The 72089-nt window shown below is 44.3% G+C and overlaps 2 protein-coding genes across 3 annotated transcripts in view; one reads left to right on the top strand and one right to left on the bottom strand.

Moving 5' to 3' along the window:
* The window catches only part of Tex37 (testis expressed 37), a 3994-nt gene extending 2467 nt beyond the window's left edge, over window positions 1–1527 (top strand). Inside the window, exon 3 of one of the 2 annotated variants that reach the window (XM_051154560.1) lies at window positions 1111–1527. In XM_051154560.1, coding sequence (XP_051010517.1) covers window positions 1111–1527 — 417 coding nt within the window. Of the gene's footprint in view, window positions 1–1107 lie in introns of both variants that reach the window. The other variant, XM_051154559.1, reaches the window with a different exon arrangement.
* Window positions 1528–11506: 9979 nt separating this feature from the next.
* Window positions 11507–69536, bottom strand: Eif2ak3 (eukaryotic translation initiation factor 2 alpha kinase 3). The gene is made up of 17 exons (XM_051154684.1): window positions 69241–69536; window positions 56486–56615; window positions 43198–43392; window positions 41458–41591; window positions 38961–39195; window positions 38054–38216; window positions 36212–36352; window positions 35070–35192; window positions 34547–34767; window positions 31621–31733; window positions 29948–30070; window positions 27850–27999; window positions 25483–26263; window positions 20902–21069; window positions 14984–15085; window positions 13897–13959; window positions 11507–12037 (listed from the first exon to the last, which is right to left on the bottom strand). Exons 1-17 carry the CDS (start codon window positions 69534–69536, stop codon window positions 11837–11839), a joined length of 3339 nt encoding a protein of 1112 aa, XP_051010641.1. The 3' UTR covers window positions 11507–11836.
* Between the last annotated feature and the right edge of the window lie 2553 nt (window positions 69537–72089).

Below are 72089 nucleotides of genomic sequence, written 5' to 3'. Positions count from 1 at the left end.
GCGATTCACTCCGTGGTTCCCTGGTGTGATCTTTACTTTAGATTATTTGATTTTATGTGTATTTTGCCTGCATGTATGTCTGTGTACTACATGCATGCAGTGCACACAGGAGTCAGAAGAGGGTGTTGGGTCCTCTGGAACCAGAATTATGCATGGTTGTGAGCTACCGTGTGGCTGCTGGTGACTGAACCTCAGTCCTCTGCAAGTATAGCAAATGACCTTAACCACTGAACCATCTCTCCAGTCTCATGATTTTATTTATTATTTATTTATTTATTTATTTTGGATTTTCAAGGCAGGATTTTTCTCACTGTGTAGCCCTGACTATGCTGGACTTGGCTCTGTAAACCAAGCTGGCCTAGAACTTGAGTTCCACCAGCTTCTGCTACTCAAGTGCTGGGATTAAAAACATGTACCACCATAGCCTGGCTCTTTCTTTTAAAAAATTCTGTAGTATGTATGTATGTATGTATGTATGTATGTATGTATGTATGTATGTAACATGTGTGCCATGATGCCCTCCCCACACTGCACAACTGCATACAACTTCACATGCCTCCCCCTAAATAAAGCATTATAAAATAATCTACTTTTAAAACAGATTTTTAAAAATGTATATGGGTCATTTGCCTGCATATATATCTATGTACTACATGTGTGCCTGGTACCCATGAGGGCCATAGGTGGGTGTCAGAATCTCTGGGACTGGAGTTACAGATGGTTGTGAGCCACCACAGGGGTGCTGGGAACAGAACCTGGGTCCTCTATGAGAGCAGCCAGTGTTCTCAGTCTTTGTCCCATCTCTCCAGCCCTGAACGTAACATTTAAAAAAGTGGTATGCGTGCGTGTATGCATGCGTGTGTGCGTGCGTGTGTGTGTGCATGTGTTTTAGAGACAGGGTTTCTCTGTATAGTCTTGGCTGCCCTGGACTCGCTCTGTAGACCATGCTGGCCTCGAACTCACAGAGATCCGCCTGCCTCTGCCTCCCGAGTGCTGGGATTACAGGTTTACACAACGGGGCCCTGCTGCCCATGTGCATTTTGTTTGGAATGCTTTGAGGTACACTGCCTTGGCAACCTTTCTCAGTCCTTCCTTTTGTTTCTACAGCAGGCCAAGCTGGACAGTCAGCTCCGGAACAAAGAGTTTTACCGGCCCACGCCTAACCCCAACCCTAAGCTGGAGGACGGGTATCCTGCTTTCAAAAGACCCTACATGACCGCAAAAGACTTGGGAGTGCGAGGGTTTTTCCCACCACAAGTCAGCACTCCCGTGAAGGAGCAGTCCAGGTTTACCACCAGCTGCCCCTATGCTTACCCAGCGTCCTTGGCTCTGTACCTGTCCCAGTATGACCCCTACTGGCTTCACCAGAGGCCGGACTTCCCCTGCCTCATGGAGCTGGAGCGGCAGCCAGCTCCAGAAGTGGGCAAAGGCTACCTTCTCCTCCCTGGCTGTCCCTGTGTTTCTCACCAGAGAGTCAAGGTCCCCATCTTGAATCGGTGGGGCCCCTTGATGCCATTTTACCAGTAGACGTGTGAGTACCTGCGGTTTCAACGTATGAGGAAATTCCATGCCAACGCTCACAGAGGTGGCACCAAAAATAAAACCGGGAAGATGCTCCTTATGCCAAGGGGGTTTGGTTTCATTATAATCCCCGGCCTCATCTCAGTGCAGGAGGAGGGATGGGATGGAAAAAGGAGAGGAAATCAGTGTGTGCTGAACTGAAATTGGTATCATTTTTTTTAATACCTTTTTTGGGGGTGTGTGTATAGAATGTGTGTGTGTGAGTGGTGGCAAGTGTTCCTAAGCTGTGGTATACATGTGGAGGTCAGAGGACAGTCTCAGCCCTCACCTTCTATTTTAAGATACGGTCCCTTCTGTTGCTACTGCTCCCCTCAGGCCAGCTGATCACAAGCTTCTGGTGGAGGGGAGGGGCTCCCGCCTCTGCTTCCCATCCGGCCATAAGAGCACTGGGATTGTGTAAGTCCCAGTGGGCCCTGATCCTATGGCCTTGATGGTCTCCTTGTGGTGCTCCTGAACCTTCTGGGTCCTTCCATTCCCCCATTCTTCCATACCACTCTCACCCAGAGTCCAGCAGTAAGTCTCAGCATCTGTCCCGATCCCTTGCTGGGTGGAGTCTCTCAGAGGACATCTATGTTGGGCTAATATCCAGTTATAAGTGAGTATATACCATGTGTGTTTTTCTGTGTCTGGGTTCCCTCATTGTTGCACCAACCAAGGACAATGCATGAAGTAAACCTAGATACCCTGCCAATTGACAGCTCATTCTCCACTGTTGTGGGGGGAGCTGGGACTACCTCTGACATGAACTCTGGTGCCCCGGATTTGATCACTTCCCCTTGGTTGGGAGGCCCAGTGGCACACAGAGGAAGGGGAAGCAGGCTATCCAGATGAGACCTGATAGGCTGTGGCCATATGGTGGGGGAGGAGGTCCCCTTCTGCTAGAGGTCTAGGGGAGGGGAATAGGGTAGAAGAGGGAGGGAGGGTGGGAATGGGAAGATACAAGCAAGGGGATAACAATCGAGATGCGATCTGAATAAATTACAATAAATTAAAACAACAAACAAACAAACAAAAAGGTATGCTACAGTGCCTAGCTTTATATGGGTTCTGGGGAGATTTGAACCCAGGTCTTCATGCATGCTTACACAGCAAGCGCTTTATGCACTGAGCCATCTCTCCAGCCTGTCGTATTTTATTTATTTTTGGTGGGAGTGGGTTCCCCCACCCCCATTTATTTTGGTGGAGGGCAGCGGCAGATGGGCTGTACCACAGCGTGTTTGTGGAGGTCAGAAGACAATTTGTGGGAGTCGCTTCTCTGCTGCCATCACGTGGGTCCTGGGGTTGAGGAGGAGTTTGAGCTCAGGTTATCAGGCTTGACAGCAAGTGCCCTTCCCTTCTGAGCCGCCGCACTGGCCCTTGGTGAGAGCTTTGAGACAGGGTCTCATTTTATAGTCCAACTGGCCAGATTTAACTACATAACTCAGGCTGGCCTTGAATCTTCTGGGATGCTCCCAGCTCAGGGGCGTGACAGGCAGGAAGCACTATGCCACGCTCAATTATCATTAAGAGCCTTTCCTTAAAAAAAAAAAAAAGAGCCTTTCCTTGTAACTAGTACAATCTCCAAGTTTGTATAAATGCAATTGTGTGTGTGTGTGTGAGTGTGTCACACTTTTAACTGGGACTACAGAAGCCTACTCAGGCAATAAACTGGAAGGAGCCACAAAAACAGTTCTGCTGCATTCTTATTGTTTTAAGCATTTTCTGACAGATACGAGTTGAACATTTTCCCAGAGAGCTCAGGTGTTGGCTATTCACCCCAAGTTCACAGGTCACTGGTATTTGGAAGGAAGGTGTTTGGGAAATAATCTGAATTGGAGAAGGCCGTGATGAGGGGTGATCATGATGACATTTGTGGCTTTATTTTCATTTCATTTCATTTTAGTTGTGTGAATGGATATTCTGCCTGCATGTCTGTGCACCTCATGCTTGTCTCATGCCCTCGGAGGCCAGACGAGGGTGTCAGATCCTGGAGTTACAGACAGTTGTTTGTCCTCATGTGGGTGCTGAGAATCAAACCTGGGTCCTCTTGAAGAGCAGCTGGTCCTCTTACCCACTGAGCCATCTCTCCAGTCACATTTATGGCTTTGTAAGAAGAAGAAAAAGAGCTGGGCATGAGTGCACTTGCCCTGCTTCCCCAAGTGATGGCCTCACCCATGTTGTACAGACAGGTTGCCATCCCCCTCATTCCTTGGCCGTGGGAGGGGCCCTTGTAAGCAGTCTGCAGAAACAGGGCTGGGGCTCAGAGGTAAGGCCAAGAGCCCTTGAATATGAATACTCCTCGATGGTTACAAAATACAGCACAGGTGCTAGCTTTCTCCATGGTCACCACCCCACACACACACCTGCCGAGGGACAAGGGACTCAGTAACTGGGCAGAAGTTCACACTGTGGATTCAGTCTTATTGCAGCATGGTGGCTTCTGTCCCTATCCCACACTCTCTACTGGTGACTACTTCTGAGAATGCCTGCCTGAGGAGGGCTCTTGGACTTCTTGGGACAATGTGGACACCAGATGCAGATGGACACTGTAAGGTCTGGAGCCAGCTCCTGGGATTCATGTGTGTATTCAGTTCATAGGAGACTGAGTGACTAGTGCTGTGTGGGAGAAGCAACAGAAATGGACGCTGAGATCCCGAGAGAAGGGAATAGCACTCAGACTCTCCAAGGTATGTATAAAATGGTGTGGTGGGCTGGGTGAAAAGATGTGGGTTAGGAGGTCTGTGTTGAAATAGCTGAAACAAGGTAGAGTCACATTCCAGAATCTGCCCCCCCCCCACACATATATACACACACACACACACACACACACACACACACACACACACAAACACACAAACACACTATGTATATTTCACTTATGGAACCTAAAGAAGTTAAACTCAGGGCTGGAGATATGGCTCAGTGGCTAAGAACACTAACATGCGGACTGTTCTAGAGGATCCAGGTTCAGTTACTAGCACCCACATAGCAGCTCACAGTCATCTGGGGCTCCAGCTCCAGAGGGTATCTAATAGCTTCGTCTAGCCTTGAAGATACTGCACGTATGTGGTGCACAGCAATACATGCAGTCAAAACACCATAAATAAATTAATCTAAAAAAAGTCAAAGGATAATGATGTCACCACGTGTTAAGGAGAGGGAAGAACAGATAATACAGTGGCCTCCATAGGCTCCTCTATTTGATTGCTTGGTCTTCAATCAGTGGAACTGTTTAGGAAGGATTAGAAGGTGTGGCTCTACTGGAGTGGGTGTGGCCTTGTTAAAGGAAGTGTGCCACTGAGGAGTAGGCTTTGAGTTTTTTGTTATTTTTGTTTTTGTTTTTTTTTAGGTTTTTCGTGACAAGGTTTCTCTGTGTAACAACCCTGGCTGTCCTAGACTTGCTTTGTAGACCAGGCTGTCCTTAAACTCACAGAGATCCTCCTGCCTCGGCTTCTGAGTGCTGGGATTAAAGGGGTGTGCCACCATGTCTGACAGGACTTTGAGGGTTTTTTTTGTTGTTGTTGTTGCTTTTTAAATATTTATTTATTATGTATACAGTATGTATCGGATCGCATTATAGAGGTTGTGAGCCACCATGTGGTTGCTGAGAATTGAACTCAGGACCTCTGGAAGAGCAGTCCGTGCTCTTAACTGCTGAATCATCTCTCCAGCCCTCTTTTTTTTTTCTTGAGACAGGGTTTCTCTGTGTAACCTTGACTGTCCTGGACTCAGTTTGTAGACCAGGCTGGCCTGGAACTCACAGTACTCACAGAGATCCTCCTGCCTCTGCCTCCTACAGTGAGGTTTTAAAAGCCCATCCACACTGGGCCCAGTGTTTCTCTCTCTTGGTCTGCACCTCGCATGAAGCAGATGTGAGCTCCCAGCTACTTCTCCAGCACATGGCCACATGCCAGCATGTTCCCTCGAAAAGATGTTCATGATGACCCTCTGAAACGGTAAGCAAGCCACTAACTAAATGCTTTCTTTTGTAAGTTGCCTTGGTCATGGTGCCTCTTTGCAGCAACGGAACAGTAACTAAGACAGGTAGCATTTCTGGTGGGGAAAAGTAAGAAATTCTAGAGGTGAAGTGGGGTGATAGATAAGCTGGCAAAGGGTTTCCTGCCCAGGTGTGAGGACCTCAGTTCGAATTGCTAGCACTTGTGTCAAGCTCAGCATGGCAGTATGCACCTGTCACCTCCTCACTAGGGGCAAATTTGGCAGATCCTGGGGGCTCACTAGCCACCTAGTCTAGTTTAAATGGCAGGCTCCAGCATCAGTTAAAAAAAACCTGTCCCCAAGCTGGACGTGGTGGCACACGCCTTTAATCCCAGCACTCAGGAGGCAGAGGCAGGTGGATCTCTGAGTTCGAGGCCAGGCTGATCTACAAAGTGAGTCCAGGACAGCCAGGGCTGTTACACATAGAAACTCTATCTCAAAAAACAAAACAAAAATCAAAACAGAACCCTGCCCCCCCCCCCAAATAGTAGAGAGAAGTAGAAGAGACCAGTACAGACAAGAAGGGGTGATGGTTTAGGCCAAAATGGTATTTGTAGGATGGAAAATACAATTGGGATGTTCAATAATCTCCCCTTCTCCAAGCTTGTGTTTTCTTTAGTTTTATTGCCTATAGTCAACTGTAGTCCAAAACACTAAATTTAAAAATCCACACATATCCAATTAAAAGAATTGTTACTCTAAATACCATGATGAAATCTTCTTTCTGTCCTAACTGGCATGTGAGCCAACCCTTTGGCAACCTCTGCCAGTTGCCAGCACCATGTATTCATGCACTTTGGACTCATTATTAAGTGAAATTAATGTTAGTTGAACACAGTTACTTGGATCCTTTGGCCAGGAAATCTAATAACCAGCCAGTTTCTATGAACTGAAGGCAACCCCTCATAGTGTTGGGAGATGCTACTCAGAAGGCTAGAGGCAAGTTGTTATCACTAGTGATGCCTGGAAGACACTTTGCACAGTGTTCCACTTAGTCTTGCATGGCTTTGAACCCCATGCATAGCACTACCATCTGGCCAGGCAAGCACCTACAGGCCCAAGAGTGGTAAGTCTGCTATCGGGGTAACCAAACACTGATTAGATTTGAGGCTTGATCCACAGGAAGGAGTTCAGATCAAAAGCCAATGTCTGGGGAGGTCCTAGTAAGTGACGGGGGAGGCTTTTGCTGTTGTTTGTAGATGATCACGTGAGTCAAAGCACTAAATTCCAAATAATTATGTTTATATTTATAAATTAGTGCTGCTGGCACCCCTCCCCCTCCCAGTGGGCACGTGAACTACAGATGTTCATGATGAGTCAGTGAGGATAAATGACCATAGAGTGCTCATGCATACATGAGACATCTGTATCCTACCCCTCTCCAAGGCTTAGGGGACACTGAGGAAGAGAGGGCAGGAAGAATGTAAGGATGGAGGAGGGGGTGGAGGACTGTGGAAAAGTGTCTTCCGGGCATGCCATGGCCCTGGCATTCTTGAGCTCTCAAAGCAGCTTTGAATACCTGCAGCAGACCTACACAAGACTGGGCAGGCCAACATTCTGTCACAGAAGGGTGTTGGGAAGCTTCGGAAGCCACGCTCTTTGCTGCGGATCTATAGGCAGTTAATGTTTATTGGAAGAAAAAGAGACATTTTCTCCCCTGGGGTAGCTCATAAGTAACTGGCTTGTCACTAACTTAGCTGTCTTTCTGCAAGTTCTGTAACTAAGCAAACTGGTTCTCAAAAGGAAAAAAAAAAAAGAAATATTGCTTAGGAAGGAAGGGGGATCAACAGGAACACGAGGGGACAAGAAAAGATAATAGGGTGTGAATTTCATCAAGATACATTATATATACACATGACGATGTAATAATGAAGGCCATTAACATATGCTAATAAAACTAAAAAGGGGGTGAGTGAGATGGCTCGAAAGGCAGAGGCACCTAACACCAACTCTGACTAACTGGGTTCAGTCTGGGGCCTATATGGTGGAAGGAAAGAACTGACTCTTGAAATATATCCTCTCACCTCCATATACACACCATGATAAGTGCAAGTAAGCATGTGTACACACACACACACACACACACACACACACACACACACATTGGAGGCCAGCCTGTACCTATCTATTTGGTTCTTTTTCCTACTTCCCTATACCACCCCTACCCCTTCCAACCTCTCAACACTAGGTCGGAGAGATAGAAGGCTAGAGGGGAAAGGGGGTGTCAATATCCTTGTTGGTTAGGGGTGTCCAGTTCCTAGGTGAGAGTTTGCCTTCAGTATATTCAATTTCTTCTACTCGTCTCTTTGTGCACAATCGCTTGACAAACCACAACAACAGCAACCAGCAAAAACAACAGCAACCCCACCTCTTGGGGCCCTATCTCCAGACTAGGAAATCACAGCTCTTTGTATATAAAATCATTAGTGACAGATGCTGTGCTGGGAGACAATGGTGGGAAACCAAGGGGCCAGTGTGAGCTTACATGTTTCAACAGAGCCCTGGCCTGGAAGGGCTCCCTGACCCAAATCTTGAGGATGGTACCCTGCATAACCTTCACTGATGCAATACCTGCTCCCTATGGATACTACTTCTCAGTAAGTCTGTATTAGTCATCCCAGCCAAGGGACTCTGGCTCCTGAACCAGCCTTCAATTCAACCAGTGAAGAAGAATGCCTGGGAGTAGGGGTAGGGGTGAGGTGGGGGTAGGGGTGAGGTGGGGGTAGGGTCTCAAAGATAAGAATGAGCTAGACTGACCCCTGCCCAATTCAATTCAAATTAGATAAATTCAAATTAAGGTACTAAGTTCTAAAATGGCTCTTAGCTGTAAGATAAGGTTAATTCCTGCAGGTTTCAGGATTCCTTCTTTATTAAGGTTGTCAGCCCATAAGCATTATGAAGCTTCCTCTTAGCCAGGATTCCCAGTATCTGCTGATGCTGCTAAGATGCTCTTCCATCCCTACCCAATGCAAAGGGGAGAATCTCTTTTCCCTGTCCAGCATGGGTGGCAGGCGCCAGGTGCTCTGGTTTCCTTGCTCTGTAGTCTATAAGCTTTCTTGTTGTCTCCTGTTGCACTCTAGTGTTCCCTGTAGCCACTTTCACAGGCAACCATGCACCTGTTGCCTTGGTTCTTTGGGAGCAGGTGGGTTCATCTGGTCACCCATCCACCCTTCGGCTTCTGACAGCTGCGCCTGCTCTAGTGTTAGGTTCTCCCACCTCCATCACGCATGCAGTCATGACGTCCGTCATGCAGTAAGTATGCAGGGTGGGAAGGAAGGCCTGCCCTTTGGAGACCTCAGTGGCTAATAGGCAGCTGACCTATGGCAGACAGATACTCATCTGCAGCCTAACTAGCTTTAGCATCACCAGAGGGCTCCAGCTCTGTGGTGGACTTGCTATGTATGTGTTGCTGGTCTCTTTCCACAACCGTTTCACTCAGGCACTCAGCAAAGGCATAGCAGGATTAAAACACAACAGAAGGCCTGATTATGACATGTGAGAATTTATAAATCCATAGACAGTTCAGGACAAGAGAGTGGACAGCTCACTGCCTGGGAGCCAGATGTCTTGCTTTGATCCAGACCTGCTCTTGCTTGCTTTGTAATCTTGCGTAAATCCTGTCACCTTTTTGCACTGAAGTTTGGCCGTAAGAATTGTGCCTTTGATAGCTAGCTCCCAGCCAAGGATATGACAGGAGTAGACCAGGAAGAACTAGCTAGTTCCTTGACTAGCATAAAAATGGAGTAGGAAGCAATATAGACCAAGCTGCCCAGGAGACAGAACAGGGCTGGCTAGAAGCCAAGCAGAACCTTGAGCCATTAGGGGTGAATCTATACAATCCAGACATCTTGGAAGCGTTTTCTCATGTCACAAGTTGCTCCTAAGCGTGTAGGAGATCGAACTATTTGTAAGATGGAAGCATATTAGCCTTTCTTCATTGTGACAAAGTATCTGAGAAACGTAACTTAAGAGAGGCAAGATTTATTTTGCCTCAGTGTGGTCAAGCAGAACTTCTCACATCATGGTAGCTGGGATCCCAGTGACGAAGACGCCAGAGACACAATGCACCCTTTAAGTGCATACTGTAAGCCCCCTTACTCCAATCAGGTCTCACTTCCCGAGGTATGTGTACTACATGTGTACAGGAGCCCGAGGAAGTTAGAAGAGGATTTTGTATCCCTTGGAATTGCAGTTACAGAAGTCTTTGAGCTGCTATGTGGTTTTGGAAACCAAACATAGGCTAAGCACTCTTAACCACTGAGTCCTCTCTACAGGCCCCAGTCCATCTAATTATGAATCAGTCCATTGATCAGATCCATGTCCTCAGGAGCCAAAGTTCTGCCCCTGAACGTCAGAGACTGAGCCTTCAATGAGCTCTTTGGTGTAGACCCGACATATAGCTGTGACTAGCTGGTTTGCATTTATCAGCTCAGAGTGCCACACTGTTCCATGGGCACTGAGATGGTGCTGCCAACCGGATAGAATCTAGAACCGCCCGGGAGATGGGACAATGGGTATGCCTGTGGAGGGTTCTCTTGACTGGGCTTAGTGATGTGGGAAGACTCATCTTAATTTGGGGCAGGAATATTCCCTCAGGAGGGGATCCTGATGGTATAAGTAAGAGATAGCGAGCTGGGCACTAGCATTCACATATCCCGGTCTGCTTTCTGAGGTAGATGTAATGTGATCAGCTACCCCACACTCCTAACAACCTGACTTCTCCACTACGATGCACTGTACCTAGGGATGGTTATCCAGTCTCTCCTTACTCCTCGGAGTTGCTTTTGTCTTAAGTGTTTTATTTCCGCAATAGGAAAAGGAAAAGAGAGGCACAGTTGGGAATTAGGCCCACACGGCACACACTGATGGGCCTGACTAGCAACACCACCTTCCTTTTTTCTGTGAGCTCTCACTGTGGGGCATGGTCCTCTATATTCCAAGGCCTTGGCATGGCATCACAGAATCCATCTTTGATTATGAATCCTGTGAACCTGGGAAGTAACGGAGAAGACACTAGTCTTGCAATGCTTAAGAATTAAGTTTTCGTGGAGCTGCAGAGAGGGCTCCACAGTTAAGAGCACTTGCTGCCCTTTCAGAGGACTGAGTTTGATTCCCAGCACCCATATCACATGCTTTACAACCAGCTCTAGGAGATCTGACATCCTCTTCTAGCCTCCTCTGGTACTTGTGCACATGGGGCAGATATATACACATAAATATAAATAAAATACCTTTTTTTGAGAATTGGGGGGGGGGGAATAACCATTCAAAGCCCTGTGAATAAGTCCATTTTGTAAGTTAGAAAATCACTTAAGAACTTTCTAAAATAAGAGTCAATTGTAAGTATAATTTAAAAAAGTTTTATTAAATCATTTAGACTTGAAAGAAGTCATAATAGTTAACACACTTATGTGCATTCTGTACACCACCAACCCAAATGGATTGATTTCAGAATTTTTTATAAATAAAAATAAACATATTTACAGGAAAAATGAAAATATGTTAGCAAGTTGAGATGATTAAACTTATCTATAATCATTTTGGGGGATGTACCCACTTGTAGTATTATATATGAGATAGGATTCTATTAGGATAAAAATTTCATAATTGAAGAAGTTAGTTGAAATAGATGATCCATTTCTTACTACATTTTTTTTTAAACCCTCAAATCAGAACTTTTGACCAATACCTAAAAAGCTTCATTTTTCCATTACTGGAGGTAAAAAGTACAAAAGCTCATAATACTCCCTAGAACCACCTAAAGCAAGAAGCTACTCAGGGCTGCAGACTATGACACTACCAACATAAACCGCGACCCAGCTTGTGCCATGTGCCTTCAAAACAGTTCACATGGGTCACATGCCCACCAGGGACAAAAATGGAGTCAGCTTTGTAACAGTCACTTCCCAGATCACCCTTGTATCTCTGGAAACAGTAGTTTCTAACCATGTGGAGGGTCTTCTACTCTGTTGTGCTTTAAAGGTATTTCCAGTTCAGATCACTTCAAGGGTCACATCTACCTCCTGATGAAAAGTGAAGGTTTCTAAAGCCTGACTAGCTATTTTTGGGACACCACCAAGGAGTAAGTCCACATGTCTCTTACATAGCCCTTTCCTTGAAGTCCAGCTAAGCGCAAACTGAGTTAGGTCCATAATCCAGTCTGACTTAGAAAAACTGGTCCCAAATCAAATTGATCAAAGCGAGTCCACCGCTGTGGAGAGCCACATTCCTCAAGGTGCCTGCTCTGTGCCACCTACGAGGGCTGTTGGCATGGCTGAAGTCAGTTGCCAGGCAGTGGGCTGTGCGAGTTGCTGGGCTGTCTGGAATGCTTCGTTCCGGATGAACTCATGGAGCGGGACCGCTGTCTCAGAACCGTTTTCCCGGGAAACTCCAAGTTCTCAAATACAGCATTTTCAATGATGTTTGTGGCTTCAGGCCGCTCCATGGGGGATGGAGAGAGCATGTCTTGAACCATCATATGCTGAAATATGAAAATAGTTTTGTGTTAAATATTCTAGATTTAAATTATTCAAGGTCAGCCTGGTCTACAAAGCAAGTTCAGGACAGCCAGGGCTCTTACAGAGAGAAACCCTATGTCAAAAAAAAAAAAAAAAAAAAAAAAAATTAAGCAGTCCTTTAAGTCATGAAAAATATATATGCATACACACACACACTCCCTCTTGGGTACATTCATACATTCATACACTGGGTACATGTACAGACAGACAGACAGACAGATACACACACACACACACACACACACACACACACACACACACACACACTATGCAGTACAGGATCTGGAACACAGGGCTCTGCAGGTGGTAGGTATAAATGGTCTCTATTTAGCTACACCCTCAGATCCAGCCAAACTATTTTAGTGTGTGAACCATACCTGATTAATCAGCTTTCACAGAAGCCCCAGTGTGGCCATGGTGAATGCATAAAGAACATGGCTCTGTTCCATCGTGTGTGTGTGTGTGTGTGTGTGTGTGTGTGTGTGTGTGTGTGTAGGTGAGGCATGTACATGTGTGCCTGTGAGCACCTATAGAGAGCAGAGGAGGATGTCAGGTGTCCTGCTCTGTCACTCTATGCCTTATTCCCTTGAGACAGGGTCTCTCTCTGAACCCGGAGCGAGGCTGACAGCCAGCACGTCCCAGAAGTCCTCCTATCTCTTGCCTGCTCAATGCTAGACTGAAAAATGTGTGTGCAGGCATGTCCACCTTTTTGTGGGGTGTGGGGTCCTCAATAAGTACTCTTACCCGCTGAGCCGTTTCCATGGCCCTTGACGCCACGCTTTATGACCTAAGCTGCCTTCTGAGGTCTCATATGGTAAAGTTGTCCTCTAATTTAGATATGGGTACCATGGTGTGCATGTGTATACACACACACACACACACACACACACACACACACACACACACACAGAGTAAATACTGTTTATAAATACGTGGAAGGCTGGATTTAGCCTGTCAGACTTGCTGCAAATTTACAGAGGCTATTTGGGTATAAAAGGTGTTTTTATAATGAAATGAAAGATTTTAGAATCATATCCCTGAGGCACAGATGCCACTTGATTTTAAAAATAAACTTATCTTATGAATACATATGAATTTAAATAATCTCAATGAAACATTTTTAAAGCCAAGACTTATCAATGTATAGATGTATAAGTGATAAGCTTGTGGACCCACACAGAGTATAGGAAAAACGTTACAAAAAGAAATGACAACTATTTTTAACAAGTCTATTTTTAACACGAGGACCAGATTAATCTTGCTCTGATCTTCTAAAGCACTTCCTGTTGTGGCCTAACCCACACTGAGATTAAGACCAACTGAGGCCTTTTGTTTAATGATAAGCCATTTCTAGAGACTGCTGATCAAGTCTCCACCTTAAAGAGTTAATGCAACGTGACTGCTCCTGTGAGGATGCTTCATGAAGTCGGCCTCAGGGAAGATGCAGTGCAGCCCGACCTCTGCAGGCCACTGGGCTGATGGCAGTCCTAACAACCCCGCCCTTCAATATACAGTTTGTCACATTACGGTGAGCCTGAACCATGAAATTATTTTGTTGCTACTTCATAACTTTAATTTTACCACTGTCATGAATCATAATGTAACGTCTGTGTTCCCAAAGGTCTTAGTTGACCCCTGTGAAAGGGTCGGTTAACTCCAAAGGGGTCACGACCCCCAGGTTGAGAACTACTGTTCTAGACCAAGTGAGGGGAAGCGGACTAGTTGACTGCTAAGGACCCTTTGTGGTTAAGGGTGTCTTAAGAACATTAAGTACTGACTGAATATAATGACTTTAGAGAAAGAAGCTGAGAACGATACATACCTCTTGGGGATATTTCTGAGTAAACAGTGGTGGAAACTTGAGATTTCTTACATCAGTTAAGGTCTAAAAAGAAAGATTTTAAAAAGAAAGATATTTAATCTTTTAACCTCATTGCCATGTGTATTTCTCACACATGCTAGGCAGTTATTTTCCACTAATAATACCCCAGCCTGTCCTTTCACTTTCCTTCTTTTTATTTTTATTAGTGTACATGTGTCTATGTACATTATGTGTGTGCATGTGTACCAGGCAGGCTAGAAGAAGGTGTCCAAACCCCAAGTACAAGCAACTGTGAACTGCCATGTGTAGGTGCTGGGAACTGAACTACTGCCTTCTGAAAGAACAGTCAGGCCTCTCCACTATACAGCCTTCTCTCCAGCCCCAAGCTTGCCACTTTCTTAACTGTCCTTGATGAAATGATAGCTCCAGAAATTTGATTCTTGATTCTTTATTTGGTTGGATCTCTTTTCCCGTTTTGTTTAGACACAGTTCAAACGAACACAGATCTGCTGTCTCTGCCTGCCAAGTGCTGGATTAAAGGTGCGCATCTCCACGCCCAGCTGGCACTGTCTGCCTGAAAACACATGGTCATGATTTGTTCTGAGAAGGAAAAACCTAGCCATGACTCACTTGCCAGCATTTAAGTCTGTGAGTGGCTGGCCGCTTGTCCTCTGTACTGGGTTCCTCTAGCCAACCCTCACTGCTTCTTTCTCCCACTCATGTCTTCCCTCTGGATTCACATTGATTGTATAGATTCCATATGTAAAATACTCTTAACATTATGACGAATTTATGCCAATGATCTAAGAATGGCCCTGTTGCTCACATGATCACTTTTGTTCCTAGTTTAACTGTCTAATAGAATCAAGAATTAACTTAATGGCACTGAAAAATTCAGCAGGGGCAGCTTGCCACTGCATGTAACTCCAGCTCCGGGGGGCAGCTGAAGTCTCTGACATCACACAGCTGTTCGCACACACATACATATAGTTAAAAATATAGAAAAGAATAAATGTAATCATCTTTAAAAATGTATGAATTTTAAGTTATTTTCTCCTTCCATCCTTTGGGGCTAAGACACACTCACCCTAACTCGTTCCATTTGAGTGCTGAATGGGTAAAGCAGTTCAAACAGAATCAAGCCCAGAGAGAAGATGTCCACTTTATGGGAGTAGTTGTTTCCATGAATCTGAAATAGCATAGAGATATGTAAAAAGATGGCCCCGGAGCACGTCATTACAGCATTAACACAGAGCCCGTTCAGTTCCTACAGCAGCACTGCTGACCCTGAGTTGACTTGGTTACCTCTGGGTATAGCTGTACGTGTGAAAATGGTAGCAAAGAGTTAATCTCTGAGTCCCTCTGGCCCTCCTCCACTGTGGGCAGCATAATTACCCCACTCAGCATCACAGAGGAAAGCCCAGGTAAGGCTGGAGATATGCATCAGCGAAACCGGCAGAAACCTGGAGCCACGTCCTCTGGAGCCTGAGAGGGCTGCTTGGCCCCCCTGAGGTGAAGCTTTTCAAAGCGACACTATCTGAAGCCAATCTCATTTCTAATCACTGTGGTCCCGAAGACGGTCATTACTCCAAGCCAGTAATCAACCCGTGAGCCTTCATTACGCACTTAATTGCAGACTGCTTTGCATGCATAGCTCTATTTCTCATGTGCATATTTCTTGTTCTTTCCCAGTCCTGGCAGGGAAGAGACCTGCAGCTTTTGTGTTCCTTTCCCATCATTCAGCACTAGGCTAAGTATAGAGAAGGCCCTCAATAAATACCTGATACCAAGAAGCAATGAATCACAACTGGTCTGAGCTATTAAGGAAAGTCCCATTCAAATGCAAAGCGAATTCCTGGAGCCTCGGGAGAGCCCTTTTATTTATGAACGTTTCCTTAGGCCAGTTACTTGACTACAGGTAAACAGCTTTGGAGGCTCACCTCAGAACTGCTGGACTAAGGGGGAGGGAGAGCGGAGACAGATGCTGGGTGGTACAGCAGCAGTCAGGTTGAGGCCATCACTATAGGTATCTGCCTCCTTGGCTCCTTCTATGCAGATGGCTTGCTTCTGCCCACAAAAGAGCAGGTGCAAAGTTCCAGTGACTGTATCAGCCTGGCCACCCTCCTTCCTTTTAAAGTGATTATAGCAATCTATCTGCACTGTCCATTGCCTGCTACCCCTTGACCATCTCTGTGGTTTGGGAAGGGTTCAAAGAAAACATGGACACTGCCCACAGGGGTACAGGGAATCAAGATACCCTCATACACTATGAGGGTGATGTAAACAGACTCATTCAGTAGAGGAAGCTAGACAGTTGATACTTAATCCCATCGAATTCTGTCCATGGCAGAATGGATAGAGATCTGACAGGGATGCAATTATCCAAGTGACAGGCCTATCAGCCAAACTGACATTACTGTTAATGTTTTGGGACAAATGCTGAGCTACTGAACTAAGTGAACGCTTCACAGAGAAGAGTGCTGTCTAGAGATGTCCAATAATTCATGAATGGTCACACCGGAATACTAATCAACAATGTTATGAAACAGAATCCCAATTCTGTTTTCCAACATATATAGATATGGTATGTGTGCATGTGTGTCCTTTTCTGTTTGATATAAGAAAATAAGATGTAAGCCACCAATTTTATAGTTAATAATTAAGGCAGTAAGATAAGGTATAAAGTAACCAAGTCATGGCACCAATTTTATGTTTAATTGCAGAAGCCTAACATGTACCCAATTGGATATGACAATATCTTATACATATTTTTGGTAAATACCCTTTTCCTTATTATTTATTCCTTTATTTTCACATTCCCTATATAGAGAAAAAATATATAAAGAGAAAAAACAATTATTAACATTGAATTATAAAAATTTTGAAACTTAAATTTTCTTTGTATTTTTATTTTCTGTGCATTGGTGTTTTGCCTGCATGTATGTCTGTGTCAGGTGCCCTGCAATTGGAGTTATAGCTGTGAGCTGCCATGTGGATGCTAGGAATTGTACCAGGGATTTTTCTGAAAGAGCAGCCATTGCTCTTAACCACTGAGCCATAACTCAGCCCCATATACTTATTTTAATTATATGAATTTGTGGAGATTGAGCTATTGTTTGAAGAGACCTCTTGTTTAGTGTTTGAAGAACAGTTTATTGAGTATACCACAAGAGCAGCAACCTGGGCAACCACTAGATTGGCACTGCATTTAGGCTTGCAGAGCTGAATTTTTAGAAAAAGATTCATTTATTATTATTGTTATGAACACAGTGTTCAGTCTGCATGTACACCTGCACACCAGAAGAGGTCATCAGATCACATTACAGATGGTTGTGAGCCACCATGTTGTTGCTGGGAATGGAACTCAGGTCCTCTGGAAGAACAGTCAGTGCTCTTAACCTCTGAACCATCTCTCCAGCCCCAGCAAAGCTGAATTTTTTAAAAGCAAAAGTAAGAGCTAGCACACCCCTTTAATCCTAGTGTTAGTGAGGCAGAGGCAGGTGTGTGAATTCAAGGCCAGCCTGGTCTACTGAGTGAGTTCCAGCACAGCTAAGGCTACACAGAGAAACTCTGTCTCAAGAAACAAAAGTGAGAACACAAACTCTTGGTTTGAGATGGGAGACTGGGAATCCTAGTTGTATTTAAAACCACTGCAGAACATAGTTATAAGTAGTTTGCAAGGAAAATAATTATTTGAACTCAAGGAATTAAACACCACCAAACCAAATAACCCAATTAGGAAATGGGGCTCAGAACTAAAACAGAGAATTCTCAACAGAGGAATATCAAATGGCTTAGAAACACTTAAAGAAATGCTCAGCGTCATTAGTCATCAGCGAAATGCAAATCAAAACGACACTGAGACTTCACCTTACACCCATCAGAATGGCTAAAATCAAGAATTCAAGTGACACCACATGCTGGCGGGGATGTGGAGAAAGAGGAACACTCCTTCATTGCTGGTGGGAATGCAAACTGGTACAACCACTTTGGAAATCTATCTGGCGCCTTCTCAGAAAAATGAGAATAAGGCTTCCTCAAGACCCAGCTATTCCACTCCTTGGAATATACCCAGAAAATGCTCTACCACACAATAGGGACATATGCTCAACCATGTTCAGAGCTGCCTCATTCATAATAGCCAGAACATGGAAACAGCCTAAGTGTCCCTCAGTAGAAGAATGGATAAAAAAAACTGGTACATTTACACTATGGAATACTACTCAGCTATTAAAAACAAGGAAATCCCAAAATTTGTGGACAAATGGATTGAACTAAGTGAGTTCACCCAGAAGCAGAAAGACTCAAATGGTATATACTCACTTATATCTAGACATTAGCCCAAGGGGCATGTCCCATGAAAGTCTTCACTTACCAGGAAAGTGGGTCAGAGGGAGGACATCCTATTGGAACTTTAGGTGAGAGAAGCATGGGAGAATGGGGAAATAGAAGGATCCTGAGGGTCTTAGAAACCTACAAGAACAACATTATGGCAGGCGGATCTGGGCCCAGAGGTCCTGCTCAAACTATGACACCAGCCAAGGACAATATGCGCAGTAAACTTTGAACCTCTACCCAGATCTAGCCGATGGACAGGACATTCTCCCCGCTGAGTGGAGAGTGGGGACTGACTTTCATACAAACTCTGGTGCCCCATCTTTGACCACGTCCCCTTGATGGGGAGGCCTGATGGCACTCAGAGGAAGGATAGCCGCCTACCAAGAAGAGACTTGATACTCTATGAGCATATACAGGGGGAGGAGGTCCCCATCAGTCACAGTCATAGGGGAGGGGAGTAAGGGGTAAGTGGGAGGAAGGAAGGACTGGGAGGATACAAGGGATGGGCTAACAATTGAGATGTAATATGAATAAATTAATAAAATATTTTTAAAAAATTTTTGTTTTTTAAATGATCAGAATACCGTGCTTCATTTGTTCTCCCCCCCTCCCCCCCGCTCTGTCTCCCCTGGTGCCCCATCTTTTCCTGTTTCTCCTCCCTCCCAAGTAGTCCCACAAGCCTTCATGTAACATGGCGAGATACTAACTTTGATAGCTTAGGTTTTAGAAGGGGAGAAAAAATTTTAGAGAGTTAAAAATGCTACAAAATGAGTACATGTACATCTAGCTGGCTGTGGGTGTGGCTGCGGGCGAGGCTATGGCTGTAGGTGTGGGCATGGGCATGGCTGTGGCTGTGGCTGTGGGTGGGTGCTCCAGCTGCCAGGGCTATACCTTTTCTAGTGAGCGCCTTACTACCAAGCACCCAGAGTCAGCAATTCCTACTTTGCTTGCACAATACTTAAAATGTAAACATTATTTCTGACCCTGTAAAACAGTAGCAAATTTTTAATTATTTCTTAGTTTTTGAAGTTTATTTACTTTTGTGTATGCATGTACACAAATGCCACAGTATTTCTGTGCAGGTCAGACCACAACTAGTGGTAGTCTTTCCTTTCTTCAACCAGGTGGGTGTCAAGGATAGAAATCGGTTGGTGGCATGTGCCTTTACATATGGAACCATCTTGTTAGTTCATGATTGACTTTTAAAAATGCAATTAGGCTGGGCGTGATGGCATATGCCTGTAATCCTAGCACTTAGGAGGCATAAGCAGGCTGATCTTTGAGTTTGAGGCCAGCCTGGTCTACAAAGTGAAACAAGAACAGCCAAGGCTATACAGAGGAATCTTGTGTCAAACAAACAAGCAAACAAACACACACACAAAAATTAGGCTGGGTGATGGTGACACGCACCTTTAATCCCAGCACTAAGGAGGCAGAGGCAGGTGATCTCTGTAAGTTTGAGGCCAGCCTGGACTCAGAGTAAGTTCCAGGACAGCCAGGACTACACAGAGAAACCCTGTGTAACCAAAAACCCCAACCAACTAACCAACCAACCAACCCAAAGTAATTAAGCCTCTTTTATATCAATTCTGATAATATGCTGATGTATAAAATTAGGGAAGTTGAGGAAAATACACAATAGTTTAAAATTTCAAGTTCTCTCACTGAGATAAGACATAATGGTGGTTGATAGTTGAGGTTCTCTGGTCTCTCTTCCTTGGGACACAGATGTATACTTAGAACATTTCAATATTCCACTGTCTTTATTTTTCCTTCACTAATCTTAGCTACATCACTTGATGAAGACTATCCAATTACCTAGGCCAACTGATTTCTCTGTGTGACTCATAAAACGTTTGCTATCTCCTTTTTTTTTTCTCTTATATTGTTCAATCATACCACAGCTTTTTTTTTTTATATAAGATTTATTTATTACACATCTAAGCCTGCAGGCCAGAAGACAGCACCAGGTCTCATTATAGGTGGATGTGAGCCACTATGTGGTTGCTGGGAATTCAACTCAGGGCAAGCAAGCAGTGCTCTTAACCTCTGAGCCATCTCTCCAGCTCTGCTATATCCTTTAACATTTATTTTTCTCTTCCTCCTAGGTAATCTGCTAGAGAAATGTACTGTTTTGATTTAAAACTATTAAAATCAAGCTGGTGACGATGTTGATTGTCGTAGGCTTACTCGCTGTCCTATGGCTGTCCTCTTCCCACTGAGCACAGACCATTACCACACTTAGGCAAGGCTCATGTAGTAAAACATTTATTCTATTGTTTGAGGCACATGCTGCTGATGTGCATCTGTCTGTCTCCTCCCCACACCTGATCTCTCTCTCTTTGGGTTTGTTAGACACGTCTCACTCTTTAATCTAGGCTGCGTCTAACTCATGGCAATCCTCCTGCTCCAGTTCTCCTGCTTGGTTTACTGCCATGAGCCACCATGCCTGGCTCTCTAAGTCTCTTTTGTTTTCAGGTTCTGGTTTAGAGGTGAAAGGGTATTTCATGCTTCTATTTTTGTACTCTGATCCTAGGGTGCAGTTGTGGTCCCCAGGGCAGAACTGCTTTAATAATTCTTAGGCTGTGCATTACTGGGTACTGGACCAAGAACACAGGAGAAGACTTACTAGGCACTACCTTCACTGCACAGCTAACTACAACTCACCTGCTCTGGGCTCATGTAGAGCTTGGTCCCTACTTGTCCCGTGTGTGTGGCATAGGCTGGCATTGGTGTCAGAACAGTCTGCTCTTCTTCATCCTGGTCCATTGCAGTCACTAGTCCAAAGTCTCCAACTTTGACCACATCATCCATTGTGAAGAATATGTTGGAAGGCTGGGGAAAAATAATTTTTAAAAAGCACAGTGAGTAATATACAGAGAAGGGAAGAAAGCCAAAAGAATTGCATCTGGTTTTAGAAAAGAAACTGGAAGTAGCTATTCTAAAGTATATGACTCTTAAAAATGACTCACTGTCCCATGAAGAGGAGTAGCTGGCCAACACAAGTTAGATTCTATGCTTTTTACGTTTTTGTTTTGCTATTGAGAGAAAGAATATGAAGCGGGGTGGGTGGGTAGGTGGAGGAGGCTCGGGGAGGAGCCGGGGAGGGGAAAGAATATGATCAAAGTATATTCTAAAGAGAGGAAGAAAAGCTGGGCAGTGGGGGCGCATGCTTTTAATCCCAGCACTGGGGTGGCAGAGGCAGGTGTGTTTCTGGAAGTTTGAGGCCAGCCTGGTCTGCAGAGGGTTTCAGGACACTCAAGGCTACATGGAGAAACAATGTAAAACAAGAGGGGGTGGGGGAGAGAGAGAGAAAGAGAGAGAGAGACAAAGACAGAGACAGAGACAGAGACACAGAGGGGGGATTGTGCTGGTCTAAGCTGTCTATTACTTACTATTAACTCATGTAACACAGCCCTTTGAAAATCACTGTTTGCCCCCCACTTTCTAAATATGGAATCCAAAGGCCCAGTAGTTAAGCAAATTGCCTGAGGCTCCCCAGCCAGCAAGTGGTACAGCCAGGAACTGAACTGAACTGAACCTGGCTCTGCCTTTGCTGCTGTATCCCGCAGGCCTTATTCTATGGGAGAAGACTGTCTGGTCACCTAACCAATGCTGCACACCCGTCATCTGGTCTGTGTCTGAGCAGGAAGCAGCCTATCGAGGGCCATTAGAACTCAGGAGTGCTGTTCCACCCTGCTTCCACCCCACGGCCTCTGTCCTGAGCTCTAAATTCCCACTTGAATTTACATATTAGATGCAGCTAACCAAATGTCTCCTCCAGGTCCCCTACATGAAATCTATCACTTCCTCCTGAGTCTACAGTGACACAGCGAGTGTGTTTTTAAGCACCAAAAGAGGAGCCAGTTAGCTCATAAAAATCAAACCCCATCATACTTCCAGCACTGCCAGAAAGTAACACTTCCTTTGATTCCTAAGATACCATTATCCAATTTTTACTTTGAAGCAATGAGGTAATTGTAACTAAAATCTGTGGTAATAACGAGAACTTTCTCACCAACAGCCTCATATCAGAGGCTCTGCCTTTCTTCCTTTTTCTCTCTCCTTCTTCCCCCAGCCAGTCTACAGATCTGAAACCTCATGCCTGGTCTGTAAGAGCTCCTGCGAAGGGGCACTTGTGTGGGAACTCTTTCTGTCAGGTTCTCTTGAGTCTCAAGTGCTCCAGGTTGATCTCAACTTCACTATGTAGTGAAGATGACCTTGGAACTCTGATCTTTCTCCTCAGTTCCTGTTTACATGGTGCTGAGGACCAAACACGGCTTCAGGCGTGCTAGACAAGTGCTATACATTCCCAGCATCCCGCTCCCATCTCCAACAGCAGTTACTGACCAAGCCCTTAAAAGGCAATGTTCGTCTCTCTAGCATCTATCTCCTGTGCTGCATCCTGACCTTGTGAACTCTCTTCTTCCATGCTTGCCTAATCCCTTCCCTGCCAAGGTTTCCAGTGTCGGGTTGGTCCTTGATTTACTGAGACTAAGCCTCAGGATTTCTGGCCAACTTGGGGGTGGGGGAACACCACCCTCTACCAACCCCCGTGCCCCGCAATAAAGCTTAAAAGACAAACATGTGCAAGAACCATTGGCTGTTATCTTGAGTCTGTGACAGGAGAGCCTGGCTAAAAGTGGAAAGAAGAAATAGGGAGAAGAGAATGTGCTCACCAAATTGTCTGATCCTAGCTGATGCTTTACCCTGACAGATCCTGTAGGCTTAGTCACCACAGTGCTTTTGGTTGCAAGCTGCAGAAAATCCAAAATAAATTAAACCAAGGGTCCAAGACATGCTAGGCATTGCTGTGAGGCTGGGATGAGAAAACAAGGTGGGCATGGTTTGGCCCTCCATGGGAGAGGACAAAGGAACTACATGTGATGAGGCTGACAAGAGAAACAGGTTCTCTGAGGAAACACCAAGAAAGGCCCAAAGCTGAGCTGGAGCTGGAGAGGCAGCATTAGAAGGTTTAAACATTGAAGACTTGGGTCAGAATGGGTGCGCGTGTGTGTGTGTGTGTGTGTGTGTGTGTGTGTGTGTGTGTGTGTGTGTGTGTGTGTGTGTGTGTGTGTAAAATACAGGCTTTCCAGTGAGAAAAAAATTCATGGTGATATTTTTGTCTACATGCTAGATATTTTTGAAATGACTGCCTTTTCAAAGGAATAAACTTATATATATATGTGTATATATATATATATATATATATTTTTTTTTTTTTTTTTTTTAAGAAAAACTAAAGGGAAAATTAACTTTCTTTTGGCAATTTTTCAAGTGCATATGCAAATAGGAAAAGGTCACAGCATTGAGCAAACCTTTCGCCAACATCTTTGCTCACATTATAAAACCAGCCAACTATTACTGTTAGGAAGGCATTGGCCTTCACTTTCTATGGGCTGCTTCTGTATGACAAGAGTAAGCCCAACAGGGAATCTGCACGCCCGTGAGGAAGGTTGACCGCTCACACCTCAACAGCTAGGACCAGCCATCTTAAGCTAAAGGACTCTCTATTGTAAGACATCTCCATCCCAAGCAGGCTAGCCTGAAATTTGCTATGCAGCCAAAGACTGACAGTGAAGATTGAACTCAGAGCCTCACTGCATGCTACCTAAGTACTCCACCAATGGAGATACGCTCCCAGCCCTAGAAAACAACTCCTGTTATAGCTGCTTTAGTATCTGAAGCAAAACTTTGTGGTTATATAAAATAAAACTTATAATGCTTAAAACGAGGCCAAATCTGCCAAGTGTTTAAGGAATGTTTATAGGTTTCATATACACCTGCGGGGGGTAACAGGAACATGTGGGCCATGGCAAGAAACAGTCTAATAAGCTGGGTGGTGGTGGCGCAGGCCTATAATCCCAGCACTCGGGAGGCAGAGGCAGGTGGAGCACTGTGAGTTCGAGGCCAGCCTGGTCTATAAAGTGACTCCAGGACAGCCAAGGCTACACAGAGAAACCCTGTCTCAAAAAACCAAAATAAATAAATAAATAAATAAATAAAAAAGTTTAATAGACTCAACAAACTAGCTACAGTTTGGTATGTTTGTTTTTAGAAATGTATACTATGGAAACTCTCTCTCTCTCTCTCTCTCTCTCTCTGTGTATGTGTGTGTGTGTGTGTGTGTGTGTGTGTGTATGTATTGGTTTTTCAAGACAGGGTTTCTCGGTGTAATACAGCCTTGGCTGTCCTGGACTAGCTTTGTAGACCAGGCTGGCCTTGAACTCACAGAGATCCACCTGCCTCTGCCTCTGCCTCTGCCTCTCAAGTGCTGGCATCAGAGGCATGCACCACCACACCCATTTCATCTTCCTAAGTAGTGCACTAGTGCTCAGAGTTGGAATTTTATGCAATTTTGCACACTGCATTGCTTCACTGTTCAATAATGTATACTGTGAGCTAGGGTTTAAGTTTCATAGCTATAGCCACCTGGTTAAGCATTTGCTACCTTTCTCCAGTTGGTGTCTTCCTCAAAGCCCACAGTCAGTAACGGGGCGAAAACAGGGATATCTTCTGCCCCAAATCTGAGCTGGCTAGTGAGATGACTCATCCCGCCTTCTCCTCAGGTCCCTTTCACCATGTGCTGCAGAGACTCTAGCGTGCCTGTGCCAAGGTTACTCAAAGCCTTAAGAAGTTGGGGCCAGTGAAACGGCTTAGTGGATAAAGACAGTTGGTGCCAAGCCTGACAACCTGAGTTCAATCTCTGGGAGCCACATGGTGAGAGAACCGACTCTGATATAAGTTGTCCTTTGACCTCCACACATATAGCAAGCACACACACGTGTGTGTGTGTGTGTGCTCTAAATAACTATAATAAACACACACACACACACACACACACACACACACACACACACACACACACACACAGTTTTTCAAGACAGAGCCCAGGCTGGCCTCCAACTTAGAGGTAGGCAGGCCTGCCTCTACCTCCTGAATACTGGGATTAAAAGCATGTGTCGCCATTGTTTGGCAATGTAAATATAAAGCAGAGGAATGATATGGTATAACTGCTCATGGTAGACTTTAGATAGAGATTCTTTTCCCCATCAGGACTATTGGAAACGCCTTTTACAGTAAAACAAAAGCGAACAGGTTCTAGAAGACAATCGTGATCTGCCTGAAGCTTTCGAGGCTGAGACTTCCTTCCTGGACTTCTGCTCTCTGAGGCCTTTACATCACTTCACTTTGCTCTGCGCCCCACGCCCCACCCAAACCCTGGTGTGACAGTCTCTGGCTACAGACCTTGAGGTCCCTGTGCATGAGTCCCTTGCTGTGCAGAAACTCCACGGCCTCTGCGATCTGCAGGAAGATGTGCAGGCACACGCTGCGCTCCCTGTCCTCCATGCTGCAGCGTCGGTTCATCCAGTCTTTAAGGTTCTCCTTCCTGCACAGCTGCATCTGAATGTACAGGTACACCTTGGGTGAGCTGGGCTGCAGCTGGTCCACGGTGTTCTTGGTGAAGTCTAGACTCAGAGTGGTGGGCCTGGTGGGGGAGGTAGACAAGGTGACTTCTGAAGAAGATCTGCTGCTGGCGCACTTGAAGTCCGTCAGCTTACTAACATAATGGTTGCCATTATACAGCCGGTTCCCTCTGGGGTCCTCCTTACTGGATGCATTATCACAGCCAGAGTCTTCAAACACTATGGAAGAGGAGGTTCCCTCCCTCGACCTTACGTAGGGAGAAGCTTCAGAAGGACAAAGTTCAAAGGAGTGTCCCTCGTCATGGCCATCCACGGTACCATCTTCCACATCGCACTCTGTCAGGCAGCTGTCCTGGAGGTTGTGAGCTGCATCCACTGACTCGCTGTTGTCTCCACAGTCTGTCCCTGAGAACTCTAGCGGAGAGAACTGGCTCTCAGATGAGCTGGTCTGGCCACAGGAAATGCCCACTGAGAAAGACCGGCTTCTTTGAGGTGAAGGAGCTATGACCTCAATATGCTCCTTTGTAGAGAAAGGATCCACCCTGCGGATCTTGACAGACGGTGCGTCCATGGGGCTAGGGGAGCTGAGTGGCCAGTCTGTGCTAAAAATGGCAGGCATACAAAGAATTGAATGAATATACGTCAATTTTATGAGACTTGGACCTTGGTTTAAAATGTCTCAATTATAACAAATACACTTAGCAAAAACATATAGGGGAAATAAAACACCACGTGGGGCAAGAACAACCTTTCCTAACTTTCCAGAATTTTTATTTGAAAGCTTAATTTTATCTGTTTAAAATTTGTGTATATATGTGTACACCTTGTTATGTTTGTGCACCTCATGTGGGCAGTGCTGGTAGGGCCCAGAAGAGAACACTGGATTCCCTGGAACTAGGATTATAGGCAGCTGTGAGCCTCCCGATGTGGGTGCTGGGAACTGAACCCCAAGTCCTCTGTAAGAGCAGCAAGTGCTTTTAACTGCTGCTGAGCCATCTCTCCAACCCTGGGGGCTTAATTATATACTTGAAATAGATATCTGTGTGTAGCCTTTTGTATAAAATGTAAAATAGTAAAGCAATACCAACGACAGGGCCAGTCACATCTGAAGCCTCTATGCAGATTTAAGGAGCTCACAGGCCTTGATACAAGCAGCCACGTCCCCTAGTCCTGGGTCTATAATAAGTGTCACTTAACAAGACACCTCCAGGGCCTGAATGCTCTGCAGGCATGTTGCTTCATTACTCTTCATTGTGGTTTTTGAAGGGGCTTCCTTCCCACTGCACATCATGCATCGATAACACAGAGTGAGAAACGCAGGCTACCTAAGTATGTGTACTTTTAAAAGCTGAAATAGCTAGCCAGACAGTGGTGGCTCACACCGTTAGTCCCAGCAGACGCAGAGGCAGAGGACAGTGGATGTCTGAGTTCAAGGCCAGCCTGGTCTACAGAGCGAGTTCCAGGACAGCCAGGGCTACATAGAGAAACCCTGACTCAAAACACCAAAAAAAACAAAACAAAAAAACAAACAAACTTGAAATAGCCTAAAACTATTTCAAATGGAGTTATAAATTGTTAACTGCCAAGAGAAAAACTCCACACAAAAGAAAAAAGAATGGATAGATACACACAGAAGCACTTCATATTGAGAAAAGCCATGTGGATTCCTTAAGCATTGCTCTTATTAAGAAAAAGCACAGATCTCTGTGAGTTCGAGGCCAGCCTGGTCGACAAAACAGGTCCAGGACAGCCAAGGCTACAAGAGAAACCCTGTCTCGAAAAAAAACAAAAACAACAACTACAATAATTACAGGAAACAAAAAGCATGTTGAGAAAGCCTAAACCAAATCTCAAGCACTTTTTTTGGGGAGAGTGGTTTTGGACAGGGTTTCTCTGTATATCCCTGGCTGTCCTGGACTCACTTTGTAGACTAGGCTGGCCTTGAACTCACAGGGATCCACCTGCGTCTGCCTCCTGGGGGGGGCGGAAGCTAAGATTAAAGGTGTGTGCCACCATGCCTGGCTCAAATCTCAGGTACTTAACAAGTGGTGATAGAATAACCATGATAATTCAAGATGGAATGCTACATCAGCTTTTTTTTTTTTTTCAGGTCCCTGAAATGATACCACGTCCACAGCAAAGGGCTGGCCTTGAAGTAGACACTCGTAACTCTGTCTAACCAAGCTACCTTTCATCTTTCAGCCAGATCTCATCCATCTCTTCTTGCCACTTCTCTGGTGGTGTTTCCAGCCAGGCATTGAAATACCGCACAATGCCAGGGTGTTCCAGCTTAGCCAAGGCTTTCACCTCCCTCATCACCTTCTCCCGGGCCAACTCCCTGGAATACAGAAAATAAGATGGTCTGTCCATATCTCAAGTATTTGATGTCCAAAGTTGAAAACAGAAGAATACATCAGAAGTCCCTTTGAATATAAAATTAAGAACATATGAGTTAGCCTGTCATATATTAGTACTGAATTTCTTTTTTAAAAAGTGTCTTTTAGGGTTTTTACCCCCATTCTGGAAATAATAGCTAGACATATACCTATTTTCTGATCTAAATAAAGTTTCTTAGCTGAATAAAAATCACTATTGACTCTTAAATGTCTGTTGGTCCCTGTGAAGAAGAGCCAGCTAGAATAGAGGGTGCTGGGCAGACCTGTGAGGGATGCTCTATGTAGATTAGGTGAAAAGAGGTAGGGAGACCTGTCAACTGCCAGACAAAAGGAAGCAAAAGGAAGAATGGAACCTGAGCAGCAGCATCCATCGCTCTGGGCTCCCTGGCTGTAGCAGCATCCATTGCTCTGTGTTCCCTGGCTGCAGCAGCATCCATCACTCTGTGTTCCCTGGCTGCAGCAGCATCCATCACTCTGTGTTCCCTGGCTGCAGCAACATCCATCACTCTGTGCTCCCTGGCTGCAGCAGCATCCATCACTCTGTGTTCCCTGGCTGTAGCAGCACCCATCGCTCTGTGTTCCCTGGCTGCAGCATCATGCATCACTCTGTGCTCCCTGGCTGTAGCAGCACCCATCGCTCTGTGTTCCCTGGCTGCAGCATCATGCATCACTCTGCACTCCCTGGCTGCAGCATCATGCATCACTCTGCACTCCCTGGCTGCAGCATCATGCATCACTCTGCACTCCCTGGCTGCAGCAGCATCCATCACTCTGCACTTCCTGGCTGCAGCAGCATCCAATGTGACCAGCTGCCTCATGCTCCTGCCACCAAGCCTTCCCTGGCATGGTGGATTGTATCTTTAAACTGAGTCCAAACAAGCCCTTCCTCCCTTGAGCCACATTTGCCAGGCACTTGTTACAGCAATGAGAAAAGTAACTGGTATTACTGGCATTAGACACACTTACCTGGCCTGGAACTCATGATCCTCCCACCCCGGCTTCCTGAGTATGGAGACTATAGGCATGCACTTCTGATCCAGGGTAATTCTTGGATATAGAACATCCCTGAGCTACAGGGGGGTGATGGCAACTTTATAGTGGCCCACTGGGGGTGTGCCTAGAAGGGGACCTGTGAGTGCTGAGCCTTTCTCCCAACCATGATGTGAACTGTTAAGCGGTTTTCTCTGCTTTGTCACAGGCCAAAAGGCAATGAGGCCACCTCACCATCAACTGAAACCTTGACCCTGGAACCAAAAGTGAGTTATCTGGTCTTTTGTTACATTAATGTAGCCAACGAATACACTGTAACAAAAATGATTCTGGAATGCTGTGACTATAGTTTCTATACTTGCCTCTGGGGGAATATTGAGTTAAGAATTTGTAGAGATGCCTGTGTACATGTGTTGTGGTTAATGCTTGTGTGTATGTGTATTATGTGGCCATATGTGTACGTGAACACATAAAACCATAGGAAGGTGTTGGCATCATCCATCATGTTCCTTTTAAGGTAAGGTCTTTCTGAACCTGAAGCTTGCCTTTTTTTTTTTTTTTTTTTAAATCTAGGCTAGAAGCCAGCAAGCCTCAGTGATCCCTGTCTCCATCCCCTCTGAGGTTCCAGGATGCTCAGCTTTTTATTTGGGTCGTGGGATTTGAACTCTGGTCTTCATGCTTATGCAGCAAGGGCATTTAACCTCCAAGCTATCTATCTTCCTGGTCTGAAAGGCCACTCTTTAAAGCAGTCTGTAGCTCACAACTTTAAGACCACTTGCTACCTGGCAGCACTCAGAACCAAAGAGTTGGAAGAAGAAACTACATTGTGATTATGAGCACAAGAAGGATGTTTTGCCTATGAGATGAGATCTGAGTTTACTAAACAGTGTCACTCATTACCTATTGGGGAGACGGATCCTCTTGATAGCATAATTGCAGTCATCTACTTTGTTTTTAGCTTCAAAGACAACTCCAAAGCCACCACGGCCCATGCACTGAATTGGCTCAAAATCTGTTAGATATCTTAAAAAAAAAAACAAAAAACAAAAAACTTTTAAAATATTACAATAACATTTCAATATTGAACAAAACCAGTTCAATATTACATCATCACATACGGATGCATAAATTCCATAAACTGTCAGCATATACTTCATAAAAAGCACAGCCTGAGTGTTACTAGCAGTATTCTTTCACCTGTGTGCATAAATAAGCAAACACACAAAGCCATACATTTCACATGAATAAGCAAACACACAGATGGCCTTGATTAGTTGGTATTCACTTGTTCTTATAGTAATTGTACTAATGCTCTGTCCTACCCCAAACTTTCTGTCGGCTACCAAAACACACTGTCTCCAATATCTAAGCTTTTGCTTCCTTTGGTATTTCTGACTCTGTTAAAAATGTTCTTTAGCTGTATTTCATTCGTTATTAATTTCCTCTGAAGAAAGTTTATCAGTCTTGTTATAGTTAAGTACACGTGTAGCTGGAACTCTCAGTAGGAACCAAAGCTGACATGCAGGGCTGCCTCAACAGTCAGTATGCCTACCATAGAAGGTGTTCGCCACCGTCGCTGGCAGCCTGTCTCCCTTTGGTGTCTCATGGCCATGCTGCTCCGGCCTCCTGACTGCTTGGATTACAGCAATAAGCCACCACGCCTGCCTGCCTAAGTTTCTTGACAGGTTCAGAGGGGAAAGTGTGTCTCAGGGTTGTATTTTCTCACTTCAAGCCCAGTTCACATTGAAGTTGGGTTCCCCACGGCAGAACTGATTTCATTATTTTTTTTATGTACACTGGGTACTGTAGTGAGAACACGGGAGGAGACATGGTCTAACCTACGCTGTGTATCACTCTCTCTTAGATTCAGGGTTCCTGTTCCTGCCCTGTGCTCTACTGGGATAGCTGCTTCTTTGCACGTAATGCAATCCCAGCCTCCCTTCATCCTGCTGGCCTCGCCAGTCTTCATGTTCCCACAGCCCTGTCCATGGAATGTATGGAATGCTTTCTTCTGCAGCTACGATGAAGCTCACGTGTCTCAGCACCACTGCAGCACGAAGACCATAAATATGGGCAAAACATTTTTTTCTTTGTATTTCTAGAATCTGGAAACTACCTGGCAAATCCAAGGCCTAACAAATGTCTGTTGAGTAACTGAGAATTAATGTATGCATGCCAGAGACTGCTCCAGCCACTCAGAGTGGAGACTTAGCTGTTCTACAGCATTGCTCTTACGAAGTACGTTATGACTTGTACACTCACGTTAATTTAGCAGTTGCCTCAGCTGGTCGGAGAACACTTAAGAAGGAGACATAATCAATGCCAACCCTCCCTGGGTCAATTACCTTCCCAGAGAAGGAAGAATGATCATCTGAGTTCCTAAAAATAGCTAGTCAAGGACCTCCGAACAAATCCGACCCCCACATGCGAAAGCCCTTAACAGTTCAAGGGCCAACCGTACCACCTTCTGATTTCCTAAAAAGAGGCATCTCATGCGTGATGGAAGACGTATGTGCCTTCACAGCCGAGTCCACCAAAGCTGACTGTATGCACCCACACTTCCTGAGCCTTACCGGGACACATATCCTGAGTTTTTTATGTCGTTCCAGCTATTGTCACTGGCGTCAGCACTCACAGGGTCGTACTTATTTTCAGTTTGGCACTGAGTTTCAGACTCCTTCCTTTGCTGAGAAAGCAGAAAGCAATGACTATTAGGACAAAGCTGAAGGGAGGCCAGCTAGTCATCTTAGCCTGTGTGACAACACTGACAATCAAACAGCACTGGAACAAAGCCCAAGCACCAGCAGCCATTCCCACTGCCGTGGTGCTTGTCGGTAAACGGATTTTTGCTTCTTTTCTCTTTTTTAAAGATATTTTTTATTTTATGTGTATGAATGTTTGCCTTCATGTATGTGTATGCACCATATGTATATGTATGTGAAAGTGCCCACCCAGGCCAGAAGAGCACGTCAGATTCCTTAGAAATACAACAACAGATGGTTATGAGATGCCCTGTGGGTACTAGGAACTGAACCTGGCTCTTCTGTAAAAGAACTGTTCTTAACCTTTGAGCCATCTCTGCAGCCCTTGTAGATGCTTTTAAAAATGCACTGACAACAGAAAACTGAACCCAGCAATGTCTCTTTACCACCATCTAAAAGATTTTCTAGAGCAGTGGTTCTTAATCCCTTTGGGGGTTGAATGACCCTTTGACAGGTGTCGCCTAAGACCATTGGAAACAGAAATATTTACATTATGATTCATAACAGTAGCAAAATTACAGTTATAAAGTCGCAATGAATATAATCTTATGACTGGGGGTCACCACAAATTGAGGATCTGTATTAAAGGGCTGTAGCATAAGAAAGGGTGAGAACTATTGTTCCAGAGGATATGAAACATTAGCATGGTAAAGGGCAGAGGTAATCACGGCTCAGCTATTCATTAGCTGGTTCCTGTCCTGCCAGGGGCTGTGTACAGGCCTAGAGAGCTGGACAATTAACTAACTGGTCCAGAATGTCATCTACAGGCAGAAAGAAATGAGACACTCCCTATGAAATGTGTTAGTGAGGGAAGAGGCTGTTTTTGACATAAGCAGAGAACCTAGCTCGGGACGCTAAGGATCCAGATGTGGGAGAGATGAGTGCAGACCAGGCAGGGCATGAGTCGCTCAGAACCCTTGCACACTTCAAGAAGGACAAACTTTAACAAGACTGTGCAGTCAGTTATTAGAGGTTTTAAAACCAGGAAATGTGGGTGGAGTGGGGGATGGAGAAAGACTCGCAGACAGGAGTGGACTAGAGGCATGAACTCAGGTGGAAGATATTTTAGCAAACAGATGACGAGTGACAGTATTTGGTACAGAGGAAATGGAAACAGACAGAGGCACTCAGGAAGATGTTGGCAGATCTGGTGAGGAAGACGATGGGTTGGCTGTGGTAGGAGAGTGGAGCTCTGCAGACTGAAAATGAGGTGGACAGGCTGAGGATGGGTGGGGTGGATGAACACAGTCTGAGGTTTGGCTCCTTTGAGCTAGTTGTATAGTTCTCACTATGAAGTTGTGTACAGGGCTGGGGAGATGGCTCACAACCATCTATACTGGGATCTGATGCCCTCTTCTGGCATTCAGGTGTACATGCAGATAGAACACCACATATAGAACAAACGAATGAATGAATGAATGAATGAATCTATCTTTGGGCTGGAGAGATGGAAGCACACTGACTGCTCTTCCAGAGGACCTAGGTTCAATTCCCAGTACCTACACGGCAGTTCACAACTGTCTGTAACTCCCAAGATCTGACACTTTCATGTAGACATACATGCAGACAAAACACCAATGCACATAAAATAAAGGTAAATAAATTAAAAAAGAAAAGAAAAGAAAGTTGTTCTAGAGAAAGGACTTGTATCTAGGCTCAAACCCTGAATCTCGGCACCAGGAGTCTTTAGGCAGGCAGAACGCCGTCAGTTCCAGTCAACCTGGGTTACAGGCTAAGACCCCATCTTACACAAAAGGAGGGAGGAGAGATCTGGGAATCTCTTTATAAGGTGCTGAAGAAAAGGAGAACATGTGAGGAGACTCTCTGGACCCTGGGGTGTCCTGTGCTGGCCAAGAGAGGCTGAGGAAGGTGAAATCCTGAAGGATCCACTCCCACTCTCAAAGAAGATTTGGAATGGCCTGGGTCAAGGAAGGAAAAGCCACAGAGACACACACAACAGTGTCATCACAGGGGGCTCGGCACATTTAACACCACATTTAACAAAAGATCAGCTAAACCTTTTGTTGAGGTCAGCTTTGTGAGTTGTAAGGAGTGAAAGCCAGAACACAATGGAGTGAGGACTGAGAGAAGATAAGGAAACAGACATGGGGTGCAGCCATGCCTTGCATCACAGCCGTGCAGAACACATATACAACAGTGGTCAGAAATGTATTACTATTATTATTATTTAAAAAGATATTTTGTTTTTATTTATGTGTATGTGTGGGTATAACTATGCCAAGTATATGTGGGCACCCATGGAGGTCAGAAGAGGGTGTCAGATGCCCTGTAGCTGGAGTTACAGGCAGGTGAGAGCTGTCTGGTGTGGGTGCTGCAAAATGAACTCAGGGCCTAAACAAGAGCACAGGTGCTCTTAACCACCTCTCCAGGCCTCCCGCAACATTATAAACAAGTTGGAAACAACTGGCTAGTATTTTCTTTTACTATGCCTCCAGACACACAGACATCCCACACTGCGTTGTAGCCACACACTGTGAGGGTGCAGCATAGCGGCAGCAGGCTGTGTCATACTGTCTATTCTGTAGCAGTTCTGGCTGTTTATATTTGAGGATGCACACTCTAGGACATTTGCATCCCTAGATGGTACCTTCTTGGCTAAGTGACGGAGATGGTGTAGGTGATTTTATGGTAAAGTCTGAGTACACTAACCTTCCCATCCTGTCAGTTTCTATTTAGTAAACACTTTGAAGCACATCAGCCTGAAAGAGCATCTTACCCTGTGAGGCTGAGGATGGAAAAGCCTGCGCACGATAAAGGTTGTGGCTGCGATGCAAAGCAAGATGGTTCCAAATATTTCCTTCCACCAGTGCAGGAGGAGGACGGGGTCCTTCTTGCGGATGTTCTTGCTGTAGTGTGGGCTGTCCAGGAATCTGACTGTGATCTGCGTGCTCCGCTTACTCCTCTCTCTCTTGTAATACGGCAGATAGTAACCATTATCTGAGGAAGCAAACATCAAAGAGGGTTTTCTGTTAAGACAACTATAATAGTTGTTCTTTTTTTCCCCCGCCAAAACAGGGCTTCTCTCCCGACCCTGGCTGTCCTAGAACTTGTTCTGTAGACCAGGCTGGCCCTGAACTCAGAGATCCGTCTGCCTCTGCCTCCCAAGTGCTGGGATTAAAGGTGTGTGCCACCACCACCCACCCAACTTACCTTTTTCTTAATTCTATTAGTTAAATTTAAATAATTGAATGAGACAGATGAAACTGAAATATTTTCCATTTATGAGTACTGACACTTACCATATGGATATTGTAGGATTGAAAGCGCACCGTTACTATATTCTTCATGGGAAAACTTATCATTACTTAGACATTTGTCAAATTCATCAGACCCAACCAAGACGGGAGTCCTAGAAGGAGAATCTAAAGAGAATGTACACTATTAACCGTGTGACTTTAATACAGGCATAGGCTCCTTCATTCACTTAGCTGATATTTACCCATAGCTTAGTTCAAGAACACAGGCCAAAGAGCCCAACATCCTTGCTACTGAGACCAAATCAGTCCCACACTAGGAAGACGACCTCTCCCCAGTCTTGTGGGGAAGGAGATAATTTGAGCTCAGGAGTTGGAGATGAGCCTGGGCAACACAGTCAGACCCTATCTCAAAACAACAGATGCAGAAAGAGTCCTTCAAGGAATCACTGAAGAGTCAGCAAGATGGGTCACTAGGCAGAGGCATCTGCCTTAGAAGCCTCCAACTGGAGCTTGAGCTCTGCAACCCATATGGAGGTGGAAGGACAGAATTACTCATGGCTGTCCTCAGACTGACTCACGTGCAAGGGCATGAATGACCATCATAAAAGTAAACAATTTTTTTAAAGAAAGTAAATCAAGTATAACATTTTTAATGAAAACACACAAAAAGTGTGAAAAGATGACTAAAGAATTCATCTCAGATTCATTTACTTGTCTCAATGATGTGACAGCCTTGGCTGTCCTGGAACTCACTCTGTGGACTAGGATGGCCTCCAACCCAGAGACCTGGATGCCTTTGTACCACCATGGCCCACCATATTATTTCCCCTTTTTAATGCTATTTTTGTTCTTTGGTTTTAAAGACACAGTCTTTCTGTGTAGTCTGGTTGTGCAGAACAAACTGGCCTTGAACTAACAGGCATCTGATTGCTTCTGCACCCCACACCCCCCCTCCCCAAGTGCCTGGAACTAAGGTGTGCTTCTTGTTGTTGGGTTTTTGGTTTCTTTTGTTTTGTCTTGTTTTTTTGTTTGTTGTTTTTTTTTTTTTTTTTTTGAGATAGGGTCTTTTGTAACCCAAACTGACCTCAAACTCACTATGCAGCTGAAGAGCAGCAGGCCCATGCTACAACACCTGGCTTACCTAGATCCTTTATTAGTATTTGCAAAATTTCTAAGTGACTTACGAATTAAGGGCTTCCACTTGATGGTTGGCAGAGGAATAATTGCATTTTCGCTATTGACAGATTCCAAGGCTTTTGGGCTCGTAGGGAACTTTTCTGAGGCCCTGACGGATGACTGCAGGTACAGCTGGCCTCTGTACATCCCTGGGTCAACCACAAAAACATGTCAGCCCCATGACAGGAGTGCTTATAAGTTCACTTTGATTCAACGCACTTAGATGAACTTCACTTACTCCTCTGTCTGCAACATAGCTCTTTCCAGAGAAGATGCTCAAAGCATTTACATCTGACTCAACAAACCCAAGAGCACATATAAAGCCTCTACGATGTTCCTCTCTGAATAAATAGCACCTTTTCAGTAACAGAAAACTGTTCCAACTGAAACATTAAAAAATAAGACTCTGTGTGCCTCAAAGAGATGAAGTGATTGTCTCTGTAAGGGAAGTTTTATCTAAAAAACTATAATTTCAGGCCCATGACTAACAGTTTGGCCAAATGCTTATTGCAAAACATGCATGGTATTTTATTTTATTTAACAAAAATGAGAGAACTCTTTATTTCCAGGAATATATTATTTAAAGATATATTTGACCTTTGCATGTTGCCAAAAACATTTATTTGTTAAGATTACAGCTTTTCATGGAGACTAGGTTGATGTATGAGTGGCATATAGTTTAAATTTCTGACAACTTTATAACCTAAAATAATCCAAACAAATACAAACAATTTCAAAATGTATTTTTATGATACTCTCAGTTGTCCAGAATCACAGAACTTTGCTTCTGTTTTTCAGAAAAACTGTAAAGATGTCATGAAAGAAACAAACTATAGCTTGTAGGAGGTGAGCAAACCACTACAGTTGTGATGAAAGGATTTTTCTCTACACCAGTGGTTCTCAAAACTTGTGGGTCACGATCCTTTGGGGGGTCACATGTCCCTTTCACAGGGGCTTCCCCAGATCATCAGAAAACAGAGATACTTACGTTATGATTCATAACAGCAAAATTTCGGTTGTGAAGTAGCAACAAAAATAATTTTTGGTTGAGTGTTACCACAACATAAAGAACAAATGGGCCACAGCATCAGGAAGGCTATGAACCACTGCTCTACACGGATCCTTTTTAAGCCTTTCTACTGTAGGTCTCAGAGGAAAAGAAATATTATACTAATTAGGCTGCAGAACTGGACAAGTGGGGAAACTGCAGGAATGCAAACCAAAGCACAGATGTTAACTTAACTAAGCCAAAAGAATGTGCTCAGTAACTAAGTAGAAAGGACCATCAACCAAGCACGGTGGGCATCAGTGAGTGACCTTTTCCTGCACTGTGGGCATCAGTGGACCTTTTCCTGCATGGTGGGCATCAGTGGCCTTTTCCTGCATGGTGGGCATCAGTGGACCTTTTCCTGCACTGTGGGCATCAGTGGACCTTTTCCTGCATGGTGGGCATCAGTGGACCTTTTACTGCACTGTGGGCATCAGTGGCCTTTTCCTGCATGGTGGGCATCAGTGGACCTTTTCCTGCACTGTGGGCATCAGTGGACCTTTTCCTGCATGGTGGGCATCAGTGGACCTTTTACTGCACTGTGGGCATCAGTGGCCTTTTCCTGCACTGTGGGCATCAGTGGACCTTTTACTGCATTGTGGGCATCAGTGGCCTTTTCCTGCATGGTGGGCATCAGTGGACCTTTTCCTGCACTGTGGGCATCAGTGGACCTTTTCCTGCATGGTGGGCATCAGTGGACGTTTTACTGCACTGTGGGCATCAGTGGCCTTTTACTGCACTGTGGGCATCAGTGGACCTTTTATTGCACGGTGGGCATCAGTTACTAGTTAAACCCACCCACCTAAGTACACGCTGCTCTCTGTGGCTCCTCGAGCAGCTTCTACAATGTCTTCTTCATCTTCCAAGACTTCTTCATTTGCTGTGTAACTTGTATCATCAAACAGACTAATGGGGATGACTTTGCCGTCCCTCACCAACCAGGCAGACGCAATTGGAGTACAAAACTAGACACAAAGAGAAAAAAACCTTAGCAACTTAAGCAGTATGGTTTCAACTTGTAAATGTCTGTCTGTCTGTGTGCGCACATTAATTAATTAATTAATTTTTAGTCTCCCTCTTTCTGTGTGTGTGGCTATGTGGTGTGCAGATACACACACATATAGAAGCTAGATGTTAATGCTGGCTAACTTCTTCAGTTGCTTTGCACACTATTTTGTTTGTTTTTATTTTAAGTACATGCGTGTTTCACTTACATGCATGTTTGTGCACGTCTGGTGCCTGTGGAGGTCAGCAGAGTGTTGGATCGGCTGCAAATGGAGCTACAGGCAGTTGTGAACAGCCATGTGGGTGCTAGAAACCAGACCTGCGTCCCCTGCAGGAGCACCAGGAGCTCTTAACCACTGAGCCATCTATCTCCTCAGCTACGTCATCTTATTTTTTGATATAGGGCTTCTCACCAATTACAGGAGCTCACTGATTAGGCCAGGCTGGCCGGCCAACGAGCTCCATGGATCCACCTTTCTCTGCCTTCCCACGGCTGATAAGAGACCTGGGTCCCGAGGCCTAGCTTTTCGTCTGACTAAACCATGTCACCAGCTCTACAGAAATGCCTCTTAAAGTCACAATTTTAAAGCAGGAGACAGAGGGGGGAGGGTAGAGAGTGAGTGTATTACCCGCCTCTAGCAGTGTGGTAGTGTGGGCAAACAAGGAGTGGAGGACATAGCCAGTGAGTCAGTACTCTTGAATACCTGGTACTCCCATTCTAGGCGGCCTCCCTTCTTACTAAACGCCATGACCTTCCAATCAGCCACGGAAACTTTTATCACCGTGTCCAGCATAGTGGCTTCTTGTTCTTCCACATCTGAAATAATTTTAGAGTCTTCTTTGTTTCCACCCAGCTTAAAGGTGCTCTCGATGAATCCGGCTCTAGTTCCCATGTCTGGAATATACCGAAGTTCAAAGTGGCCAACACTGAAATTCCACCTTAAATTTACAAAGGCGTGTTTTAGAATCTTATATTTAAATGAAGGGACCACATAACAGCACACTTTTTTGACTGAAGAAGAAACTTTCTGGAAAGAAACGCAATGCTGATTTCCACCACAAGAGGACCTGAGAGAGCCATGCAACTAGCCATCCTGAGGTTGTAGACTGGAAACATCTATGGCTAGATGTTCTCTCAAACACTGACCCATATTTCATAAAGCACAACATAGTCACATTAAAATGAAGTGACATGCAGCCTGCCTTAATTTCTTAATTACCTGAGCAGAGCAAAATACAGCCCAATAAGCCAACGTAAAAGGCAAGATGTATAAATCAATTTTAGCTTCTAATGAAAAGATGACTTTGCAGAATCAATTCAACTTTTTTTCCAGTCATCTAAACCCTATTGTCAGATCTCTGGTGACCAAGATATGGTGGGTCATTCACTCTGTCCGAGGTGTCTGTGTTCTTATCTGTAAAGCAACAGAGCTAGCTTCCTCTATAGTTAGGAAACAGAAACTTCACGGAACTATTGATTTAACTATCCTGTCATGTCAGTTAGATATAAAACAGTCCAGATAAGAATTCCGAGATCCAGTGATACATGTATGTACATATACATACATGCTCATGCTTAAGAAATACGGAGCGTAGCGCGTGTGCACACACACACACTGGCCCTTTCGGTTCTGGTAACTCACAAATTGGCTAAGCTGCATTTCCGGCCCAGGTGGCCAAGCTCCCACAGAGCTCTCAGACTTAACAGCCTCAGCAGGATAAACAGTGGCAGGCAAATGTAAAGCTCTATTCACAGGCACCAGCCAGGGAAAAAAAACAAAACAAAACAAAACAAAACAAAAAAAAAAAAACCGACAAATGCATTCTTAACTGGGGTTGAAAAAACAAATTTCAGGAAGGACACCTGAATTCTATTTCATCAGGTGACAAAATCTGTTAAGTCTGGTTCAGTTTCAAAGGATCAATATGGGGTCTGAAGTGTTTGTTTAACTACGCAGGGAACTCAAGAGCTTATAGTAGCTCAGGTTTAAAAAGTGCAGGCATGAGAGAAGATCAGCACATCTAATAGCTGAACCATCTATTTAAGTGGGAAGTCATATAAGGGGTGCATTATTTGAAAACACGAGTATTAGGTCAAATGAATAACTAGTGCTTTTAAGGAAGGCAGAGTAAATGACTCCTCTAAACCTGGGAGCTGGGATTGCAGCTCAGAGGTGGGACAGTGCCTAGCACGTGCGAAGTGATCCTCGGCACTACAAAAATGAAAAGATAAGTAAATTAAAATAGAGCTAATGAGACAAACTATGAAACCACCTGCTAGACATTCAAAGAGTGCAGGTTAACTTTGTTTTAAGAATGTCCTGCCATTAAATATCTCCTGACAGGGATAAGATATATTCACTCCATGGGACTCTTGGTTACCACACCTTGTAGCACATGATGTGATGCTGTATCTTAGGCTTGAGAACCACCTTATGGTAAAGACATACTAGGGTCATTCCTATTTATAATTAAATCTGTTTCTCAGGAATTGGGCCATGCCCCACCTGCAACCTTAACTACATGGTTCTGTTCTGCTTGTCCCAGGAATGGCAATCATGTCCTTGCTTCAAAGGCTGCTATAACCACCTTGCAACCTTACTTTGTTTCAAAAGTGTTGTTATGGCTACTGTGTTATGACCACCTGTTGTTACAACCATCTTGCAATCATGTGTTTGTTTCAAGAGGTTGTTAGGACTAATTTGTGGTGCTTAAATTCTGCTCCTGCAACTCTGCCTATCTTGGCTGCCAAGTGCCCCATATCTTGGCTGCCAAGTGCCCCATTTGGGGTCCCCTAACCCTTGTGCCCATCAGGTCTAACGCTTATCTCTTGAACCCTGCTTTCAGCAGAAGACAGCTGTGAAGATGAATAAAAAAAGCGCGTTTTAATTAATTTGGCCATGGTTATTTGAGTCTGCGGTGTTTCTCCTCACATCTTTGGGATTAACATAAGAAGGCACTTATTCTTCAAAGTACATTGTGCTCTTAGGTTAACAAATGCTTCACAGAATCTCTACAAAGGAAAGTCTGCAAGAAATCTTGGGTTAAAGGAGCTGTGCTCTGCCGGTCCCTACCCCCACCTCCATGAGTTCTGTCTACAGAACTCAGAGATCCACTGACCTCTGCTCAGATTAAAGGTGTGCACCCCACACCTAGCTTTTGGAACTCCTACACAATGCCTTTACTCATTCTGATACCCACTTCTCACTGCCACTTCGAGGCCCAACTGCTCGCACAGTCTTCTGCGTGCGCTGTAGAAGCAAGATGTCTTCTTCTTCTTCCATTTCATCGCTATCCCACCGGCGACACCCCAAGGCAGAACAGATATACCTCAGCTGAAAAGACAGATGTAAGACGAGTCAAGGAAGGAAGACACACACACACACACACACACACACACACACACAGACACACACACACACACACACACACACACACACACACACACACACACACACACACACACACACACACACACACACATCCTGTAGCCCTGGCTGGCTTGGAACTTGCTCATGTAGACAAATCCAGTCTTGAAATCACAGAGATCCACCTGCCTCTGCCTCCCAAGTGCTGAGATTAAAATGTGCGCCACCACTGCCTGGCTTCTGGCTTGCAATATTTAAAAAGTAAAATAAAAATTTAAAAATCCATAATAAGTATCTAAGCTATGAGCTTCAGGTAGATTACTAAATGCTAAAAGGAGTTATTTAGAACCATGCAAGTTCCAACAATATTTATTTCAGGGAATGCATGATTTTAAGGATTTACGAGCACTATTGGGGGAGTTTCTTGGAATATACAAGAATAAATGAATAACTGATGGTATCTTTGCAGGCATGTCATTACTAAATTTCCAGATGAGCTGACAAAGCGATCAGTCTCACAATTCCGCCTTGCATTATGTATATGGTTTTGAAAAACCTGAACCTTTTCTAATATCCTTTGACCTAAGAAAAAAAGAAGGATCCTCAGTTTGATCCAAACTAAAATCACCACCCAAAGCAGAAACATGTTAGAATCCCAGACTTCTTGTAGCAGTACACCTAGCCAGAGAACCAGGTGACTGGTCAACCTGCTGTTTACACAGGAGAATACAAACATAAAGGGAAACTGAAGACATGCTCTAAAAAAGGGCAGCAACGGCCAGGCTGGAGAGCACGGAATGCGCAGTCTCCTCAGATGCCGCTGAGTGCGCAAAGCAAAAGCATCCGTGCAAGGTGGGTGAAAGGCCCAGCTGAGCTCTGGAACCAATAGGTTAAGACGTCACATTCCCAATCCTTTGCATAGTGGAAACTATACAGGAACTGTCTACTCATAAGAGGCAGGCTGACTGTGGACTGCGGCCCAGGGGTCTTGTTGGAGAGAATCAGCATCACTGATGACTTTATCACCAGCCTGATTGGAAGCAAATTTGACCTTGAAATTTCTGAATCTGTTAAAGGCTCAATTTCCTTATCTTTGTAGAGAGCAACAGCTATCTCCATGGGCAATTTTATAGGACCAAACCAGACAACAAGCAGCAATTATTCTTCTGAGGATTATTACTAATCTTTGAAGGGCTCTTTGCCTGTAAAAATGTGATATACAATACACAATCCTTAGGAATATTATGGAGAGTTTAAAAGCACCTAGGGCAGCAGGTCATATCTGTTAACTCTTCTGTTATCCTGGCTCTGAGGCTTACTCTTACCTTGAATAAACTTAGTTTCCTATTACTACCTCACAACTGTCTTATTAAAACAAATATATCCCCAGGGAGGAAGTGCAAAAGAGCTCACTGCCAATAGGACACAGGCAGGTGGATGTCGAGAGTTTGAGGCCAGCCGTGTGTGCACAGTGAGCTCCAGGCTGGCCAGCTACATAGTAGACCTGACTAAAAGCCCTGTTTCTTTTTTGCTGTTGTTTTCCAATACCCCCCATATAAACTTTGCCACTTACCTTTCCACTATATGCACTGAGTCCATATGTCGTAAGAGATTTTCCTCCAACCAAAACAACATCATCTCCAAATTTATATGAAGATTCGAGAAGTGACTCCACAGTGAAAGGGACGGCCTCCATGCTCTCTCGGTCGCGGTCCCACTGGAAGAGGTCTCCATCCAGGGACGGGATTATCATCTTATTACCAAACACCTGAAACAAAAGATGGCTTGTAAAGGCCTTCTCCCTGGAAGAGCAGTAACTAAGACGTAGGGTTTTGAGCAACATATAAAAGAACGCAATCTATCAGCCAGAAGGAGCTGAGAAGAACCGCGCGTCACCTCACGGGCCTACAGTCCCTGGGCCTGACAGTCCAGTATGGTTTTTTTCAAACTCTCCTATGCATCAAGAAGGTCTTATACTGATGAATAAGTTGTCAAAAGAGAGCCTGGGGATCCAGTGAAGTAAAAACAAACAAACAAACAAACGTCCACTCCCAAAACAACAAAGGCTACTGTAGTTTTTATAGCCCTTAATATGCGAAGGAACAATATAATTTTCTAGTAACTGGGTAGCCTACATTATTTTCTAGGCCTACATTATTCTGGCCATTGCTGTCACAGACTGGGGTTGAAGGACTACTGGGTGAGGGAGGCTAATTCAACCAGTGTCTTTCTTCATTTACTTTCTTAAATCTGCTCTGAGCTGGATAGCAGGGAACTAAGCCTCTTAAACATTTTATGTGTACAGTCATCCTTCCTTCCTTACACAAAATCTCTCTTTTTAAAAATTTTTTTATTTTTATTTTTTATTTTTTGAGACAGGGCTTTTCCTTTGTAGCCCTGGCTGTCCTCAAACTCAAGAGACCCACTTGCCTGTGCCTTTCGAATGCTAGGATTAAAGGTATGGGCCACTACACCCAGCTAAACAAAATTCTTGATGGATGGCTCAGGAAAGGCAAACAGACAAACAAAAATCACTATCCTACAGAGCTTGTAATACGTTAGTGACAGAGACCATAGGGGGAAGTAGATTAAAGATGAAGGGGCAGAGGAAAATGTGGGTTGAGTGGGAAGAAACTATCCATAGAGAATTCATGGCAGGTCCTGCTGAGAAAGTTAGTAACAGCTGGGCAAAGCTCCCAACATGAAATAGTAGATCATATTGACATCTAGGGAATAAGCTTGCAAAGGCTTCTGGGTAGAAATGACCTGGTCATAATTGAGGCACAAAAAAAGGTGAACAGGATAAGGAGCACAGATGGCAAGCAGGAGACAAAGCCTAGTTAGCAGTGAAGGCAGCTGGGAAGTCACCAGAGCTGTGTTATAGTTGGAGGGTTTCAATGGTGGATTTGCTGGGCCACATGGGCAAAAGGAAACCAGACATGACCTGAGGTCTCAGGCTAAGAATGTCTTAGGAATTTCAGTACAGATCATGGCATTGACCTTCCGCTGGCATTAGAAATAAACTTTCATCAACACCAATTAATGACACAGCTTCTGTCTTGGTCAATCAGGCTTAAAGCTTTGGGAAAAGAGAATATGAAAGAGTTAAAGACAAAACAAACCACGCATGTGAAACAAACCCTTCAAACAAATGTCAGCCTCACCTGCTACCACACAGCGCCCCTGGCTGCCTCTGGTGCCTGAAGCAGCAGGCTTACCTCTGCCTTAAACTCTGGGGGCCCGGAAGTCAGGTGAAGACCACTGCCCTAATTCACTTCTTTAATATTCCAGTTCAAATCTTTATTGCACCTAACCTGAGCTATTATAATAACCTCTTTACAGATCTAACCTGGAAATTCCCTCAGTCTAAGCTGATGTATCTTCTAGATTAATCACTCTGGGCCAGATAAGCTTGTTACAATACTGAAAAGTCTTCAATGGCTCTTTATTATCTTCTTTCTAAAGACCCCAAATCCTAAGGACTAGAAATCCTGAAGAGGACATTAAAAGTCCTGTGTGACCTCCAACAACCTGTCTGTCACTTGTCTTTTTCTTTTCCCTGTGTGGGCAGACATCTAGCGTGGTCACACAACAAAACAACTACCATCCCCGCTACCACTCATTCACTCATTGGCAAACATGCTTCTTCTCCCTGGAACACCTTCTTATACAACTGCCCACTACAACCCTAGCTGGCCTTCAACCTGCCACCACTTACCTGTTTTAAATACCGGCAGTGTACACTTGCTGACAGAAATTGTTCCACTCTATAGTACAGCAGTACTTTTTTTTTTAGGTGCTAAGAACTGAACCAAAGACCTAGGCAATGGGCTTGTGCTCTACTCCCCAGCCTCTCTGCTTTCATATCTCTATTTTCTTAAGATTTATTTATTTCATGTTTTGCCTGTGTTTGTGCGCGTGTACTCTGTGCCCGTAGACGCCAGAAGGGGGTGTTGGAGTAGGAGCTACAGTGAGTTGCCATGTGGGTGCTGGGAAGTGAACCCAGGCCCTTTGCTAGGGCAACAGGTTCTCTTAATCACTGAGCCATTGTTCTAGCTGCTCTGTATCTATTTTACGGGGTAGGGACGGGCCCGGTACCGCAGGGAGCGAATCCACAACTGCCAGTGAACTGGTGAGTGGCGTTAGCTGGATGCTCCGCCACTGAACTGTATCATACTCAGCCCTATTCTTGACTTCCTGTTCTCAAAGTTATTACAGAAGTGTTTGGCAGGCACAGGAGTGTTCACAATTTGTTTGTATCCACTGACTGTTAACGACTCAACACCACAGTCCAGATTTTAATCTTCTCTTTAAAGGAAACGTCTGCGTTGAGGCCTGAGATGGAGTAGGTACGAGGTGAGCCATTACCAACTTACTACAACAAAGAGCAAGGATGGAGGCACGCTACTGGACAAACTACGGACTGCTGAGAGGGGGCGGGGTGGGAGGCGGGGTCAGACGGACCAATCCCTAAGTTCAGGCCAGTAAAAAAATAAAACAAGTACCAATGAAAAAGTTAAAAAGGAAGTCTAGAATTGGAAAAATTAGCATTTTTTTAGCATGAGAGTAAAGTTTAGATCAGACAAGAACTATCAATGTTAATTCTGGGCAGAAAATTTGACAATGAATAGGGTATTTATATGGTCTTTCTGTTGTAGTTTTGAGACAGATCTGATATTTTAGCCCAGCTGGCCTCAGATTTACAGCAACCTCTTTGCACATTTCCCAAGTACTGCGATTACCAGGCTCATGTCTAATCAATATCTGATTTCTCTTAAGTTCTCCAAAGACACTGGAATGTATGACACATGATATTACTTAGTTTAACATTATTGTTTATTCTTTGCTTCCTTATAGCTCTTTATCTCTCTCTTGTAAACTGTACTTTATGTGTATTGGTGTTTTGCCTACATATATCACATGTGTGAGTTGCATATGGTAGTTGCGAGTTGCCATGTGGCTGCTGGAACATGTAGTAGGACACTCAGTTCTCTTAACTACTGAGCCATTTCTCCAGCCCCCTTTCTTATATTTCTTGATAATAGCATATTATATTTAAAACAATTAACTTTGTATTTGTAGAGCGTCATTTGCATTTGTAGAGTTGCCATTAAAACCAATGTATGCTGTGCTATAGATCCTACTCAACAACACGTAGGTGATGTGCCTGCCATTTCAAGATATACATGACAAAATCAAGTATTTACTGTTGTCTGTCTTCCATCATAGGTTAAGAACTTGACACTCTACACAGCGGAATGACAGATTCATACTACAGTAAATTCAAAGGGTGTGGGACGGCACTGTCACCAAGACGAAGGCAGAGGCAGTGGGTCTGCCGCAAGTGGTGAGCATTTCCTCTGACATGTTTCCTCTTTCACAAGCAACTCTTTCCCCATAAAGTAGCAGCTGGTTCTCAGAGAACACACAGGCTCCTAACTGCAGAAAGCATCTGTCAAACTAATGTAGCCTGAAATTCAAGAACGACCTATGCACCTCCAACGTAACAGAACATTTATACCCAATTAAAAAAAAAAAGTTTTAAACAACCAAGAAGGTTTGTGATGACTGACCATATTGAGAAAACGGCTTTTTTTTTTTTTTAAGAGTCAAAACCTCAACGGCAGTAACTCAGTAAACGCCATACGATATAAAAGAATTGTGATTCTGTATTGAATCATCCTGTCACACTTCTGGGTTATGATTTTAGAAGTTTACCTTTCAATAGCTGCCCTCCACTGATTGGCTGCCAATGAGTCATACTCCAGGCTGGTGACCTTTGCACCAGTCTTTGCAAAGCCTTTCAGGCTGTAGATATGAAAGCAGATGGTGCTTTTCCTGGGGAGCCTGAGCAGCAATCTATATGCATGCAGTTCAGGTAGAGATGACATCACCCCTCACAATAGCATTACCTCATCCTCTAAGCAAAGGAATGAGTCACTTCAAAAGTCAGCTTTGAATCTCTTGATAGGGGAAAAAAAAAAAAAAAAAAAAAAAAGTAGGCTGCGGTGATTGGTGATGCACAGCCACATTCCGGCCATCTGCCCAGCCAACAGCTATTTGTTCTGATCCGCTGCTCTGCATCTCAAGCTAATTATGGACTTGCATTTCCCTTTGGTCATTTAAAAAAGTGTAAATTTTTGCTATCTTGTACTTATTTCCTCTATTTGTTTTCCCTCTGTTCAAAAATTTAAGGCAAAAGATCTGTAACTTTGGCTAGCAAACTCAATACCAAAGATCTAGAGCCCTTTTCTATGCAATTATGAAGAATTAACAGCTAAGTAAAGTAATTTGACTTCTGATCCTGGATAAAAATGTAAGTGGCACACATGTACTCATGTAATTGGAACTGTCTGAAACACTAACATGAAAATAAAAACTCTATTTTCATTGGAAAAAGGAACCTCAATTGAAGAAGAGAAAAAGAAACATTAAAATGAACACCAATAGGAAAAGAAATTCTCCAGCTGCACAGAACTGTTTTTCATTTAGTTCTTCTTTCCTTTTTTACATTTATTTATTTATTTATTGAGACAGGGTTTTTTTGTGTGTAGTTCTGGCTGTCTTCTTCACTTTCTTTGTGGCCATATATCCAACTTTAACTTACTCTCAAACATATGAAATGTATCAAGGCCAGTACAGCAATCCTCATGTATTGATTTCCAATAATTACTGATACTTTGCCAGATGGTTCATAAAAGCACAAGAATTCACATTTCTTATATTGTCCCAAAGATAAACTTTACAGTGAGGAATTCCACATATACACATTCTATCTGATTCCTCACATCCCAGTAAGGCCCTTCTCTCTCTCTCTTTCCCCCCCCCCCTCTCTCTCTCTCTCTGTCTGTCTCTCTCCCCCTCTCTCTCTCTCTCTCTCTCTCTCTCTCTCTCTCTCTCCTCTCTCTCTCTCTCTCTCTCTCTCTCTCTCTCTCTTTCTCTCCTTTCTCTCACACACACACACTCACACACACAAAGATACATACACTTTTTTTCCCCTCCGAGACAGGCTTTCTCTGTAGTCTTCCTTGGCAATCCTGGATTCACTTTGTAGACCAAGCTGGCTCAAACTCACACAGATCTGCCTGCCTCTCAGAGTCCTGGGATTACAGGCACTCATCCCCACACCTGGCTGCTTTTCCTTTTCTTAAACAAACAAACAAACAAACAAACAAACAAGACCAATTTTTTTTCATTTACTTCACATGTATGGGTGCTTTGCTTGAACATGTCTGTGCACACATGTATGCTTGGTGGCGGGGGAGGCCAGAAGAAGGAAGCCTGGAACTGGAGTCATAGACCGCTGTGAGCCACCACATGAGTGCTGGGAATTGAACCTGGGTCCTCTGCAAGAGCAGCCACTGAGCCATCTCTCTAGTCACATCACTCCCTTTTTGGAGAAAGGCGCCAACATCCTATAGAAGGACTCTACACATTCCTAAACTTGTTTTTCTTTTATTGCATGTATCTCCTAGAACGTGTACTTCAGAACTGGTGCTATTTCCTACTGTGTTAGCAGTCCGTGAACTGCATAGGTTAAATCTTGCCCAATCAGTTTCATTAAGAAAAGTCTTAGCCAGGCATGGTGGCACACCTGTAATCCCAGTACTCGGGAGGCAGAGGCAGAAGCAGATGAATCTCTGTGAGTTCGAGGCCAGCCTGGTCTACAAAGTGAGTTCCAGGACAGCCAGCACTACACACAGAGAAACCCTGTCTTGAAAAACAAAACAAAACAAAAGTCTTACTATAACCTATAACCCAGGCACACGTTCCTTCACTGCAGAATTCACGATAATTACAATAACTACAAATACTATAATAGCAAGAGAAAAAAAAGGGGGGGGGCACGTGTCCTTCAATGCCTAAGGTACTAGCCATCTGAACCTCTACATAAAACCTTGGTGACTTCTGTGTTATGTCATGTCATACGGTGTATATTATTTGCCTGCCCCACTTTTAATATTGCTTTATGTGGAGGTGATAACTGAACCCGGGGATCAGTGCACTCTGCTAAGTGAGCTATATTCTCAAACAAAAATGGTAATTTTCTTTTTTTTTCCGAGACAAGGTTTCTCTGTGTAGCCTTGGCTGTCCTGAACTCGCTTTGTAGACCAGGCTGTCCCTGAACAGAGATCTGCCTGCCTATGCCTCCCGAGTGCTGGGATTAAAGGTGTGCGCCACCATGCCTGGCTGGTAACCCCATCATCTGGAAGACTGAGAAAGGAACCCCAGATGAGGGAGGGGCTTCCTGGCTAACAAGAGCAAAGGTCCTGAAGGAGAGGTTATGAGAACTTCTGGAACATCGGTTATTAGGACACACCCAAAGGGCCATGCTCAAGAGAAAATATAGAGAAAGAACCTGAAGATAGCTCAGCGGGCAAAAGCAACTGCCCTGCATGCTGGACACCCAGAGTTCAAGTCTGGAGCCCATATACAAGTGAAAGGAGAGAATTGAGTCCACAAAGTTTCCCCTGACTGTGCGTGTGTGACCACACCACACACACACACACACACACACACACACACACACACACACACACACACACACTCTCTAAAAAAATGTAAAAAGAAAATGTATACAATAAAACACTAGAAATGATTTGGCACTTATTATCTTCAAAATTGTAAATTAATCTAAAGAACAAAGATTTCTTTTCCTAGTTTGGTCAACCTATAAAATGTCTTGAGGAAAAGGACTACAGTATCTGTTTAAGCACACCTTTCTCAGTCATAATGAACGAACAGTGATTCTAATAAGCATTTCTGCCTTCACCCCCAACTGATCGACACTTACAAAATAGAAAAGCATTGTGCAGGGAGAACTCATTTCCTAAACGATAGCTGTGGGGTAGTCTTAATTTCTCATTTGGCAGCATGTGTGCTAGAATAAATTAGTTCACAGAATTGCTTTCCGCCACACTAAAGGATTAATAAAAAGTAAATCAAAACACTTTCACTTTTATAATTAAAAGCAATTAAGCAATCATTTAGACACTGGCTTGCTGCATAATTGACAGTTACTCTTCAAAATGGACTTCATAGATGATGACATAGCTGGTTCAAATCAAAATTAATGTGGGTCAGGCACATTGGTGCATGCTTATAACCCCAACATTTGGCTTTTTTTTTTTTTTTTTCCTTTTTCTTTTTTTGAGACAAGGTTTCTCTGTGTATCCTTGGCTGTCCTGGACTCACTTTGTAGACCAGGCTGGCCTTGAACAGAGATCTACCTGCCTCTGCCTCCTGAGTGCGGAGTGCTGGGACTAAAGGTGTGCACCGCCATGCCTAGCTGGTAACCCCAGCATTTTGAAGACTGAGAAAGGAGGGTGAAGAGGTAGAGGCTAACCTGGAATACATGCCTGGAGCTCATGAGGCCTGTCTTAGTTATTTTTGGTGAAGTTTATTTCAGCTTACAGCTCTCAGGTCATAAGCAACAAGTGATGGAGGCAGGACTGAAGCAGAGGACTTGAGGAATGCTACTTACTAGCTTGCTCAGCCTGCTTCTTATATATTCTAGGGCCCCTTGCTTGGAGGCGGCACCACCCACAATGGGCTGAGCCCTCCCACGTCACCACTAAGTAAGACCAACCTTATGGAGGCATTTTCTCACTGTGGTTCCCTCTTCTCAGACATCTAGATTTTTATCAAGTTGACAAAAAGCCAGCACCAGACCTAGAGGGGTGGGGGTTAAGGTGTCTCACTATGTAGTCCAGGTTGACCTTGAACCAAATCCTGAGATTACAGAGCTGCTCCACCCATGCCCAACTGAGTTCTAATTAAATAACATTCAGTTTCTATGAATGAACTATTTGTGAACAAATTAGAATTAGTAACTATGAAGGACACACTATTTATGTGGGTGTGTACACACACTTGCTTTCATGTGTTTGTGATAGAATCTCTTTCATGTATCCTAGACTGGCTTCAAACTCACAATCCTCCTGCCTCAACTTCTCAAGGGTTGGGATGATTGGAGTCTTGGGATTATAGGTGTGTGCTGTCATGCCCAACACTGGGTACATCTGTTCAAAGGCATTTCACCAAACCTGAGAGAGTGATGGTGTATGCCAGTAATCCTGGTACTGTGATGGCTGGGGCAGGACACCCCTGTGCCAATCAGGGTGAAAGCAGGTTGGTAAAAAACACTGCCTCTTCACCAAAAGCAACATATTACTTCTGTTGTTTATGCACCTGTTTGAGACAGAAAGGCTTGTCTCATGGGGACAACTGTGCCTAAAATAAAATAAAACTCTAAATTCTAACTAAGTATAGACTAATAGAGTTATTTGTTCTTTTTAGGAGGAAAAGGGGGCATAGTGCAAAAACAGAAAACAACATCCTATGTCTAAAGTCTAAGTAAAAAGGTAAAAGTCTAAGTGATGAAAAGACAAAAGTAGCCATGTAAGTACAAGTTAGTTACAAACATATATACATTTGGAATGTTGTTCATAAAGGCAACCTAATTAAAAATGAGGATTGCCTGCATATTTCTAAATGTGCCCCAAAACACAAATAAGTGCTCAAAAACATTTAGTCTATTGAATTGTATTTGATTGATTGATTGATTGAGACACAGTCTCATTAGGTGGTCCTGGCTGGCCTAGATGTCACTATGTAAACCAAGCTATCCTTGAACCCCCATATTTCTTGCTTGTTTCTGCTTCTTAAGTGCTGGGATTGAAGAAAAGTGTGTGCCACCATGCCCAGCCCATCAACCAAGATTTTGTTTTCTAATTACATTAACTTAATGTGTGAGTGTTTGTGTGTGTACGCACATACCATGGCATGAGGGTGGTGGAGGCTAGATGGCAATTTGAGGTTCTCTCCTTTCACCATATTGGTTTGGATCAAACTCAGGTCCTCAGGCTTAGCAGCAAGTGCCTGTACCCACTAAGCTACCCTGACAATTCTAGTCTATTCAGAAATGAGTGTGGTCCAAAGCCTGCCCAGAGACCTCCAAAGAAAAACCCATTCCAAAATAAATTATTATTTAGTAAAGTAAAAATTTAAGACAATCAATGAGAAAGCATAGCCAAATCTCCACACCTTTTCAAGGCTGCACCTGTATTTAAATTACCAAAGAAAAAGCAAATCAGAGATCACCTCAGGAGGCCCTTCTGAAAATTTAAAACATAAGTCTTAGCTACTAGCTGTCCAAAAATGCTCATTACTTAGGTAGAATAATCTGCTAAAGCTCTCAGAGTGAACCCAGGTTCCCTAGTCATCCCAACGCACTCAGAGGCATGGTTGTAGGTTGGTTTCATATCAACATTCTTTTGAGGAAGTTTTGTGGGTACTTTGTCAACAGGAAGGAGTGGCAAATGAGATGTGTGTCCCAAGGCACCTCAGCCTTCCTGCCACATGCAATTCTAAATATAATACAAAATATTTGTTCCTAACGGAGTTGTCACTCTCCCTTACACACCAGGGATTTTCACTGACATGGTCAAAACACAAATAAAACAACACAATGTACTGGTTTATAGACCCCTTTGGATTAGAAAAAGTTCACGACATAAGAATAAGCCAGGATGCAATGAGAGCTGAGGCCTTACAGTGTGGTATGTAACGTGTAATGAAGTTGTACTTTAATGAAGCACACCATGTATATACGCATGGGCTATGTGCATGTGTGTAGTTGGGGAGTGTGTGTGTTGGGGAGGGGGTATATATCTGTGTGTATGTGCATGTGGAGGCCAGAGGTCAACCTTGAGTCTCTTCTTCACTTGCCCTGTACCTCCTGTTTAAGACAGTTCATGGATTTAGCTGATCAGAAAGTCTTAGGGTCCTCTAGTCTCCGCTTCCCCAGCACTGGGATTTTAAGATTATACCATCACACGCAGCCTTCACCTGGGCCCTGGGGGTCCCAACTCAAGTCTTCTTCATACTTATGCAGCAAATATACTCGGGGTTAGCCCTGTCTACATAGTGAGGCCCTGTTTCGAAAACAAAACAAAACCTCCAAAAAACAAAAACCAAACCAAACCAAATCAAAACAACAACACAACAACAAAAACCCAGACACAAAGTTCTTGCTGGTCCTGAGGAGGAAGCCTAGTAGCAGAGCACATGCAAGATCTCACATTTATCCTCAGCACTAAAATGCTAGCCAAGCGCTATGGCAATACCTGTAAATGAACACTCAGGCTGAAGCGGGGGTGGTGGTGGTGGTGGGGGTGGGGGTGGTGGGGTGGGGTGGTCAGGAGTTCTAGGAGAGCCTTGGCTCCACAGCAAGACTCCACTGACCAGAAGGGCAGGGAGGCAGAGGAAGAAAAGAGAAGGACAATGAGAAGGGTGGGAGGGGGTTGGAGAGACAGAGACACACAGAGAAATTAAAAAAAAAAAAAAAAAAAAAAAAAAGATTTGAAGCAACAACCATGATGGATTTTATTAAATCTTGACCCTCAGCATGGTCATCTTCCTGTTCTTGAGAGTAATTAGGAAGTATGTCAAGCACTTGTGCACATCTGACACCGTCTCAGGACAGCACTGTGTGTCCTGACTGACCTGTCAGCTCTGGTCAAGCACCGTCATTCTGTCCCGCCATCAGCTGAAACCAAAGGCGGCGATGAGAAACCAAAGGCCGGACATTTCCTCAAAAGGAACAAAGTAGGCTCTTCACTTCACAGACAACAGCAGACAGTACTTGTGGTAAAATTGGAGTTTTCAAGTGAAAATTAGAAAACTAGGTAGGCTGTGTCTTCAGGGTTAACCTGCCGTTTAGGGGCTGGGTGGGTAGCACAGCGGCACCCTCGCTTAGGATGCAGGAAGCCTTCAATTCCCAACGCCCAAGGCCCACACCAACAGTTTCTGATTAGCTCAGTGATGTTAGTGACAAATTGAATTTTTCCCCAATGTACTACGCATTAATAATTCAAAGAGTCTAAATTCCCTACGGAAGTCAGAAAACCATGGATGGTAAAAGGTAAGATGGGCTACTGGATGTTAACGCAATAGAGTGTAACATGTTCACTGCTGGAGCTGGTGAGATGGCTGGGCGGTTACTGAGGTTCAGTTCCCAGCATCCACACTGGGCGCCTCACAACCACCCAAGACTCCAGCTCCAAGGGACCCAACACTCTCTTCTGGTCTCTGTGAACAACACACAAATGAGGAACACAAGCAGACACACATGTACACACATAAATAAATCCAAGGTCTGAGAGGTGCATCCCTTTAATCTTAGCACTCAGGAGGCAAAGACATGCAGATCTCTGTGAGTTTGAGGCCAGCCAGCGTCATATGGTGAGACCCTGACACAAAGAAAGCAAAATATTTCTCAAAATGTTAATTGCTTTGGTTTCAGACCCTTTCAGATACTTGTTTTACGGTAGTATAAAATACAAAGCAAGGGGCTGGAGAGATGGCTCAGTGGTTAGGAGGGCTGGCTGCTCTTCCAGAAGTCCTGAGTTCAATTCCCAGTACCCACATGGTGGTTCACAACCACCTACAATGTGATCTCATGCCCTTTTCTGTTCATGCAAGCACACATGCAAATAGAACATTCATATGTATAAATTACATAAGTAAGTAAATCTTTAAAAAACAAAGCAAAAGGCCACTAAAATACTCTTCCTTTCTCCAATGAGAATGGAGAATGTTCTCCATACAATTGAACCAAAAATACAATATAATTTTTGTTTGTTCATGTTGTTTTTCAGAGACAGGTCTCATGTATTTCAGGCTGGCCTTGAGGTCATGTTGTAGCCAAGGCTTGCCTCTATTTTCCCATGCTGGGACTATAGGCATATGCTACTCTGCCAAGCAACAATGTAATATATTTAATAAAGACACAGATATAAAAATCTAGCTGTCATCAGGCAGTACCGGAACACGGCTTTAATACAAGCACCCAGGTTGGTCTACAAAGTGAGTGCTGGCACAGAGAGAGAGAGAGAGAGAGAGAGAGAGAGAGAGAGAGAGAGAGAAGCAAATATGTAAAAAGGGTGCCTCTTTTATACTGATAACATGTTGTCCCATCATGTACTGGGTTTATTAACCAGTAAGTCTTTTGGTAATTCTCTATCTCCCCCTAGTGCCCCCCCCCCATTGTTTTCTACAGAGTCTCATTGTATAGCTCTGGCTTGCCTGAAACTCACTCCGTAGGGCTGGCCTCACACTCATAAAGATCCATCCACCTGCACAACTTACTTTAATTTTTAATGTCATAGATATAGAGCTGGGTGTGATGGCACATGCCTGCAATCCCAACACCCAGAAGGCTGAGGCAGAAGGATAATGAATACAAGGCTATCCTGGGATATCTAGTAAAACTGTTCCCGAAAATGTGGGAAAGGCTCCAGGACAGATACACAGACCACCTCCACAAAAGTCTTTATCACATAGTAGGGTTGCAACTTCAAGAAAATCACAGCTCTGAGTCTCAATTTTCAACAATTTTATAAAATAGGATCAACTTAGCAATATCAGAAGGGTTACTATAAGAAACATCAAGTATATATCATGATGCTGAGAACAACGTCATTAATATATCTATCCATTAAGCTATCATATTTTCACAAGTGATCAACGCTTTTAGATTTCTTTTGTTTTTTGAGATAGGATTTGAGATAGGCTGTCCTGGACTCCCTTTGTAGACCAGACTGGCCTGGAATTCACAGAGATCCACCTGCCTCTGCCTCCCTAAGCGCTGGGATTAAAGGTGTGCACCACCATGCCTGGCTGTGATTAGCACATTTAAGGCCTGCAGCAATCCAAGGAAGTGGGCGCTATCATCCACCCCATTTGACAAAAAGGCAGGGGTGGGGGTGACTATGTGAATACTCAGGCAGGGCAGAGGCTTCCGGCTCAAGCTTCACAAGACACGCCAGTGACTGTCACTACAAACTGAGTGTTCTTACCTCTGGCTTGCTGAGGCTAGATGAAACCAAGGAACCAGATCCCACATCCAAATCCCACTGCTTTTTACCATGGTTCTCGGCATCTAATGCAGCGATTCGTCCATCTAAAGTGCTGATAATTACTAAGGACCTGCAAACAAACAGAACAAAATTGAAGAGCAATCTAAGACACTGCGCACTTATTTTATCACTTGAAAGAAAATTAGTCCCATCAGTAAGAAAATCAGGGAGAGCCCTGCCCCTCAGCATTTAAGGTGTTGCCCCCATCTCTAGAGCAGAACAAGTCACTTCGCTATGTCCTCTATCTGATCATCGCTGATGAAAAGCCCCAATTCTCAGGTCTCCCCTCCTTCCAAGTCCTCACCTCTATGAAGATCTCAACACCTCTGGCTGTGGCCTCTTCTCCCTTCCTGACTCCTCATACATTCCTTCCTGAACTTTCTTGTGTGGAGGTCAGAGCCCCAGGGGTCTTCCCGTCTCTGCTTCCCACAGCCGTGGACCACCACACCCTGCTCTTACCTTCAGCTTACGCAGCAGGCCTTTGACTGAGCTCTGTCCCTCTGCTTGCTTCCCTAGAACTTTCTCTGAGAACACTGCTTCTGTACGGGAGAAAGGACATTCTCCTCCATGACTCCTGACTACCAGGTTTTTATCTCCTTGCTACTCCTGGCTCCTTTTCTTCCTCTTCTCCCTCAAAATTCTTAGGATCAGACCTTTCCATCCACCAACCCTCCTAATGGTCCTGCGCTGACCCTTACAAAGGTCACACCAGCTTGTTCCTGGGAGAGTTTGGCAGCTGGTGACTGTCACCTCACGTTACTTCTGCCTCAGTTCTCGGGGTCGGTTTTTTTGTTTTGTTTTGTTTCCCTGTGTCTGCCTTGCACCAGCCTCTCCTGTCAGACCCTTGACTCAGTCAGGACCAGACTTGAAGTGTGTTGCCTCAGCTACCAACCCTTCGCATTCCAGCGTGCTTCCTCTTTGACTCCAACAACCCTGACTGCATGAGAAGGTATAACCCTGACCCTACAGCCCTTACTACCACCTTGCCCTCGCCTCTCTTTCTGATGCATATCTGTGAGAAAAACACTTCTGTTTCTAGCCACCCAGTCTATGGTACTTTACTATAGTGACCTGAGTACACGAGAAGAGGATTCAAATCTGCTCTAAGTCCCTCCAACTTAAGATCAGAACCAGCCAGAACTGGCAGATACGCTTATGTTGCCAGCATCTGCGGGATGAAAGCAGAAGAAGTCAAAAAACCCCCAAAGTCCAAATGCTAAGCAAGCAAAACTCACCCCTCTCGTCTATCTAGCCTGTAATCCCTTTCTTGCTTCTTTTTACAACCTTACTCCCACAGCACATAAGCAGTTCTTACTGGAGTCACTACTGACCTTCACAATGACAAATACCCAGGGCAAGCATCAGTCCTGCACTGTGTGAAACATTCTCTTATTTTATTTTAATTTTTTAAAAATATATTTTATTAATTTATTCATATTACATCTCAATTGTTTCTTCTTCTTCTTCTTCTTTTTTTTTTTTTTTTTACTCTTTAGATCCATTACAATCTAACCATGGCTTCCCCTCCTCCCAATCCTGAAACACACTCTTTATGTGGCTTTTTGTTCTTGTTTTTGGTTTGTTTTGTTTGAGACATGGTTTCTCTGTGTAGTCTCGGCTCCTAGACTCACTTTGTTGACCAGGCTGGTCTCACAGAGTCCTCCTATCTCTGCCTTCCTGAGGGCTGGGATTACAGGCGTGCGCCACTGCACCCTGATTTCTTTCTTTGTGGAGGCAGGAGCTCTAAGTAGCCATATAGGCCTGGTTGTCCAGGAACTCATTTATATAGACTAGGCTTGTCTCATATTCAGAAACCCACCTGCTTCTGTTTCCAGAGTCCTGGGACTAAAAGCATTAAAAGCATTGCCACCACGCCTAGCTAACACCCCTCCCCCCCAACCAACTAAAATGCAGAGCACAAAAGATAATGAGATCTCTCGGGAGGCAAAGGCAGGAGGATCGAGTTCGAGGCCAGTCTGGACTACAGAGTGCGTCCAGGACAGCCAAGGCTACACAGAGGAACCCAGCTTAAAAGAAAAAAAAAAAAAAAGCTAATGAGACCGTATGGTACCGAGTCCTAACCACACATCTACAACACAACTCCTAAGGCTCAGAAGAGGGAGTGGAACGTTTGTAAGAATCAGAGGGTCAGGTAGTTTGCTGCGAGACTGTGTCTCCTAGAAATGTCAGAGAAACTATAACCCTGAAGTCTCCTCAACAGAGCTGCCTAAACAAAACCTGAGCAATGATGACACCAATGGACATGATAACACGGATGGGGGGAAAGCTCAAAGAGCTTCAACCCTAAGTAAAAATTACCAGCAGCTGCGGAATGCTGAGAGCGGGAGAAAAGTCTTCCCAGGAAGAGCTACCCCAGCAGCTGCGGAATGCTGAGAGTGGGAGAAAAGTCTTCCCAGGAAGAGCTACCCCCACCCCTGCAGTTGATTATCCAATACCAAGTGCTCAGCTTGGAAACATAGAAGTAACTTTATATGGATTGGACAGGTTGTATATTTAGGATTGTGTGTACGATTAAAGAAAGAAAGAAACCATCCTCAGTCACAGTCATAGGAGAGGGGAGTAAGGGGAAAGCGGGAGGGAGGGAGAAATGGGAGGATGCAAGGGATGGGATAACAATTTAGATGTAATATGAATAAATTAATAAGATATATATTAAAAATTTAAAAAAAGAAAGAAAGGCCATGAATTTGATAGAGGAAAAGGGGGTAAGTGGGAAGGATTGGAGGAAGGAAAAGAAACAGGGAAAATTATGTAATTATATTGTAAAATTTTTGAAAAATCAAACATTATATAAATTATTTTTAGAAAAATAAAACATATATAAATTATTTTTCACTCAATTCTATTATTCTCTTTCTCAGATCTATTTTCTGGTTCCTCTTCATCTTCCTAGCCTCTTAAAATTGTCTCCCCCTATGTTTAACTACTTTGGTGATCTGAACCAGTCTCATAGCTTCAAATATATCTCTGTGCTGGCAACTCCCAAATGTTTATCTTTGGCTCTAGGCCTTTGCCCTGATGTCTGGACACACATGTCTGTTTACTGCAATGATGTTTGCTATCAGGCCTCTTGACATATCAAAGTTGATATATCTGAAATCAGGACTACCCTGAGAATCCCTAAAAGCGTCAAACAGCATAATTTTTCTTACTGTTGTTATCTCTTTTGCATGGGACATACACTGTAGATACACCGCACACCCTATACATGACACACTGGATGAAAGAGTGAGTTGAACACTGTTTTCAACTGAACTAGTTGAACACTCAGGAGACAGAAGGATCTCCAGCAAACCAGCCTGGGCCACATAGTAAAACCCTGTCTAAAAAAACAAAACAAAACACATAAAATAAATGTAATTGCAAAGTTATACATTAATTTTCCTATTTTGAATTTTAAAATTCTTTCATCTAATTTGTGAAAATAAAGATTTTATCATATAACTTAAGGTGACAAACCAAAGAAAAGGATCTCCAATTCCTTCTGAACTTTCTATCTGTTGCCCAAGGGGTCTGGAATTCCTGAGGTCAAGAGAGCCTCACACGTCGCACGCGTGGCCTCCGAAGTGCTCTGCTGAGTGTTAGGAAAACAAAACAAGACAAAGCCTGTGAAACCTTCTACCTCCCCTGCTCCAGGCTGGGGTGTATGGTGAGTTGGCAGTCACAAACTAGTGCTTACTATGGCTCCTTCCCACAGCACATGTCCTGAAGGGAGGGAGCTGTCGTGCCACAGCTGGAATGGAGCAGCACACCAGGACCATGCAGACACGCGCTTCTGCAGATCACTGAATGGCAGTCAGAGATGCTTGCTCACTGACACTGACTGGGAGAGTGGCAAGTAGCGAGGCTCTGCTAAAAACCAAAGAGCTCGGGCTGAATGCAGGGATAATGAGGGGACAGAGGTGACAGAGAGGAAGAGGAGGAGAATGAAAGGCATTTATGTCCCTATAAATTCACTATTTCAAACAAGATGAAAACCCTTACGGCATTTAAGAATCAAAGAATTCACAAGTAGGGCCTGGAAGTCAAACCTCCATGGCGCTGCTTTTATTTTCCTTAAAGTTTCACTCAGCTTGGGTTTTTATCATTTTTACTTTTATATTTATTTTGCATGTATATGTGTTTCAAGTGCAGGCCTTAAGGTGATAGCTGGTGGCTTCCTCAGTTGTTCTCCATTTTATTTAAAGACTTTTTTTTTTTCAAACAAGATTTATTTTTAGCTGGGCTCAGTAGTACAAGCCTTTAACCCCAGTACTTGGGAGGCAGGCAGATCTGCTTAGTTTGAGGCCGGCCTGGTCTACATAATGAGTTCCAGGCCAGCCAAGGCTACATAGAACCCAGATTCCCCGTCTCAGCAAAAAGATTTATTTTTATTTATGTGTAGTATGTGCATCTGTATGCTTTGCATGTGTGGGTCACATGTTTGTCATGCTCGTGGAGGCCGGAAGAAGGTGTTGGGATATCCTGGAGATGGTGTTACAGGAAACCGTGAGCTGCCTGACATGGGTGCTGGGAACCAAGTTTGGGTCCTCTGGAAGAGTAGCAAGTGCTCTTGAATGCTGAGCCCTCTGATGTATTTATTGAGACAGAAGCCTCTTGTGGAACCCAGAGCGTGCAAATTCCCTCTAGTCTAGTTAGTTAGCTTGCTGAGGGTGGGAGAAGCTGAGGAGTGCAGGTTCTAGTCTTCACAGCCGCAGGCCAGCAAAAGCTGCCTCCACGGAGCCATCTCCCAGCCCTTCACCTTGTTTTTTTAATAGGTTTAAAAAAAGGAAGCTATTCCACCTAGATCAATATTAACTCAAATCGCCTGATCATAAAAACGATTATAAACTATTAAAGGTTTGCATGATAATGTCTGGTGGTATCCAGGGTGAATTTCACGCTAGGCTCAGCTGCGCCAAATGATCTGCAACAGAGGAGGCTACGCATTCGTCACGTTAGAACAGGATCTGCAGCCTTTTCTGAAAGTGTAGCAGAGCATCTCTGGGATTCCCAAGTCTCTCCAGCTACCGCAGGAAAGGGTTTCCAAAGTCCAGTGCCTTATCCAGTGTCCCACAGAGAACCAGCTCCTCACACTCTCACCTGTCACTCCCATAGCTCCCCACCTCCGCTTGTATTGCGTGTTCTTCCTGGAAAGCCAAAGCCCACAGATTTCCCTCTTGGGAAAATGACAGCCTCAAGCAAACTACATGGCACTTGCGGTTCACCGTCCCTTTTGCGAGAGCTCAGCAGGTAAGTTCCACACCTTATCAGGCGACACGTTCAGAAAACTAAACCTCTCACCCACTTTCTTCCTCCCACTCCTTTCTCGCTACACTGTAACCGTTCACTCTGCCATCACGCATGTAGCAGACCTCACCTCCGCCTGCGCTCGCCCTCTTGAGAGACTAAGATCATAGCCATGTACTCTGGATTCTATTTCCAGAAGCTGCTCTCACATTTGTTTCTCCATTAGCCCTGCCCTGGCCCTAAAACAGGTTCATTTTTCATCACAACATCTTGCAAGCCTCTTGGAGGTATTTTCTGGCCCTAGCACCATTTCTTCACTTTTCTGATAAGTTCGCTTCCAGAGCAGAGCGCTGATTAACTTTTCTGCGGTGACAACTGCTTTGTAAGGGACAGAAGGTTTTCACAATTTGGCTCCTGTGTACTTTCTTAACCTCATTTTCTGTCTCTTCTGCCAAGCTAATCCCCTCTCCTCACACCTCTCTCAACCCATGACAACATACACACCCCCAGGGGTTTCCAGCCCTTTAACAAGGTTCCTTTGTTCATTCAATTTTCACCCTGTCTGCAAATATTTCATTTGTCAAGTACTTAATGCTCCTGTTTTTTAAAAAAAAAAAAAAAATTTATTTTGTTTATTTGGGGGGAGCATATGTGTGCCATGATCAGAACTGTGCAGGAAACAGAACAACGTACAGGGGTTGATTTTCTCCTTTCACCAAGTGCATTTTAGGGATGGAGATCATGTTATCGGGGTCGGTGGCAAGTCCTTTCACCTGCTGACCCATTTTGGTGGCCCAAATGGCCTCAGCTTTAAAGAAAATACTTAAACTAACCTAAAACGGGTTTTGGGAAAGAAACAACTATAGTTATTATCTAAGTTTTGATATCATTTGAGCTCAAGGCAAAGAAGTTCACTCTTTTGTGTTAGTTTGTTGAGACACATGTATAGCCTCAGATACCCTGCATGTAGCAGAAGATAGCCCTGAATGCCTGGTCCTTCTGCCTCTGTCTCTGAGTGCTGGAACTTCAGGCATGTGTCACCACACACGGCTCGGCTTCTTACTTAGTGCTCCCCTTATTAAATGTCTCATTCTATTATATTATTTAAAAAACCTATAGTCCATGGACTGCCATCAGATCTCAAAGATCCCCTATGCAGATCCGCAGTGATCCGGGAACTCAGGCTTAGGAGTCCTGCTAAGTTCACTGTAACACCCCACCCTCTACTATACCTTGCTTGTGTGATGCTGTTGCCTATTCTGCCCAAAAGAATATCTTTTTAAAATTACAATTATTATTATTATTATTGTTGTTGTTGTTGTTGTTGTTGTTATTATTAGTAGTAGTAGTTATAGTAGTAGTAGTAGTGGCGGTGGTGTGTATATTCATGCATGTGTATGTAGATACCACAAGACAACTTTGGGGAGTCAGTTCTTTCCTTCTACTTTATATTTGGAACAGAGTCTCCTTTGTTTCTACTGAGACACTGTGTATTCCAGGCTAGCTGACCTGCAAGTATCTGGGTGACTCTCCTGTCTCTGCCTCCTATCTCAATGTAGGAGTGTAAGGATTACAGATGTGCCACCTCCTCTGGATACCAGAGATCAAGTGTGTCATCAGGCTTTGTGGTAAGTCATTTTACCCACCGAACCATTTCTCTTACAGAATATTTTATTTCATGTGTGTGAGCGTTTTGCCTGTGTGTGTGTGTGTGTGTGTGTGTGTGTGTGTGTGTGTGTATTTTATATATGCCTGGTGTCCCTGGAGGTCAGAAGAAGGCATTACATCACCTGAAATGGGAGTTATGGATGGTTGTAAGACACCACATAGGGGCAGGGAACCCAACCTGGGACCTCTGAAAGAGCAGCAAGTGTTCTCAATCACTCAGACACCTCTCCAGCTCCCACCCTGACGCTTGCCTATTCAAGGATTTGATACTATGACAGTGACACTCCCAATCTCTTCATTATACGGATGCCTGACTATCCACTACAATCTAGTTAATTCTGTAAACAAACATGTCTGCCAGACCTTGAGTTTCTCTCTACTCTCCGTACCTACCAGTGCCTAGCCTAGTAAAATAAAGAAACGTTTATTACACAAGATAAATATATGACGTAAAGGCATTATCCACATCAAACAGACAGGGAGGAAACAGACAGACAAGTGCAAAGAAATGGAACTTGCCTAGGATCAGTCACAGATTCCAGGCTTCCCAGAACTATTAGTCTGTCAACTCTAAATCTTCCCAAATGACTATTACATTACTGTAATATGCAGCTTTTTTTTTCCTTCTGGAAATGTCATCAAGGTGTCACTTATCTTATAACCACTCTGATTATACCCTCGATTTAGCAGAAATGACCTTAGGCCAAATGAATACACAAATTGCCTTGGCTCTGACTAAACTTTCTCGAACCCATTTGTCTGCTGACTGTTAAGTTTGCTGAATTCTGTTAGATGCTAAACTCTTTCATAAAGTCATTTCAAAGGAGTCTTATATCCTGTGGACAGTCCCAGCAGGTGAGTGACAGAAGGCTTTATCTAGATTGCCTAGTTTATGGATTAACAACTGCTTACTTTAATATTTTCTATTTGTTTCCTTCTAGTGAATACACTATACACACCTGGAACTGTGATATTAAATATGGAGACAAGAATCTTCTACCAAAACACACATTCAACAAAGGAAGCATGTGTTATCATACAAAAAACAAACTAGTAATGACTGGATTTGACTTCCTAGTCCTCATCTACAAAGTCCGTCTTCCAACCAAGCTTCCTGTATTTAAACATATCATGAGAACAACCAGGCTTCAAGTGAAAACAAGTATAATGCCTAAAGCTGTCAACTTTGTTCAACTGTCTTGACATATCAGCTAGACCTTGAAGAACATTAAGCAAATTTACAAGTAACACAAAAGTAATAGAGTCTGTTTTAAGAATGGAAACATTTTCCAGTCAGGAATGGTGGCACATGTCTACAATCCTAGCACTAGGTGATCTGGAGGATTATGAGCTTGGGCCAGCCTGGGCTACATTATGACTCTCTGTCCTTAAAAAAAAAAAAAAGTCTAGGCTTGGTGGAGCACGTCTTTAATCCTAGCACTCGGGAGGCAGAGGCTGTGAGTTCGAGGCCAGCCTGGTCTATAAAGAGAGTTCTAGGACAGCCAAGGCTACACAGAGAAACCCTGTCTCGGGGGGGTGGGGGTGGGAGAATGGTTACTCACAAACAGAAGAGGATTTGTTTAAGCTACATGTTTATTTCTCTCATCACATTTACCCCTGTATCTTACAAGTTCTCTTCCATTTGTTATTATTGTTTTACATAGGTTTTCTTTGTTTGTGTGCTTGCTTGCTTGCTTTTGATGTTCCAGAAACCCCCTGGGCTTCTTTCATGAATACCCACAGTCTCTCAAAGTGTTTTAAAAGAATTCATATAAACATATACGAGTAACATGTATTTATACTGCTTTCAATATGAAAAAGAAAGAGGAAAAGCTGGTAGAGATCCCAGGTAACTGGTATTGAGAAGCCAGGTTCCACATGCTGCTCACAGCAACTGAGAGACAGGTCTCTTTTGTAAGATAAACACACAGAACTGAGCGTAGATAAAGAACAGTCACAGATATTCAGTGTTGCCATCAGATAAGTCGGAGGCAAGGCTAAGGAGGAAAGATAGTCTCTCTATTGGCCAAAGTATGTTTAGTTTGGCTTACAACTTGTTTGGGAAGTTACATGTACATTTTTCTTTAAATGTGATTTTTGATTAACACCCAGAATCTGGAGTGGGAAGAGTGAACACTGACAGGCCTACATGATTGACAATGCTCTCTCTCAACACAGTATTCAGAGATACTATATTCTTTAAAGGCCTAACAGGGTTTAAAACAACAAACAAAATAGTACGATTATGAATTAAAAAATCCGAGGAAGAATAGATTTCTACACCTTTGCTTGTTATCAGCAGTCTCAGAAAAGACAGAGGTGAAAAAGAAATAAAGAGGAATTAAATCATCTTACATTTGCAAAACATTTGATGTTATCTCATTAAACCCAAAAACTTCCATTAGCAGATGCTCATGTATAAGGGAACCAGAAAGAAAGGTCAACTTTAGTAATGCTTTTGTTCATAAGTAGAGAGACCAAGCAAGGCAAAAGGAAATGCACTTTGCAGTGAGTGTGATGAGCAAGAGTAAATTAGCCCTTTATAACTTCAAACTTTTTTCGGTGTGAAGATGACCCACCCACTGCAGGAACCCCAAGTAACACTTTGCAGGCAGAACTCATTTAAACGGGAATAACATTTGGCAATCTGTTACATATGTTGGAATTAGAGGTTGTAACAGAAAAGTATCCATAAAAGACAACAGTTAAGTGTGTGAGGTGTTCTTTCTCTCCCCTGCCTGTGTGTGTGTATATGTGTGTGTGTGTGTGTGTGTGTGTGTGTGTGTGTGTGTGTGTGTGTGTGTGTGTGTGTGTGTGTTGGGGGAAGATACCATTTACCAGTCTAAAGAAGAAACTTAGAAGAAAACTTTGAGACTGCTACTACAAAAACAAGTTGATAGTTTTGGAAAAATGAGTGTTTATCCAGTCAAGTCACATGCCTGAGGCTCAGAGTGAACATGCGGACACCGGTAAAAAGGATGAAAGCCTATCAAGGGAGAAAGGAAAGTGAATCTCAGTAGGTCCCATCTTGCTAAGCATAGAAGACAAGGCCCAAAAATGCAGACCTGAACTCCCGCCTCCCCCTGTCCTGCAAGCACCACAGTTCTTCACAGCTGTTTGCAATCAACGCTTGGTTAACTCAGCTCTGTCCCGCTAGGCCTCCCCTAGAAACAAACAGGATACCACTTTATTATTATGGAACTAATAATTTCAGATTTTTGATTTGTAAACACTTTGAATATTGATCTCCTGCTGACCCAATGCACCCGTGGCTTCTCACTCATTAACCGTTCACTAACTTTACACTACTGTGCAGTCCCGTTGACCGGGGATTCACACACTCTCCTCCTGATTGTCAAGCAGGCTCCTTTCCTGCATAGTAACCCAGAACTCATGGCAATTCTCCTACCTTTGCCTCCCAGTGCTGGGATTATAAGCGAAGCCGCCTCGCAGGCCTTTCCTTTGTTCATTTTCTACCTGTCTCTATAGGCTCCCTCCTCACAGAGGAGAGGAGTTAGCAATCCTTACCCTTTTGCAATTTATTTCCCGATTTTACCTAAACTGTCTAGTGTGCTCATCAACAAATCTTTCCCGACTCAGTCTTATACGCCAAGGTAGTCAGCTGTGTTTGTGCTTTCCATGAGATGAAGGCGTTTCCTGGGCTTTTTGGTGGGCACTTCTTTTTCCTTATAACCGTAGCTATCTGTCTTGCCTCCCCTCCAGCCCAAGTCTTCCGTTTCTACTTTCTTGCCAAGCCTCAGTCTGGGTGACCTGCATCTCTGAGGCATCAGGACCAACACCTTTTCTTCTCAGATTCCCTAAACCTCTTGATGCTCCTGTTTGCCCTCATCTTCTGGCCACCAACTCATGATCTGTATACAGATGTCTGAAGAGAAGAAGAACCAATTTACTTGCCAGGAACTAAGATTTTGCTTCAATTATCTCTCACATTAGTACCATGTAATAGCATGTAATACTGAACTGCTATGGTTTTTTAGTTTCCTTACCTCAAGTTTCAGTAAACCTCATTGCTAGAGAACTGTCTCAGCATAACTTTTGCTCAGACCTGCTAATCAAGATAATAGTTCTCAAACTAATGTGCATATAAATCATATGGTGATCTATTACAACACAGATGCTTGGTCAGTAAATTGGGTGGTACCTGATTCTGGAAGTCTAGCACATTTCCAGGTGATGATGTTGTTGAGATAGGAAATACACACGCCCGCACGCACGCGCACACACACGCGCACACATGTACTCACGCACACACGCACGCACGCACGCATGCACACACGCACGCACGCACACACGTACTCACGCCACAAAATGGTTTCAATATAATCCCCAGCTACCATGCCTCTTACTGTCTTAAGTCCACTATCTATCAGAAATCTATCCATTTTCAAGATCCAAATCCTTCCGTCAGAACAATTTCTTATCTACAAACCTACATCACACCTCCGTCCTACCCGGTGAACACCACAAAACCTTAGTCACCCATGACACTTCATGGGTGCTAATTCCGCCCTGCAGTAAGACCTCCCGTTTCATCCTGACTGCTGGACTGCATACCCTCCAAGGGCAGGGCTAACTGCTCTGCCTCCACAATCCCAGTGAAGCTTGGGCTCTGGTCCTTGGTGCTGCCTGGGCGTTTGTTCTAAGGAGAACAAAATGTTTCACTCTCTTTTGTGTAATTAACTCTGTGAAGCTGCTTTACTCATCTAGGAGAGTCTAGACATTAGCAAATGTATGAAAACTGTTTTCTTACTACTTTCAAGCTCTTAAATACAAGTACTCAAATGGTGTATGGGGAATTTTAGGGCTTACCCTATTCTAGCAGTTGCTGGGTACACAGATCAAGCTTTTGATACTTGTTATAATCTAGTAGCTAGGATGTTACAAATGTAAGTACTTTCTCATTTAGATGTGGTTCTCTCTGTCTGTCTTAATTTACCTAATGCTCTTTTACCATTCCTTCTGTTAAATAGTGCCACTTTCTTCATGCATGCTGTCTGCAAAATGCTTTATCATTAAAGTGTTTTTCACGCCACGCAGACCTAGAATTTTGCTTTAAAACTAGTCTCTTGAATTTATATGCTTACAAACGCAAGAAACCCAAGCGAAACAAACTATTCTAACTCCTTTTAAATATCAGAGAACTGCTAGTATTACAAGAACCTAACCACAGTTATTAAACTTCATTGTGTTCAAGAGCTGAGGGGAGTGCTTGCTTGTTCAACACGCAGATTTTGGGTTCTTACCCAGAAAAGGGCTGGTTTAGTAAAACCGGGGTGGAGCCTAGAAAACTGCCTATTTAACTAACTAGCATCCCCATGGCAATTCTGATGCAGGTGTTCCCGCATATCTCAATTAGAGAGAAACAGAAAATCAAAACCCTCGACCAGGAGCCATAAGGGACTTGTATTTGGAAGATAAATGTAGACATCTCTTTTGAAAGTCCGTTCTCAAAACAACTGGCGCAACACCACTGGGACAGAGCGAGTCACACATTTTGAAGTGGGAGTGTAAAGGGGGCCCAGAGAATGGTTAAAGACCAAAAACAATGAAATCGAGGAAGTGACTTTCTTCCTTAAGCCGGATGCTGGGCTCTCCAAGCATCCCTCATCTTCCTTTGACGATGCTATTGCCCTCCCACAGCCGGGACCAGGCAGGCGCTCTGAGTGGGGCAGTAAAGTGTCGCGGCTTTCTGTCTGTCCTCAGTCACTTGCATCCCCCCGAGAGAAACCCCGACTCCAGTTCGCGACCTCTCTCACCTGCCGCGCGGCTGCAGCTCCACGTCGTCGTCGGGCTCCGTCGCGCGTGACTCTTGTTCGCCGGCAGCAGCCGGCAATGCCTCGGCGTCCTCTACGGTCACTTCGGCTGTAGCTACCGCAGGTACCCTCGCGGCCGAAGTAGGGGCAGCAGCTGCCCCCAAGCCAAACGCCGCATCCGCCGTGGGCGCAAGCAGGCTGCGGGCGCGCGCAGCCCCCGAGGTCCCCGTCGCGCAGCCCAGCAGCAGCAGCAGCAGCAGCAACAGCGCGCGCGGCCCGGGCCGGGTGGCGCGCTCCATCAGCGGCCCGCCCCACGCGCGGGCATGGAGACCCTGCCGTCGGCGCTCGCCCGTCCCGCCGCTCGGAGCCTCGGAGCACCGCGAGCGCGCACCGCGGACCCCACCGCCTCCCTGCTTCGCGCCGCAGCAGCAGAGCTGCCGGGCCACGTCTCAGCCACAGCCACCTGAGTGACAGCCTTGTGCGGACATCGCCCATTGAGTGAGTGTTCGGTGCGCCTGCGCTACGATTGGCTGCGCGCCCTGCCACTCCGAGCCAGGCCGACTCGTTCCTGGTTGTCAACATTATAGCTACCAATCAAATTGTAGTCTTGCGTGTGGAAGTCCGGCCCTTTTCCGGAAGCGATGGCCAATGAGAACTGCCCCTCCCCAGAGTCCTCTTAGCTGATTGCTGAACCATTCCAGTTCCTGGACGCCTTCTCTAGAACAGATTGGCCCATCCTGTGATTGGCCTCGCCCCTCAAAGTGAGGCGCTGGAGAAAGCTTGGGGATCATTGGTGCAAGTGGCTGCCCCTCAAAGGCCTGAGATAACTGCTTCCTGATTGGTTGGAAGCGACACTTAGTACGTGGCCGATTCTGACTGTGAAGAGGAAGGTCCCCAGTGAAAGGCTGAGTGGGAGGGAGTCCCGGGTGGCCGGGAGGTGGCCGACCTTAAAGGGATAGATGATTTTACTCTTCCCAAGCCAAACCTATTTGGAAAAAAAGGGAAAGGCGGGATTGAGGGTGGGGGAGTGACTGTACAGGTTGTGTGTACTTAGAAGTGGGACGATACTAAGAATTACAATTACAGCTTTGATAGAGATGACAGTGACCTATAGAACAGGTATCTGTACGCTCCTGAAACGCCTTCTACCTGATTATAAACGAGGAATCCAGGCCTGGCGCACTTAAGTTATCTGCCCAAAGTCACATAGTCACAAAATGTGACTTTATTTCAAGTCTCCTGGTTGGTTTGGCATGCTTTACACTGCCCTTGGGAGAAATCTACAAACGGCCAAAGTGGAGAAGGTTTGAATGTTTAGCTAAACCATCTAAAATTAAAAACACCCTGAAGATTTCTGAGCAGGTGTGTGGGACTGTACGCAGTTGCATCCTTCAGCAATGTATTCAGAACGCCTATTAAAGCGCTCGGAAAATTTTTAAAGATGTTGGCAGATTGTGTACGTTGGTCCGCATCTGCACAAAGCACACTGTTTTCTCCCAGCCCCACTGCATATAAACTTATTTGCCCCTTTAGTTCTTAACGCGTTTCTTTGCTCTTCTGTACAACTTATCTCTAAACACTTTTGTCTTCCTTTTTTCTTCTCCTCACACACACTGCACCTCGTATTAGTACTCCTCAACTCCACTCAAATTGCTCTGACACCCTGACGAATTTTTGATGAATTTGAACGCGAATCCTGCTTTCATCCCACCTGTCTTCAACTGAGAACTCAGCCTTTCCTCTAGGAAATACTTTGTCACTTGCTTTTCTGCTTCCCTATAGGGCAGGATATGACCTTCAAATGACCCCGCTTTGCTCAGGATGAAAACCTGAAGTTCTTACCCTGAATATTAGTTCTCTAAGGTTGTCATAACAAATCCCACAAAGCATATATGTTCTAAAGGCTAGAATTCCACCACCAGGAGCCACCAGGATTGAATTCTTCTGAGGCCCCTCTTTGGCTTATAGGTAGCCGTTCTATTGCCTCTTCATGTGAACTTTCCTCTGCTCACATAAATCCCTTTTTTCTTTTTATTTATTTTTAAAGATTTTTATTTTAAGTTCTTACATGTATCAGTCCTGTTGTGTCTGGAAGAAACTGTTTCCTTGGAGTTATCTGCCACCTCTGGCTCTGACAATTTTTCTACCTCTTCTGCACAGAACTCTGGGCCTTGAGGGGAGAGATTTAATATAGACATCCTATTTAGCGCTGAGTGCTTCTAAGTCTCTAACTTTCTGTGCATTGTTCAGTTGTGGATCTTTGTTAATTATCGCCTGTTGCAAGAAGAAGCTTCTCTGATGAGGGTTGAACAATGCTCTACTCTATGGGTATAGCAGTATGCCATTAGGAGTCATTTTACTGCTATGTTGTTTTTAAAAATTGTGTTTTATTTTTCTCCAAGACAGGGTTGCTCTCTGTAGCTTTGGCTGTCCTCAACTCATTTTGTACACCAGCCTGGCCTTGGACTCAGAGATTCACTTGCTCTGCCTCCCTGAGTGCTGGGCTTAAAGGTGTGTACCATAGTTTATTGCTAGGTTCCTATAACAGAATAACAGTAATAGGTTTGCCCCTAAGCTTATGACCTATCTAGTCTCAGGCTCTTGGTCACTTAAGCAGTGTCAGTGGGCCTTAAATCCAATCAAAAAGTGGTTGGCTATCCCATAACATGTGTGCCACTATTGCATATATGGAATAGTGTCCTCAGCAGGGACTGTGATGGCATACAAAAGACCTGCACAGGCTCAAACCTGACAAAATTTCAGCACTGACAAGGGGGAAGTAGACACCAAGTCTCAACCCTAATGCAATAGATACCTGCTGAGAAAGGGAAAACTGGTTTTCTCTAACGGAG

The sequence above is a fragment of the Acomys russatus genome, chromosome 13 (genome assembly GCF_903995435.1).
Source record: "Acomys russatus chromosome 13, mAcoRus1.1, whole genome shotgun sequence".
Classification (NCBI taxonomy): domain Eukaryota; kingdom Metazoa; phylum Chordata; class Mammalia; order Rodentia; family Muridae; genus Acomys; species Acomys russatus.
The sequence above is the reverse complement of the archived record's forward strand: the minus strand, read 5'-3'. Positions and strand labels throughout refer to the sequence as shown.

Coding starts and splice junctions, on each gene's coding strand:
- Eif2ak3 (XM_051154684.1), bottom strand. CDS start 69,536: ATGGAGCGCGCCACCCGGCCCGGGCCGCGCGCGCTGTTGCTGCTGCTG. Junction 56,616..69,240: donor GAGCTGCAGCCGCGCGGCAG/GTGAGAGAGGTC, acceptor GTTTGTTTGCAG/GTCCTTAGTAATTATCAGCA. Junction 30,071..31,620: donor AACTCAGGATATGTGTCCCG/GTAAGGCTCAGG, acceptor TTTTTTTTTAAG/ATATCTAACAGATTTTGAGC.